At 35.6% G+C, this 72,089-nt stretch overlaps 4 protein-coding genes across 5 annotated transcripts; all 4 read left to right on the top strand.

Moving 5' to 3' along the window:
- The first annotated feature begins 15,148 nt into the window (after positions 1-15,148).
- Positions 15,149-19,996, top strand: LOC136802430 (excitatory amino acid transporter-like). Its single transcript, XM_067059162.1, has 2 exons — positions 15,149-15,624; positions 17,796-19,996. Exon 2 carries the CDS (start codon positions 17,833-17,835, stop codon positions 19,396-19,398), a length of 1,566 nt encoding a protein of 521 aa, XP_066915263.1. The 5' UTR covers positions 15,149-15,624; positions 17,796-17,832; the 3' UTR covers positions 19,399-19,996.
- A 1,904-nt stretch (positions 19,997-21,900) lies between these two features.
- Positions 21,901-27,469, top strand: LOC136802429 (trichohyalin-like). Of its 2 annotated transcripts, none has more exons than XM_067059160.1 (2): positions 21,901-22,020; positions 23,166-24,599. In XM_067059160.1, exons 1-2 carry the CDS (start codon positions 22,005-22,007, stop codon positions 24,449-24,451), a joined length of 1,302 nt encoding a protein of 433 aa, XP_066915261.1. In that variant the 5' UTR covers positions 21,901-22,004; the 3' UTR covers positions 24,452-24,599. The 2 variants fall into 2 exon arrangements, with proteins under 2 accessions (XP_066915261.1, XP_066915262.1); XM_067059161.1 differs by lacking the exon at positions 23,166-24,599 and adding an exon at positions 25,347-27,469 and having other exon boundaries at positions 21,906-22,020.
- A 4,035-nt stretch (positions 27,470-31,504) lies between these two features.
- On the top strand, positions 31,505-38,402 carry LOC136802422 (myosin-2 heavy chain-like). Its single transcript, XM_067059154.1, has 4 exons — positions 31,505-31,684; positions 34,819-35,721; positions 36,596-37,713; positions 38,124-38,402. Exons 1-4 carry the CDS (start codon positions 31,597-31,599, stop codon positions 38,307-38,309), a joined length of 2,295 nt encoding a protein of 764 aa, XP_066915255.1. The 5' UTR covers positions 31,505-31,596; the 3' UTR covers positions 38,310-38,402.
- Positions 38,403-53,118: 14,716 nt separating this feature from the next.
- On the top strand, positions 53,119-54,897 carry LOC136802428 (uncharacterized). The gene has a single exon (XM_067059159.1). The coding sequence runs from the start codon at positions 53,243-53,245 to the stop codon at positions 54,335-54,337; it is 1,095 nt and encodes a 364-aa protein (XP_066915260.1). The 5' UTR covers positions 53,119-53,242; the 3' UTR covers positions 54,338-54,897.
- Positions 54,898-72,089: the final 17,192 nt, after the last annotated feature.

Below are 72,089 nucleotides of genomic sequence, written 5' to 3'. Positions count from 1 at the left end.
GACGACTCTTTAACATGATTATTACGCTCGCTTCGCTCGCTTTCACTTTAGAAATTACACATATTTTGTTTACTTATGCGAAATATGTTTTAGTAATGTAAAAGGAAAATTTCTACGAACAGTTAGTTATGTTTTCCAAGGAAACATAGTTAAGACATATTTCTTGTATTTTCCAAGGAAAATCACCGAGTACGATTTATTGTATTTTCCGAGGAAAATACATCTTATATACAGTTTTTTGTATTTCCCAAGGAAAATACCCTGTTACGATTTCTTGTATTTCCCAAGGAAAATCATCTTATGTACAGTTTCTTGTATTTTTCAAGGAAAATTACCTAAAAAAATATGTTGAATTTCCAAGGAAAACTAATTGAAGTAATTTCTTGTACTTTGCAAGGAAAAGGAAAACATCTTTTGTCAAATCACTTAATATAATTTCTTGTATTTTCGGAGGAGAATTACATCAGACATTTTTTTTTATGTTCAAAAGAAAATTAAAACTATTTTGATACTACTTTCATCAAGTTGGGTTTTGAAAAGAAAACTTTAAAATGATAGAGTAAATTGAATGCAAATTAAATGAAAACTGCCTGGGAAGAAATGAAGATCTTGCATTGCTAGAAATTACCACAATGAAAAATATCTTGTAAATATATTCTTTCGTTTAAGTCCTTTACATCGTGGCTGCATCGTGGGTAGACATCGAGGGTGACTTTGAAAGACTTTGAATAGCTTTGAAAATTTGAAACTTAAATATTTCAAAATGAAAAAGAAAAAGAAGAGTCTTCAATTTCAAAGTGCTCCTGAAAATATTCAAAAAAGAAGATAAGAAAAAGAGAGAAAAGATTAAATGTTTTTCACGGCTTTCATTTTAAAGCTGAAATTTTACTAATGTAAAAACCAACACAGAAAAGGCGCGAAAAAAGAATTGCCGTCTGCTTAAAAATCGCTAGCGAAAAAGCTTCATGCGAGAATTGGAGAGTTCCGATTTTAGCGTATTATAATATAGATATAGAGGTTGAAGAAATGAGAAGACAAAAGTGAAAGTTCTAAAGAGCATTGAATTCAATTTATAGCTTGAATGCACAGTAATTGCATCGTCGAGTTAACTCAGTTGGTTAAGGCGTTTGGTTAACATGCAAGCGATCAGTGGTTCGACCCCCCAGATGGAAGCTTTGAAAATTTGAAACTTAAATATTTCAAAATGAAAAAGAAAAAGAAGAGTCTTCAATTTCAAAGTGCTCCTGAAAATATTCAAAAAAGAAGATAAGAAAAAGAGAGAAAAGATTAAATGTTTTTCACGGCTTTCATTTTAAAGCTGAAATTTTACTAATGTAAAAACCAACACAGAAAAGGCGCGAAAAAGAATTGCCGTCTGCTTAAAAATCGCTAGCGAAAAAAGCTTCATGCGAGAATTGGAGAGTTCCGATTTTAGCGTATTATAATATAGATATAGAGGTTGAAGAAATGAGAAGACAAAAGTGAAAGTTCTAAAGAGCATTGAATTCAATTTATAGCTTGAATGCACAGTAATTGCATCGTCGAGTTAACTCAGTTGGTTAAGGCGTTTGGTTAACATGCAAGCGATCAGTGGTTCGACCCCCCAGATGGAAAGCTTTGAAAATTTGAAACTTAAATATTTCAAAATGAAAAAGAAAAAGAAGAGTCTTCAATTTCAAAGTGCTCCTGAAAATATTCAAAAAAGAAGATAAGAAAAAGAGAGAAAAGATTAAATGTTTTTCACGGCTTTCATTTTAAAGCTGAAATTTTACTAATGTAAAAACCAACACAGAAAAGGCGCGAAAAAGAATTGCCGTCTGCTTAAAAATCGCTAGCGAAAAAGCTTCATGCGAGAATTGGAGAGTTCCGATTTTAGCGTATTATAATATAGATATAGAGGTTGAAGAAATGAGAAGACAAAAGTGAAAGTTCTAAAGAGCATTGAATTCAATTTATAGCTTGAATGCACAGTAATTGCATCGTCGAGTTAACTCAGTTGGTTAAGGCGTTTGGTTAACATGCAAGCGATCAGTGGTTCGACCCCCCAGATGAAGCTTTGAAAATTTGAAACTTAAATATTTCAAAATGAAAAAGAAAAAGAAGAGTCTTTCAATTTCAAAGTGCTCCTGAAAATATTCAAAAAAGAAGATAAGAAAAAGAGAGAAAAGATTAAATGTTTTTCACGGCTTTCATTTTAAAGCTGAAATTTTACTAATGTAAAAACCAACACAGAAAAGGCGCGAAAAAGAATTGCCGTCTGCTTAAAAATCGCTAGCGAAAAAGCTTCATGCGAGAATTGGAGAGTTCCGATTTTAGCGTATTATATATAGATATAGAGGTTTTGAAGAAATGAGAAGACAAAAGTGAAAGTTCTAAAGAGCATTGAATTCAATTTATAGCTTGAATGCACAGTAATTGCATCGTCGAGTTAACTCAGTTGGTTAAGGCGTTTGGTTAACATGCAAGCGATCAGTGGTTCGACCCCCCAGATGAATAGCTTTGAAAATTTGAAACTTAAATATTTCAAAATGAAAAAGAAAAAGAAGAGTCTTCAATTTCAAAGTGCTCCTGAAAATATTCAAAAAAGAAGATAAGAAAAAGAGAGAAAAGATTAAATGTTTTTCACGGCTTTCATTTTAAAGCTGAAATTTTACTAATGTAAAAACCAACACAGAAAAGGCGCGAAAAAGAATTGCCGTCTGCTTAAAAATCGCTAGCGAAAAAGCTTCATGCGAGAATTGGAGAGTTCCGATTTTAGCGTATTATAATATAGATGCACTAGTCAACCTTTAGAGCTGAAAAGCGTAGTTTTGATCTTCGGCAAGATGTTGTGAAAATACACCACTGTCTCATTGACATGGTACAACAAAGCATATAAAATATCTTCTCAACAACAATGAACTTCAACTAGTAAGAAATTTGTTACCAATTTGATATGCGTAATTGTTAGAGTGTTCTTAAAAAGGTAGGGTAGTCCAATTGGGGTACCTTACCTTCTAGAAACACCCTAATTGTTATGTGTGTTATGGCCCGAATTTGAAAACGGAACACCATATTACACAGAAAACAGAACAGAGAGTCTGCTGAAAAAGACCCTTGGAATTGGTCTCCTCTGGCCATATTGTTTATCGCTTATTCAGCAATCAAGAAAAATTATATTCTCAAAAAATGCTTATATTCTCTCTAAAATCTAAAAACTGAAATAAGGGAAGAATGAAAAAAATAGAGAATATTTAAGCAGAAACTAAAATAAAGAAATAAAGAAATAGAAAAAGGGGACGCGTTGTTACCATGGTGACTTCACACTATAAATAAACAAGGTGTGAAATAAATGAGAGAAAATCATCTTGAATCCGAATATCTGAGATGAAAATGATGAAATCGATAACATTTCATCAAAGAAAATGACGTCATTGATGATCCAGAGATTTTGACATTCGCAAACCTTAGTACCTCCGGAACTTTCCTCATAAAATACACCCCCTTCTCACAGACCCACTGGGATCCCTTCCCACTGGAAAAAAATTGCCAAAATATCATCCCCGGTGGAAAATTATCCTCCAATGTTTGTCCCCACTAAAAATAATCGAATCAACAAATCCTCACTGCATAATATTATGCTATTTTTCTCATCCCCGCTGAATTTACTGACTTAAAAACAAAAGAAATTCGGTCATAAAAAATATGGGAATATCAATCCCCATAGAGTTTCAATCCGTTATTTTTATCCCAACTGGCTGAAAAAATCCTACCGGGTCTGTGAGAAGGGGGTGTTAAAATCCAAATCTTTTCCTAATTTTCTTTCTCAAATACAAAGTATTGGGCCAAATTTCTTATCGCTGGTTTGGTTTTAGGCAGTTACTTACTCGTGTTCTATCAAAATGATCAAATATCAAAGCTGCGAAAGAGATTCATTATTGTGCTGTTGACAAATCAAAAGGTCCAATCTCAAAATTATTGCTTGAGAAAGAATTTTTCTGTCTGTCTGAGCATAAAGTAAAGTTTGAGATTGACCTTGTTTCATGTAGATGGGACTCTCCTCACAATACAAAGTGAGCCAATCTCAAAATTAAAGCTATAGCCTGATAGTTAGAGGGAAAAAATCTTAGCTTTGTGATTGACCCTCTAATTTGTCAACTGTGATTTTAGGGGGTCTTATGCTTGTTGCACGACACTAAATTGAAAGAAAGCACGGAAAAACAAATTGACATCGACATGATCAAAAGAATAAAAGATACTTTGCATGGTTAGCTAAAATGTTGGTAAAATCACAGCTTAGCTAGATCCTAAATGCACGCTTTTTATAAGAATATATTTTATAAGAATATTTATGATGAAATTGGCCAAAATATTAAGAATATGGTAAGAATATCACCATCATGGAATTTGGCAACTGAACCTAAGAATGTCATTTTAGAGCATTTTACCATTAAATTGCCAATTATTACCCAGCAATGCAAAAAGGTTCAACAAAAATGCCATCTTGAGGTATGTATTACATGCTACATTCTGGCTACTAGGATTGGATCCAAACGTAAGAACACCGTATGAATATTTCAGGATGATATTCCCCAAAAATGATGAATTGAAAAAACTCCATTCTTGTTTATTACAGCTATATTCCTTGTGATTTCACCAACCAGTAAACCATCTTACAAAAATCACATCATGAGCAAGCCAACTCATTTGAATAAAATTCTCTCCGAGTTCAAAATGTCACACATGCAAAAGATTGGCATGTTATAAAAAGCTTGATGACTCAGAGTTTATTACACGCAACAGAGAGTAATTACCTTTCCATAAAAATAGCAATAGCACAGTTGTAAGAGCAACATATTTTTCTATAGAATTGTTCATGATTTCTATTAATAGTTGTATAATAATACCTCACTTCATTTATCCAAATAAGACAGCATGAAGTAACAGGACGGAACTTAACATCTCACAGCATTAATTAGTCATGTTAACTATCATTGTTTTTGGATTCTGCTAAAAAAGGTGGTATTTTTAGTTTTGACTTTGAAGTCTATCCCTTGCTTTTCTATTTGTGAGACGATAACTAGCTTCTCTTTACAGAGAATGGCCGGTCCTATTTTGAGCGGTCTAGGAGTAGTCTCGTTAGAGCCGTATCCACCATGGTTTATATCAGCTTGCGATACTGAAACACAGTTTTTGGGATCTTGTGCGTTAATCTGGTGTGAACCACTAGGGAACAAGGCCAGCGCACTTTCGCCTTATCAATGGTGTATGTGGAAACGATGCCTAACACAGTCACCGACAGGTTTCTTCAGTTTCTGTCTGCCCTTTTCCCTCACATAGCATGGGTTAGATACTTTCACTTGCCAAGTGAATCATAGCACCGGGTGTAAATCGAACCTCGACCTTCTGGGGGTAGTCAAGATTAATACCAATTACAATACTACAATACTTGCGAGATAAAGATTGCCTAAAATCCAAGCAACTTGTCGGAATCGAGAAAATATTCAAAAACAAATTGACAAAGCCTGTTTGTTTTTAAATTTCGACTATTACAATGCATTTTTAAACCTATTAGTATCTTGAGCCCAGTAAAGCTCATAAAGATAAAATCTTCAAAACTCAGACTAGACATGTTATGCAACACACTTTTCAGGAATTATTTAAACCCTTTAAAGACAAAGTAGTGATATTGACGACGTGCGACGCCTATTTTGAATTTGAAATTGCTATTTTTGGCTCAATCTAATGTTTTAATTTTCCACGCCTCATCGAAATACATCCAGGGGGGGTACTTAGGCAAAAATAGGTGCTGGGTATGTGCGGACGGTAAGGGTCGAGTTTTTCACCTTTCAAAGTCTCTCTAAGGGTTACAAAAATCAGGAAATTTCAAAGTAGTCTCTCTAAGGGTGGGAAAAATCACGATTTTTAGAAAAAAATTTTGATTTTGAGAGAAAAAATTACAAAAAAGTCTCACTAAGGGTAGGAAATTTTTGAAAATCAGAGAAAATTTTTCGAAAAAGTCTCTCTAAGGGTCACTTTTTCACTAAAATTTGGTCTCTGTAAGGGTCGGTTTTCGAAGGTCCCGTCCACACATACCCCTCATTCACCAACCCTAGTACCCCCCCCCCGGGAAATACATGTATTAGCCTCCGTCTCAGAACACGGTCAGAAAATTTTGCCTCGCCTATAATAAAACTATTACATGTTAGTAGCAGACCCGACTGACCAATGTTATGTAGCAGGTTGAAACATGAGTTTCTGCTGGAAAGATACAGTTTGTTTTCAAGTTAAATCTTCAAAATAAAACAAACTGTGTGGGTTTCTTTACTTCCAAACAACCTACCAATAGTTTTGGAACACTCCATAATAAAGGAAGATGGCTCTTCTTGTGGATTGGCTTTCTGATACCCCATATAAGTGGGGGGCGTACGAGGGTTGCCAACACCGAGATACCGACAGATTTTTCTTAAATCACCGTAATACCGACAAAATTTTCCTAAAACACCGACACCGACGTCTATTAGAGCAAGCTTAAGATTTTTATTCTTAGTACGAATGCTCAATATCACGAGCGTAGTAGTGCACTAGTTCAGTTTTTCTTGGAGAAAACTATATCCGATTCAAGGGTTTCAAATCTTTAAAGCTCAGTTTTTCAACGACTAGTGGATAAACAAATCCAGAATTTTTAGGGAACACTTTAAAGGGTTTAAAGTGCTATTTTTACTTTAGTGCTTACTTTAGTGCTTACTTTAGTTGACTTTTAAGAAAAACATTTAAAAAGTTTTTAAAAGATCTTTTCAAAAAACGAGGGAACAAAAGAGATATCTGAATGTATAAAGTAATGGAGGAGGAGGCGCAACAATGGTTTGCGCAAACGGAGAAAATTTCCCCATTTTTGTCCTCTTGTTTAGCTAAAAGAGATCTTTTTGAACGTTATTAGAAGTAAATCTACCTTAGCCGAAAGCACCGTTAGAAAAGGGCGCCGCAAAAGAGCTCTTGTTCAGTAGCGACCTGGCTTAATTTTCTCGATGGTGCAAACTATGAAATAGGCGCCCCTGGTATTTTTTGTCCTTATTTGCGCCCTCCATCATTAAGTGACATAAACTGTAAGAGCAGTGAATGGTTGAAAGTAGCGCCCGGAATCTTTGAGTTAAGAAACTTGGAATTTTATACGAAGATGGTGGTAATGATAACTTGATATTTATTTCCTTGTAATTAGAAATGTAAAAATCTTCTGGACAAGGAGGCGCAACCATGGTTTGCGCCGACAGAAAATTTTTCAACTTTCAACTTTCAATCTGTCTAAAAACGCCCCATATTACACCGATTTAGCACCAAAAATAAAGCCCCTCAAATAAAATACATGAGCTGTTGATACTTGAAATTTAAATTTTGTACCTAAGGCGATTTTGTAAGGCAATTTGTTCTACACAACATTTTTGTTTTCTAAAATTTTCTCAGAAAAATTACCTGATAATCTTTAAGCTTTTGCGCCGCAGGTCTTAGTTTTTTCTCCATTAATAAAGATCGATGGCTAAAAAGAGGCAGGAATAAGGGGCACGGAAACAAGAAACGGGTTCTTTGAAATTTTGGCGCCGCAGGCAAAAATCTTTGGTGTTAGAAAGGTCAAACCAGCTTAAAGCCACATTGATGCTTTTTAGCGAGGTCTGGATTGCTGTTTTAAAAAATGCTGAACTTTTTTAAACCAATCATCAAAACAAAAGAACGCGCGCAACGTCATTTCATTGTTCAATTAAACAATAGAATGTCCTCTTTCTAAAATTACATTTTAACGACCCGAAAGTTTGCAATGTTTTGACTTTTAAGAGATGAATAAGAATTGAAATAAAGTGTCTGTGTTTTTAATGCAGTAGCATGAATAATGTTATGCTTTTGCAGAATAAGCAAAGAGCCTCATGTATGTATAGAGTGGCTTTAAAAGAGCTCCAAAAAAGGGAAAGTTAGTCAGCATAAGACCACAAAAACCACAGCGAGCATCAACAAGTTTCGATCTTTTTGGTAATCTCTCATTTGGTGATTTATTCACGGCATGACATTATAACGGAGAACCCCTCCCGATCCCAAGAAATGGGTTTTCTAATCATTCACGGGTCGAAACCCCTGAAGCCTTAGCATGTTTCTCATTACATTGTCTTTAAAACACTTTAACTAGACAGGGTCGCAAACCGATTGAAACAAAGCCACGCAGGTAAAGGAAGGCACAAGCATGGTTTGCGCCGACAGAAAAAATATTTCAGGAAATCTCATTTGGCTAAAAACGCTCTCTTTTTCACAAAACTAGTCATTTTACTACGCCATCGAGATAAATAGTTCGTTTGATTTAGGCTGAAACTAAACTGGTATTGAAAGCCTGCAAAGAGAGCTCTGCAAGGGGAGGACCACAGGAAGTATTTTATATTGAAAGGCAAATGAGATATGATTCGAGGGCCAACCATGGTTTGGCCCGAGGAGGCAAAATTTGAAATTTAAGGTGCCAGAAATGCTGAAAAACGCATCTAAATCATAGGTTAATGGATTATTCCGTAAAATGAAAGAATTTAACGATTGTTGATTTTTGATGAGTGCTGCATTCGAGACCTCGAGAAATTCTGCAAACTTGGCTTTCTTTACCTGTTACCCACTATTATGATTTTTTTCATAAAGTGCACATTTCCCGTAAAGAAGTGGTTAAGAAACACCATTATGCACACAATTTTAAAAAGAGGATGAGACAGGGTAGCTACCAAAAATAGGTATATTATAGCTACATTTCTACTCGTCATAGTTACAATTCTTGTATAGATAAGATATTCAATAGCTGAAATGGAGATTCAAAAACTTTATGAGATCCTTTGAAATATGCAGATTCACCGCCAGTATTTCTCGAATCACCGAAATACCGACCCAAAAAATCAATTTTACCGTCACCGCAAGGCATGTCCAACACCGAAATACCGACACTTTTTACTTAAAACACCGAAACACCGACGCAAAAAAGGGTCAATACCGACACACCGACAAACCCGTACGCCCCCCCCCATATAAACACGATGTGACATGAAAGTGAAGAGACATGATTTGTTGGTTTTTGTTTGATTTGTTGACTCATATATCTCATGGCAAATGGGATAGCAAATGACTTTTCATGTATTGCTTGGCTCTACATATGATACCTCTAACTTTGAACACCTCCAGAATGTTGAAAAAAGCATTTTACGAGATAAGTTTCAATTACAATTTTCATGGAAAGTTTTAATCGACAGATTTGGCTTGGCATCAGTTTTGTTTGGTTGATGTTTGGTATCGTGATCATTAAAAGCAATGAAATGCCACACAGTCACTCTACACATGATGCCTCCAGCCATGATTGGTATGAGAATGCTGGAAAAAAAACGTTTCACGAGAAATTGTTGATAGAAATTATATTGACTTATTTTTACAATTTTGGCGGTGTGGGTTTAGTTGGTTGACAATGTTTACACTGTGGGATGGTTTTCAAAAAACTGTTATATTGATTGTTGTTTGTTGGAATTGATTACCAAAAAAAAAGAAAACCTTTTTTTGATAAATACTTTATTTTTTTTCATGAATCAAAAAACCGTGTGGATAGTATGTCTTGCAGTAACCAAATAATGCAGTGTCTGTTTTCAAATTTTGAAAGCTCTATACCTGCTGAATTGAAGCTCTGACTAGCTCTGTTTTTAAAACTTTGAGCCATGTTTTTTTCTTTGTTGCTATTAAAGATAGATTTTTAAATTGTCGTAATGTAAATTTATGATAAGGTTTTAGTTTTTGAGTTTAGTTCATCAGTAGTACATACAGTAGTATTTTTTCAGTAATCCTTTCTTGTAAATATAGTAACATTTAACCAGACTCATTGCCCTCATTTTATTCGAATTTGTATCTTTTTAGGACGATAAGTACATATTTTTAAACACCAAAACAAAGCAAACAACATGCCAGTTCCTTCTGGACAAATATATGTATACTTTATTGTGTGCTTTGATGTGTTCTATTTTAATCAACCCTCTCAACTGCTGATCTTTCAACTATCATTTAGGAGTATAGAATGGGCTTCCATAGTACCATTTTCTCTAAGTATTTTGTGCAAATTTTCAACAAAGTAGACTTCTTGACTGTCCTTGTCCCTTATGTTAAAGTTGTTCTGATGGAGGACATTGCTATTTTTGGTAGCCTTCACATATCAATAAGGAGCTTTGGTGTAAATGTTTTTTCTGATGAAATCATACTAATCTGAAACTATTAGGCCTTTATGAACTTTCTAGAACAATAATCTTGATCCAATCTTGAGAAAAATTGGAAAAAATAGGTTAGCATTCCCTGCCATAATTTCACAGAATTCCCCTGCTTTCTGCTTGAAAACGCTATCGTATAGCCGAAAACGAAAGTGAAACTTTGAAAACGTCCGCAAATTCGGGCCCAGTCCTCTTCCGAGACGGAGGCTAATGGGATAAAATATGATAGGGAACACTGAGACTCCTAGTTCCAGAGATATAAAAGTTGGATCCTTCCACTTACACAAACTTATAAAAAAGGCCACTATTGGTTGTAAACTCAAAATACCCCGCAAGGGATCGTAAGCAATCGATGCCTTAATTTTGACAAAAACTTCTTTTAACGTACAGCAAAAGGTTAAATTTGACAAGGCAGCCATCTTTTTTATTTCGGCGAGAATTTATATTGTCAATATAAGGTTAATATTGGCAATATTTTCGCTAAAATTAGCTTTCGCCAAAATTACTTCCTTTTTCCACTTGGGAGTGGAACTTGAACTTGAAGTTTTACTGGAGAAATGAAACAGAGTAGTATCCCAGCTGGCACACAGTGTTGTTTCAACGTTCCTCTAATGTTAAATGGACGTTGTGAACGTTAGATAAACGTTGAAAGAACGTTGTGTGTCAGCTGGGAGGATTCTTAAGGGCTTTGACCATAGTATATTTTCAATATTTGCTACGTACAAAATATAAATTTCTACTTGATGTAGCCCACAAAACTGCGACATGTTATACATTTTCTGTTAGGCCAATTATCCTTGAGTTTGAAAATTTAAGAATCGCAATGAAAAATTTTGATGAAGAAGAAAATGAAGACTTTTGCAAAGATGAGTATTTCAACTTTGAAGAGCTTATTTTCGGCGAAGAAAAAACATTCTGGATTTTTTTTTGCAGTAGATGGTGTATCTTTTACCGAGCTAAAAATAGATTTTCGGAAAATTTTTCTTGAAAAATCTTGAAAATAGTGCTTTTCGCCCATTTTTCAATCCCAATTATTCAAAGAAAAACAGTCATAAATTTTGATGCATTAATTTAGAAAAATTTTCCGAAAAATTTGAAATATTTCAATTCTTTTCGGACAGTTTGAAAAAAATTCGAAACAAAAAATTTAATTACCCATTAAAACTTAGCACTTTTTACAAAAGAGGGTGATGCAACATATTATTAACGTCTTTTTAAACTTCATAACGTCATTTTTGCAATTAAATTCTCAATTACTCTTAAGGGATTTGAATAAAAAGCAATATAAAGACAATTCTTTGTTAAAAGTATTAAAGAACCTGAAACATAACTATAATGTTTAAATACTGAAATCGATTTTCCGACTATGGTCAGAGCCAATGAAGTAAGCCCGAAGGGCTAGAAGTCAATCTCTTTGGTTTGAAGCCAACAAATCCTACCAAAGTTGCGCGACCCTGAGCGGCTCGCCTGGTTTTTACACAAATGACAGATTGAAATTAAAATTTACCGCTAAATTTCGAAAAAAATATCAATCGTAAACAAAGGAATTGCTAGATTCAATCTGACGTCCAAATTACGGCGTATTTTTTAAGGCTTCACTTTTTCTTGCCTGAGAAAGGTTAGAGATTGAACTCTAGCCCTTCGGGCTTTAAACTCAATGGTCAGAGCCCTTAAAAACATAATCTCAGGAATGTTTTCATAAGTCGCCTCTTTGTCAAAACTAATCAATCATGTCATTATACCTCTTATAACTCTTGCGAAATCTTTTCATACACGTGCTTTGCAACCATAGCCTTATCATCGATCAAATCTTCAAAAATATATTTCAAAAAAGAATTTTAATTTTAATGAATATTGTATAAAGATTTACACTTTAAATTCATTCATTCAAATTTGAATTAAAAATATTTCACAAAAGTTTTCATAAATTTAATATTTATTGTGTGAGGAAAAACTATTGGATAGAGAGTTTCCAACGAGATCCATAGTGATCATAATGAATAAATAGTCCAGCCTAAAAGTAGAATTTTTTTTTTCTACCAGCAGTTTTCTTTCGCGAATCGAAAATCCTAAAATTTTTGGAAAACTTGTACAAACTTTTGGAAATCGACTACTTTTCGTATATTTTCTGTTATTTTCTTAGAAAGATTATGGCAAAAACTGTGATTTTAAATTTTTCGCGAGGACTGAATGAATTCAGCAAAAATGGCCAAAATTCGCTAAAATTAATTCACGCGAAGGAAGTTGATACGTTTTGTGTGAGACAATTTTTGCGAATCTGAATATACAGTAAAATTGTCGTCTAATCACACAGGCTAATATTCAGAAATATGCTCTAAATCAATATGTAACAAGAAATAATTAATCTAAACCAAGTGTAAACTTCCCAGGGTTCTAGAAAGCTAGGAGTAAGAGGTATGCGACCATTGTCCTAAAATTTGAAATCAGAATGAAAAAGTGGTCTAAAACAAGTTCTTGACTTTAAGGCCGGGGGGTACTAGGTTTGCAAGTTGACGGGTATGTCCGAGCCGAAAATCGACCCTTAGAGAGAGAAAAAATTGGTGTTTTCGGGACCCTAAGACAGACTTTTCCCAAAAAGTGAGAGAAAAAAATGACATTTTTGGGACCTTTAGAGAGGCTTTTCTCAAAATTCTTGTGTCGATTCTCACTCGATTGTTGTCCAAATTTTTGAAAATCACTACCCTTTGAGAGAGGAAATTTCGATTTTCGTGAATTTTGGACCCTTACAGAGACTCAATTTGCTTTTTGATGGTCTTTGTACCCTTTGAGAGACTTTCAAGGGTGTGAAAAAGGGACTCGAACATAAACATACCTGACACCCATTTTGCCTAAGAACCACCCCCTGGCTTTAAGGTAACTTATTTTGACAACGAGTAAAAGTTGCAAAAAAAATAAATTTGGCGAGAACTTATTTCGGCGAGTTACGTATTTTTTTTCATTTGACGAAATTTAATTTTGGCGTATGGCACTAGGGAAAATTAATTTCTTCCTGCCTAAAAATGAGTGCTTTTGCAAAAATTAGGGATCAATTTACAGATTTATAAAAAAAAGTCTTTTTGGCGAGTCAATCCGAGTCAAGCAAATGATCGATCAAAGGGTCAAAAGCCTTTCCGTGACATTAGCAAATATAGTGATTTTGTTTTCAAATAAAATCAATGTAAACAGGGTATCCTAGCTGGCACACAACGTTGTTTCAACGTTCAAATAACGTTATTTGGACGTTATGAATGTCAAATGTATGTTGTTTTAACGTTGTGTGCCGGCTGGGAGCTTTAAAACTAGTTGTTTTCAAATACTTAAACGCACTTACAGCACGTTTTATTTACGGCGCGTCAAGGACACTTACCACACTGAGGGTACTCAATAAAGCCACGACTACTTTTGCGTGTCATTACTGGTTTGTTGGGGAAACATGAAACTAACTTAAGAAACCAGTACCAGACTCACATCAAGATAAATTCTTTAATTAAGAACAGTAGCGTGGTAGCAGAGGGAGGCAACTCCGTCCAGCGGCCAATTTCTTGGGTCGCAGAAAGTAAATGGACGCAGAAAGGTGCTTCTGATTACGCCCCTTTGCTTTTTACAATTTTTCAGCCAGTTTTCAACCAAAAAGTGAAAAATTTTCGTACTTGCGTCGCTCGCATAACTTTTAAAAATGTATTTACTTTTAATAGGGGGCTTTCATTTGAGCTGTGATACTCACGATCGCAGTATTTCCGTGTCGCAAGGGAAAATGATGGACGATGTAAACGAGGGTGACCTTACTACTTGCATGACCCGATCAAACATTAATTGATAGCACGTTCCCACGTTATGATCGATTACAAGCCATCGAGCCAAGGCTGGGCTGAGAGGAATGCTACTGATTTCAATCCTCTAATTGTTTTTTTCCAAATTATTTCTGGACACTAATCAGGGTGAACTAATTTACAGATTTTTCATGAAAATTGTAGAAAGATGTGAGAAAAAAAAACAGTACCCCCGGAAAATGATTTCTGTTAGGTCAAAATTATTAGCGAAAATCAGCAAGTGGCTTTGAAGTCAATGGTCTGAAAAGCCTTTCTCTCAATTTTTCTTGCCTGAGAAAGGTCAAAGATTCATCTCTAGCTGGATTTTCGAAATTTCTCAAAATTTTTGCTAAGGATATAAGCATCCCTCAAAGCATTTTTCAGCTTTGTAAATCTCTCGATCTAAGCATTTCTGAGCCAGATTTTGGATATTTGTATGCTTATATAAAAAATACATGTAATTCCAAGTATTTTATCATCAGTATCAAATCAAAGTTCATTCATCATCATTTGCTTAACAATTACCACCCCTATCACTGAAGAGAGGTAATGAGGTTAAAATAAGTGGTTTTTCTGTGAAAAACCCTCTCACATTCGACCTACCATATCTTGTAAGGGAGTCTTGTGACCCAGTCAAATCTTTAAGTGATTATCGAAGTATATTGTTTACTTTATTCAACTCAACAGGAATAGTTAGGTATAAGGACTTTTGCACACGTTTTATAACATTTGCAATTAGTAATTCCTGTCGTTGTCATCAGGTTAACTGTACACAAAATTCGTTTCAAATTAGGTCTTAAGCGGCACCGATAAGATTGCCTCAAAAGTTATGAATATGATAAAATGAGTGATGAAAACTCTGCAAATCAGTCGGAGTCGTGTTAGTTTCATTTTTACCAAGGACATTTTTGTTGCTCCACTCCTCCAATTAGATCTAGAAATCAACTGAGAGTACGACTTTATGTTTTCAATTGTGGCTACCTTTTAAAAAGCCATACCCTAAAAGGCTTGTATAAACATGATATATGTTTGGAAATGCTAAGAGCTCTTGACAAATGTAAAAAATAAAATTCACTCACGAAGATTTACATTAGGTTTACATTAACTTAACAAGGTCAATAAACAGTTAGTTTGAACAGCTAGAAAAACTCATAACGTGTTTGGTTAGATGATTCTGGGAAAAAGCAATTTTTAATTTTTGATGGTGATTTTTGACATCTTATTTTCATCCAAGTATTTATGTTGCTATCGGAAATGATTAACGTCGTTTAATTTTCTTCACTAAATAATTACTTTACTTGAGATAGCAGGGAAAAATGAAATGAACCTGATTTGAAAGGTAAACATTAACTGAACGTCCTTTGAATCATATTTGGACGTTAGCTTGGTGAAATCGAGGCTGCTGATATTTATCTTTAAAAGTGGAATCATTATCATCGAATGCAAAATTTCACGAAGGAAGTTTATTGAGTGATGGGACTCTTTTGAAAGGAGACAAAAATAAAAGTTCAGAGCTCACTAGTGAAAGTTTGATGTAAAAGATCTGGGAAGGAGCTAAATTTATTGGATTTTATTAGCAGGTAAATGTCTATAGCTTTTCTCTGCTGCTGGGTTGGAATTTTCGGGAACGATTTTCTACCCGACGTTTATCATTTTTTGCCAAAAAACTTAAACTTTGCTCATGAAAAAGGTCCATAGTCTTTCTAAGGTCTATCCAGATATAATTGGGAGTGGGAACAAGTTTGCCTGTAACTTTTGATAGTCAAATGGGCTATTCCAGAAATAGTCTGTACCCCCTATGTTGAGGAGGTGTGACGTCCAGGGTGGTCTGGAAAATAAAGAATCCAGGGTGGTTTGGTTTTTTGAATGATAAAATTCCAGGTTGGTCAGTAAAATCGGGTTGAAAATCCATGGTGGTCAGTATAATGAGGTCAAGAATCCAGGGTGGTCTAAAAAAATGGGAGGAAAAAATCCAAGGGGGCTTGAAAAGTTGGAAAAAATCCAGGGGGGTCACCTTTTTAAAAAAAGACCTCCTCAACATAGGGGTTACAATTTCTTTCTGGAATAGCCCAATACAATTATGGAATATTTTTTGGCTTGTTTTAGAAAATCAAAAGTGTTGTATTTGAATGTATTTTTGGCTGAAAAATTTGCAATTTTTAGCGGTTAAATTGCAAAAATTGAGCTTTTTTTCTACTTATGCTACAACGTTCATTTTTACACCAGTGGTAGTTCAACCTTACGTTAAAAAGGTTGTCAAATTTCAAGGCAAACAGAAAAGTCCTTCTGAAGATATGGGATCCAAAATACCCCTTGCTAGCACTTTTCTGTGAAATATCAACTCTCCAAATTTTTACTAAAAACGGGGACTATGTTATCTTTTTTGAACAGTGCAATTAAAAGTTGGAAAGTGTTAAGTGTTGATGCTTTGGTATTGGCTGCGTTTAGACCAACTGGCATTTGTAATTTGGCATTTGCTCATGAGGGATTCGATTTTAATAGCTTTTCTATTGTATTTTCTGTCATGGCATTTAGGGAATCGTCTTTTTAGAGTCATTAGTGAAAAGGTGATTCCCTCAAGTTCAACTTTGACAGATCAAACAATGAAAAGCATGGAATTTCTCAAAAATTGCAGTCATTAAGACTGAAACTTTTTGCCGTAGGGCTAGGCTATGGCAAATTTTGCAAATTTTACAATCTATAGAAAGAACTGAATAAAAAACGTGCAAATACTTTAAAAAATCAAAAATGTCATTTTTTCTCTTTGTTTTGGTTCCTTTGTTTGATTTGAAATGCCAGAAAAGGGGATTCCTTTGCTCAAAATGGCATTTCAAATGCCAACGTAATGCCAACAAGCTGGCATCATTAGGCATTTGACAAACCGAACAATTGCGCGGAACAATAGAATTCAAAAGAATACTGCAAGCAATTACAAATGCCAGACTGGTCTAAACGCAGCCGTATTATTGGTATCATTGACTAATGATGTAAGGGTTTCGAAACGAAGTAAAATAAATCACAGTATGATTGTTTTATTGAAAATATAAGCATGAACTTATATTACCTTTATTGTTTTAAGAAATTAAAGAACTTTGCTAATTCCCAAAACACTAAGCACAGTTTGGCTATGAGGCCATTATCGTAAAAAGATTGTAAAATGTGTTATGATGAAAAACTGTTTTATCATCACTAGCCCCGTTTTTATTAAAAATTTAGAGATTTGATGTTTCACAGAAAAGTGCTAGAAAGGGGTATTTCGGGTCCCATATCGGCAGAAGGACTTTTCCTAAGGTTGAACCTAAGGCTGAATTACCACTGGTGTAAAAATGAACGTTATGGCATGAGTAGAAAAACAGCTCAATTTTTGCAATCGCAAATTTAACCGCTAAAAATCGCGAAAAATACATTCAAATAAATCGCTTTTGATTCTCTAAATCGAGCAAAAAAAGATTTTCCAAATTATATCGGACTATCAAAAGTTACAGGCATTCTTGTTTCCACTGCCAATTATATCTGGATACACTTTAGCTATCTTGAGGCTCCGATCGCTCAAGTTACAACTTGTTCTTCACTTTACACTTTATTGTTCTTCACTTTATGCCAACACAATATCCGTGTTCAGTATGCTCTAAATCAGTTTTTTGTGACTCACTTTAAATACCAATTCCATTTTTTACCGAACAGTTATAAGGCCGAATTCGAGTTGTGCTCTTACATTAAACTCAAGAGAATTTTAACTTTTTTTCATCAGGTAGAAAGCTGCATCCTTATTGGTGTATAAAAAGAGTATGGCTACCAGCCGTTCCAGATTAGGAGAGAACTCTTCAGCTAACAGCTCTTTATTGGCACCAAAAACATATGGTTCATATTTTCGACCAGAGAATGATCAGCAAGCTGGCAAAATGACGCAAATCAAATCAATCTGGAAAAAACATAAGTTGTTAATCTGCATTTTCCTGGCTGTGGTAATTGGAATATTAGTCGGCCTTTTGAGCAATGTATCAGTCCAGGAGCTTGACCAACCAGTTCAAGCCAACGTATTACTCTTTGTTGGTTTCCCCGGTGAAATTTTTACACGCATGCTCAAAATGTTGGTTCTACCATTAATTATTACCAGTTTGATCATTGGGTTTGCCGATCTTGATCACGAGTCGTCGAAGAAGATAGGGCGCAGAGCTCTTTTATACTACTCGTTTACGACTTGCATGGCTGTGGTGCTTGGACTGATCTTGGTTTACTCTATCAGCCCTGGCAAGTATGGCAATGAAAAACAATTCAAAGACGATGTAGATCAAACACGGATAATGGATACTATCCTTGATCTCATCCGAAACATGTTCCCTGAAAATATCGTTCAAGCTTGTTTAGAAACAGCTGTAACAAGAGCTAAAGAGGTTCCAAAACGCACCGCCTATAATTCGACACGGAATGACACTATCACAAACAAAACGGTCCTTATCTCTGGTGAAACAACATATGAATCAGGAACCAATATACTTGGGATTGTCGTCTTTTCCATCGTTATTGGTGTCCTTCTTGGTAAAATGGGATCACAAGCTCAAACCTTCATTGAATGCACCAGGATTTTCAATGACTTGACCATGAAGCTTGTTGAGTATGCAATGTGGTATTCTCCTATTGGCATCTTAAGCTTGGTCATCAATAAATTCGCCTCCATGAAAGATACCTCTGGCGAATTCCAAAGGCTTGGTTGTTACTTAGGAACGGTTATTTCTGGTTTAGCTCTGCACTCCTTGATCGTTTTGCCACTGGCATACTTCGTCATGACACGACGGAATCCGTTCACCTTTATCAAAGGTACATTCAAAGCTCTTTTGACCGCATTTGCGACCAGCTCCAGTTCAGCTACCTTGCCGGTAACCTTCAAATGTCTTGAAGATAATAACGGGCTTGATAATCGGGTGACACGGACTGTTTTACCAATCGGAGCCACAATCAACATGGATGGTAGTGCTCTGTACGAGGCTGTTGCTGCAATCTTCATGGCCCAATCCATCGGAATGACCTTGGATATTGGAGAATATGCCACTATCAGTTGCGTATCAATACTAGCCTCGATCGGTGCTGCAGGAATACCACAGGGTGATTTGGTAACATTGTTTGTAGTTTTACAGGCTGTTGGTTTACCAGAAGAAGCTATCACTCTTATCCTCTCAGTGGATTGGTTTTTGGATCGTATCCGCACTTCAGTAAATGTGCTTGGTGATTGTATCGGTGCCGGCATTGTGGCTCATCGATCGGAAGGCGATCTTCCTCAAATCCATGCTCCCTTGGAAGCATTTGAAAATAGTTATCATCACGAACTCGATGATCAAGAGGATGAAGTGGTTTAAAACCAATTTACAAGAAACCCAGCTGGCACAAAACGTTGTTTTAACGTTCAAATAACGTTATTTGGACGTTATGAATGTCAAATGGACGTTGTTTTGACGTTGTGTGCCGGCTGGGAATGGACATCAGGAGAAAGTGATAACTGATGAAGTTGATAGTTGATGTAATATGTATGAACAAAGTTTTGTGATTGAACCCTTTTTGAGGTTTCTGAAAGATGTTTTTTGACTTTTACTCAATGACGCTGAAAAATTATTTTTTAGACTCTGAGCTTACCAGAAGGCAGATATTAATCAGGGAAGGATTTAATCTCAAAAAATGACTAAATTTTCACAATAAAGTTTGGTGGAAGATTTATATTGATTTAACCTAGGAATACTAATTAATTTAAATTGTATTGTAATTATTTTGATTTGACATTTTATTATACAGATTTTTAACCGCACCCTTTTCTCAGTGACCTAATGACCAGATTGACCCCGAGATTAGGATCTTTTTCTCCATTCCAGGTTTCATCAAAGATATAGATTTATACTACTACTATACTGGGATTAAGAAATTTCTAATTTATCGGGTTTTGAAATTCAAAAAGAATTTTCACCAGGGTTACTGACTTTTTCGTAAATCTAGGCCATTTTCGATGATTTTTCAACAGGGCTAATGATAAAGGGGTGTTTAAAGTAAATGGGTAATAAACTTTACAATTTATTTTTTTTAATTTCATCATTTTTTGTAGCGTAATTTGAGGGTTTAGGTTTTTTTAATTATTCAATTTAGTATTATTAATGAAATTTTTAATTGAAAGAAGTATAGCCAGAATCTGGTCTGGGAACCCCAGAATTTATTCGCTTTAAGTGTGACACCCCTGTGTCACAGACCTGCTGGGACCCAAGGACCACTGGAAAATCTGACCAAAATTTCGTCCCCGGTGGAAATTTCAGCCCCACTGGGAAATTGACTATGATTTCATCCCCATTCGAAATTCAATGTTTAAAAATTGTACTCTAAACCCACCCCCACTGGATTTTTTAACCTTGGAACAATATGGTACTGCTGACGTCTGAAATAATCTAGGTTATGTTTATTAACGGTAATTTTGTACATAGAAATCAGTTCAACACTGAGAGACGTGAGTGAGTGTCTTGTGTGTGAGAGGTGCGTTTTACTAAAGTTTAATTTACTATATACGTTGTCGTCTTATCTCGGTTCTTTATGGTTTTGTAGCATTTTCAGTTTGTTTAAGTTCAAGAATTGGTGTTTCCCTATACATTTTCTGTTCTCTGTTTTCTGCTTGGTTTCCTTAAGTTAGGTTCCTTTTTGTCCATTAAAGCTGAGATATTTCGATCAGTCAAATTATTCAAAACATACAGTATTCGTCCTCCCCTCATACAAGTCAAAAAAGCCAAATGTCATTCCCTTCAATAATAAATTTTTATCTTTCTGTTTTTCGTTCTCGTTTCTAATTTTGTTAAGTTACTATTCTGTTCTGTTTGTGACCCTTCATGGAAGCAATTCCTCAGCTGTATAAAAGCTGTTGAATTTTTCGAAGCATGCCACGTAAAAATATTTGTTATCATTATTATCATTATTATAGAATCTCTATCCCCCACTGAGGAAAAAAGTTCCACCGGGGCTGTGAGACAGGGGTGTGTAGTATGCACTAATTCTTTTTTGCTTGCAATGCCTCAATTCTAACATATTATAAACCATTGAAAAGATAATTCAGAGCACAATAATCTTTGAGAAAAATAATTTCAAAATCTTTTGCAGAAGGATGATGAAAATTTTTTTTGAAAAACCTTATTTTTATTTGTGTTTTGAAAACTGCAGTTAACGATTGTAAAACAAAATTGTTTTTTTAATCAACAAACTTGGATTGATTTCATATTACTTTGTCTGGTAATTGGGAAAAATGAAACGAACGTTACCTAAAAAACATTAATTCAAATCATATTTTTGGAATGCGTTTACTCGAAACTGATACCAATATTTATCTTTAATCGTTCAATTATTACAGTAAGTTTTTTTATAAGAAAGTCCAAAATCTTTGTAACCTGTAGAGTTTTGTAAATATTTCTCAACAAATTGTGGTTTATAAATTATTTTTTGTTCTCAATATTTTGGTCATCGATGTCTTTGTTCTTATATAACATCCCCTTATCACAGACCTACTGGGACTCCTTCCCACTGGAAAGTTTGGCCAAAATATCGTCCCCAGTGGAAAATCATCCTCCAATTTCTGTCCCACTGAAAATAATCAAATAGACCAGTCCTCACTGCAAAATATACTTTTCCCATCCCCACTGAATTTACTTACTTGAAACAATGCAATTCAAATCACCAGCCATAAATGTCGATCCCCATCGGGTTTTTAGTCCTTTATCTTTATCCCAAGTGGCTGAAAAAATCCTATCGGATCTGTGAGAAGGGGGTGTTCTTATGAAAAATATAACGCTTTATATTAAAAAATGCTTCAAGGAGAAAAATGTACATTAGAGAGGCAATCAAAACAAACCTTTCGGTGCAAATTTTACCTGTCTATGTATGTAAAGACACTCAGGAGAGAGAGAAGTTGAATTTTTTGTGATACGGATGATACGTGTACAATATGGCGACAAATATAGGTAAGAGGTTTTGTACTGTATAAAAATTGATTATTGTTAAGGGAAATTTTGGCCATAGAGATACCAAATTTCTTACAAAAATGGAACATGATAAACTAATAACGTTCCCCTTTTGATATAAGGAGAACTAGATGATTCGAGATATTTCGTCCGTATATTCGCTCTATGGTGAAAAACCTACAAACATTTTTTGGCTGAGTAATTTTCCAAAGACGAGGTAAAGTGAACACTTAATAACTCGAACCTCTATTATTCGAATTTTTTTATAATTCAAACTCAAGTATTAGCCCCCTCAGCTGGGAAGTCGTATAAATTACTCTCTGTAACTCGAATCTTTCTATAATTCGAAGAAAATCTTTTGTCCCTTTAAGATCAGATTAGAGAGAGTCAATTTTATTTAAATTTCAAATTTTCGACTTTTAAATGCCGTGCATAAACGCACGTTAAAGATTTTAAACAGTCACATCTCGATCTAGAAAATAAAGTAACACTGTATACGATGGAATAACCGGGAAATTTAGCTCCTGAAGATTTTCCCAAGTAAATTTACTCCCAGAAATTGCCCCTGAAATTACCCCTAGGAAAATTGCAGAAATGCTCGGACTTACATTAATGAAAATCAATATTTTGTTAATCACTAAAACTTTTTCCAGTCTACATGAATTTCTGGTGAAAACTTTTCGAGTTGCTATGGGGAGTGTCAAAAGGCGTGAAAAATTTCAAGGAATAGATCTTATCGAAATTTTTGATTTTTCTAAAAAAGCGATGCATTGTAGGATTGTTTCGGGAGTAGTACAATGGAATTCCCTCGAGGAATTTATTTAAGAGATTTTATTGTAATACTCCCGAAACAATCCAACAATGCATCACTTTTTTAGAAAAATCGAGCTCCGACAAGATCTATTCGTGATATGCACCACTGGAGAGTCTTCTGAAAACTTTTAAAATTTTCCACCCAATACGTCACTTACTGTACAGAAAAAGTGACGTATTGGGTGGAACAAAAACAGAAAAGTTGCATAATTTCGTGAAGTCGTTGCAGTGGTGTATATCATGAATTCTGAGATTCACGTGACATGGTTTCCACACAACACTCCAAAAAAAGTACATTTAGGCTCAAATCTTGTAACATTGTCCCATCATAGTTTTCATTGGAAATCCAGGCGTTGGGAAAAGCACTTTACTCAATTGTTTGGTCGGAAAAGCCGTCTTCAAAAGTGGCGTCAGTATCGTCAAAGGTTTGTCATACCAACTACAAATCGAGACCGTTAAAGGTATCAGGTATTGCGATACGCCAGGATTGGCAGACATGGAGATGCAGAAACAGGCTGGCAAGGAAATCACACGTGCTTTAAAACAAAGTGGCAACTTTATCATTGCTTTTGTCATCACTTTGGAGGGAGGTCGAGTCAAACCGGGAGATATATCAACAATCGAAGCTGTTCTAGAAGGAGCTCCTGATATCACCAGTTTCGGCTTAGTCGTTAACAAATTAAGCACATCTTTATATAAAAGATTATCATACGAAAACAGAGAGACCGTGATCCAAAAAGTCACACAAAACTTACGTATTCGTAATCCGGCCGTCCACTTTCTACGAAATTATGACCGGCTCTATGAAAAAAGTAATGTCTGTATGGATATACCAACATTAAATAACTTTGTCTTCAACCAAGTAACACCAGTCTGTATCAGCAGATTTAGAGTTGACGTAGTAAGCCCCTCATCAAGATATAATGCAAATGGCAGAAGGGAATTAGATGACCTACAGACAAGAATCGATTCGGAGAAAACGCGAATGCAAAGAAAACTACATAAACAACGCCAGAAGCAAGAAGATGTGTTAAGCATGATGGTTCGATATGAAGATTTGTGCAGACAGTTAGGTAATGTTGAGAAAATAAAAGCACAGAAATGGCGGCAGTGGAAATTGGAAAAAATGGAGAGACTTTATGTATTGAAATTGGAAACGATTTTAAACGAAGAAGTCTACGATTCGTTGTCTTTTGCATCATCGCCAAGTACGAAATCATTGCGAAGACGGATCAAAAGAATTAACCAAAAGATACTAGCCTATGAATTGATAGAACAAGACGAGACTCTTACAAAGCTTAATATTAAATATCATTACAAAAAAAAGGCCGAACGAATACAGAGGGAATTGGAAGATTTAAAAGAATTGATGTCGCCGTCAACATCGTCGTCGTCAGATGATGAAGACGTCTTTACATCAACGTCGTCAACATCGTCGTCGTCAACATCGTCGTCAGATGATGGCGACTTCTTTACAGCAATGATCATTTTGTTCGCTTGGGCAATTTTCATTATTATTGAGATTTTTCCTTTCATCATCAACTTTATAACCGTCGTCTTTAAAGTCGTCGTTTGTTTCATAGTCGGTATCGCCTTCGCCGTCATTTTCAGACAATGAATATTCTCTGGCAGGAATTAAAAACGACGATTTTCGAGAAATTTTTTCGATTTGATGAATCTATCGAAATTTTACAAAACTGTTTATTTTTGAAATGTTTGGTGAAAGAAGTACTTTTTTAGTATTTGTCGGTATTAGATAGGGTAAAGATTATAAATCCCATTTTAGCTAAGCTTTATTTTAGAGTAAAAGAATGAATAATTTTTTCTCCCCTTGAAATTCAATCCTTAAATTTTGGAAAAATAGCCAAAAATAACGCCACTAATTGATTGTAGCCCCTTTAACGACTATAAAACATCAATAAGGATCGGAATGAAAAAAATTGAAAAAGGGGTTTAAAGCCAAAATATCTTTTAAAACCATCTTTTTGTTGTCTGTTTACAGTCTAAATATCTAGTAGAATAGACGTATCAATCGCTACTCGTGAAAACGGTTTATTAAGTGTGTACTTACAATCATGGAAAAAATGTTGACACAAAAGCTAATTCTAAGCTGTTTCCCCCCTTTCCTCCATTTGCAATTTTCAATGCTTGGTGTGATGGCCTTCCGGACTGAACATTGCAGCTGGGGGAAGGGGGGGGGGGGAGCTTTTTTTCTACATTTTTACTGCAACTTTCTGTGTTTTTCTCAAACATTTTTGTCCATGATTGTAGAATATCACGGCCTATTTATGTGATCGTGAAGTTGATTATCTTTTTACGTGCATAGCCCAGTAATCTAGGACTTTCGATCATTTTCATGGGAACTACGGCCAATCAGCTCGTCTATCAATAAAATGAACGAAAAAGAAGGAGCGGGGTTTCGAACTTGGAGTCCCCAGCTCCAGGTGTTGGTACTTTGACCATTCGGTGATCGCTCCAAAATTGTTTTAATTGATTTTAATTATATCTTTCAGAAGTGATGCCGTACCTGTTGACGGCAGGCAATCCAGGAAGTGGCAAAAGCACCATTTTGAACTGTGTGATGCAAATGAGAAACTCGAAACTCCTCCGTGAAGATCAAAAGTTCCTTTCTGGTGTCTCCTTCGGATCTGGCATGACTTACCAACTTGATGTCAAAGAACTGAATGGGATTGTTTATATGGATACTCCAGGATTGGATGATATCGATAAACGAAAACAAGCAGCTGAAGCAATCACACAAGCTTTAAAGAGAGATGGATCTTACCAAATCATTTTCGTTGTCACTTTGGAATCTGGTCGAGTTAAGCCAGCTGATATTGCCACTATCAACCTAATCCTTGATAGCGCAAGAGAAATCACAAGTTACGGCGTTATCTTCAATAAGATGAGCAAAGCAGCCTTACGAATGCTTGATAAGCAAGGAAAGCAGGCTTTATTAACACAAGTTTCCGCCCGATACCGACAAGAAGATAAGCCATTACCGTTGGCATTATACCTCCGAAAGTACGAAGATCTAGAAGATGAAGAAAATGCTGTTGCTGAGATTCTGGAGCTTGAAGACTTTCTTCTTCGTCTGCCAACTATCGAGATCCACAGTCAGAATGTCAACAAAATCAAAGAAAATGAATACGATCAACTCAAAGATCATTTTCAAAAACTAACAGATGCTTGGAGGAAAGATAAAGAGCTGATGCTGCAACAAATGGCACGAGATAAAGAATATTTCGAGAGAAAAACAGAACAACTGAGAGTAGAGGCAGAACAACAGCGACAGCGAGACAAAATGGAAATGGAGCGTCAAGGCATGAGATTCCAACAACAAATGTATGCAACACAAAAACGACATGAAGAGGTGATGGGAGAAGCAAAAAGACAAAGAGATGAAGAAAGAGAAAGACACAAAGAAACGGAACGCCAGCATAGAAAAGAGACCGATCAAATAACTGCAGTTCTCAATCAAGCTAGGCAAACCATAGCCGAACAACAACAACAGGCGAGAGAAGAGGAAATCCGAAAAGCATATGCGAAGGAAATGGAAGACGAACGGATAAAACATCAAGAAGAATTGAGAAGGCGAACTCGAGAAGAAGATGAAAGAAGGGAAAGAGACGATAGAGAGAGACAAAGAGAGGCTGAAAAGAAGAAAAGCGAGGAAGGTGGCTTACTACAAAATTTCGTTAACAAAATATTTTTTTGAAAGAATTGATAACAGTTTTTAGTAAGCAAGGGATGATCGAGTTTGATTTGATCCCTCCTTAAGCATAAAAGCCTACTTAATATTGGACTTAGGGAAATTTTAACATGGGAACTTTTTAAGCATTTTTTTACAAGTTAATCTTTTTAATATTTTAATACAGGTCTTTTTCGTGCTTTTACCTTTCCGAGTTATTTGGTAAATTTTAAATCGGGTTTTATCGCACCATTTTGTATTCGAGTTAATTCATTCTTCCTCGTTTTCCGTTGTTTGTAAATTAATGTATGAAATAAAATAAGTTCAGATAACGTCACCACCACGGGTAGGGTCCCGAAAACAGGAGATTTTACTTCTTTGTAAAGCTTGATGTTAGCTTAGTTTCGAGCCGATGATATAATTAATTACAGCTCATTCGATAATAGTTTGTAAGCGCGTGAAGCAGACTGTAATGTTTTCAATTGTTTAAAGAAACATAATAGCACCCACTTATCACAGACCCACTGGGACTCCTTCCAACTGGAAAAATTGGCCAAAATATCGTCCCCGGTGGAAAACTATTCTTTAATTTTTGTCCACACTGAAAATAATCAAATAAACCAATCCTCACTGCATAATATTATGCTATTTTTCCCATCTCGAGACTTGAAAACAAAAGAGTTGAAATCCCCAACCATAAAAAATATGGGAATATCAACCCCTATCGAGTTTCAGTTCGTTACTTTTATCCCCCACTGGCTGATAAAATCCTACCGGGTCTGTGAGAAAAGGGTGCATTGAACCACAGGTGGACTTCACACCTATTTCATTTGGGGGATTTTATTAAAAAGCGGAGTACACTGTAATACATTTCACACTAAAATCAGCTACAAATATTCTGTGAATGAAAACAGATCATATTTTAATCCTCAATATCCTTAATAACAAAAAAATTATACTTTCCTTTGACTTATTTGACTAACTACAGTACATTGAATTTTTCTAGAAAGCCTCACCAGTCTAAAAAAAGAAGAGGTTTACCATCAGCATCGTCAAGCTATATTTATATACCACTATCTTAAAAGATAAAGGTGTTTAGCAACGAGTAACCTTTGATAGCTGTTTATCTACTTTAGAAAATAATATTTCATGTTTGACCTAGCCATAGGGTTGGAAGCTGACGGGTATATGCAACCCGACTTTTGACACTGGAAAAAATGGGAAAATTTCACAAAAACTTTGTAAACTTTACGACCCTTCTTGAAAGTAACCTGAAAAAATCTCAATCTTTCAAGGGAAAAAAAGTCCAAATTCTCCCACTTTTCTGACACTTGAAGGGTCTTACGTAGGCTGGGTGAAAGACATACTTGAAACAGTGAGTAGGTGACAAAAATTTCCTCTATTTTCATGGGGTGTGAAAAAAATTCTTGTTGACATCCATGTTGTCACAGTACCATGGTGCTAGTTAATATCCATTAATCTCAAAAACAGGGGATTTAAAAGTGTGCCACAATACAGGGGTTTATGCCTTGGTTTCAAATGTGGAGAGGTCGAAACTACAACTTTTTAAGAAGGGGTGGGTTGCTCCAAGCAATGAGAAAATACCGAGTAGAAAAACATCAAATACAACGAATTTTGACATAAAAATACTATGTAGGGTGATTTTGAAATTCCACTCACCTAAATGAATTAATTAGCTTTACTTTCGATAATGAAAAAATTATAAAAGCAAGTGTAATTTGTAATTCTCGCACACCCAATGCCCCCCCCCCTTCTCACTGAAAAAAACGATGTAGATTAACATCACCGTCTTATGAATTTTTTCTTCGTGTTATTTCTACTAGTAAATCTTTTGCTCAATATTATTGCTTGTTAACTTAGCCTTTTATATTGTAGACTTGCTAATTAAAAAAAAAAAAAAAAGATTGATGATTTAATTGTCTATACTATATGTACAATTTCTTGAAATCTCTTGAAATCTCTACACGTTTTTTGGTCCAGCGCGGTTAGCGAATGGACCTTTTAAGAGCACGGCAATGTTAGTGCGGAACCAAGTAGTAGCCTGCAATATCGGATCAAAATAAATACATTATCCCGATCAAAGGCTAGTTCGCGATTTCACTGTACCCATATTGAGTAGTGCTACGAGGGTACGAAGTCCGTCAGTTGAGAGAAATTAGTTTTTCATCAACAGAGTCTAAATTCAAACCTCAAATTTATGAGGCTGTAAGGAAATATGTGACCCCCCAAGCGATTTGGAGTACATTAAAAATAAGACCGGTCTTGGTGCGGACAGATCGATAAAATGTGCGGCAAAAAAGCGGCGAAACGATTTACCGTGCGGTAAAATGATAAAATGATAGCTTTGTATCGGCCAGAAATCATCCAAAAATCTTTTCTAAAAATCCATTCAAACGCACTCGATCGGTCACTAAAGAGCACCATTTGAATAAGTGCGGTCATGGTGCGGTCATGGTGCGGACATTTTGCCGTTCGAAACGTTTGCCGGCAAACGAGAAATCATAACAAACACCATACATTTTACGGAATGGTTTTTTACATGACTGTTCGCCGATTTTATAACGTTCGGCAAAATAAACAAAATTGAACTCAAGAATTCACATGTGCATGTGAGCATCAAACATCGAACATCGCAAGTTCTTTTTGTGTGTCCAGAAACAAATTGTTGTTTTGCTTGCTTGAACTCGAGGCTGAAATTCTTACGGCAACTGAATGAAATATAAACAGACGGCGGGACCGCACCATCGTCCGCTTTAGTCGGCGGGGACCGCACCATCGTCCGCTTTAGTTGGCGTTTTGTACGCACGGACCATACGGTACTGTGCGGTCTTCTGGCCGCTTTTTTAAACTTTTACACACACAATTAACCAGTCGGAAAGCGGCACGAGCACGACCGCACCAAGACCGGTCTCGTTTTTAATGTACTCCAAATCGTTTGGAGGGTCACATATAATCTCCTTAGTGCTATCTGCTGGAGACTATAGTTTAGCCAACGCTAAATCTCGTGTGTGGTGATGAAACGATGAACGTGAAAAAATCAAGAAGTACAAGAAGTTGTCTTTAGTGTTTTGCAGTTTCAGTGTTTACATGCATGGATGCTGTATAATATCATCAATCCTTAAAGTTACCTGAGAGTCAAAGGTAAGCAAGGCGTTGCTTTATATGATTAAAATTTCCAGGTGCCACTGAATCAATCAATTACCATCCCACTGAATCAATCAATTACCATCCCCTTGGCTTGTTGATATTTTGATTAAACAGTGGGGTTCAACCACTGAGCTATAAACCCTGGAGACAGTTACTTTCAAGATTGTTGAAGCCAGTCTTTACCACAGACTTCAAAAATAAAAATCTCTCCCATGGTCAGAAAACTTTGGAAAAATCTGTTCCAGTAATTTTTTTTGAGTTCTGTTATTGGTTCCCCCCCACTAAAAATCCAAATTTTTCTCCGTTCCCCCCTCTTTTCTTTCCCCCACCATATTTCAAAATTTCTTGGTTCCCTCCTCTTCAAATTAAAAAAAGACCTATATCACATGATAGAGCTCTTCAAACTGAGCAAAAAAGTGTATTACACCAAAGTCCCAACTTCTCTAGATCAAAAGTTATGGGCCTATTTGTGGTCAAAAAGGTGTTTGATTTTGGATAAATTAATGCAGATTGTGGGGAAAATCCCTGTTTTCCATCAGTTTTTTACCACAAAATAGGCCAATAAATTTTGATCTAGAGAAGTTGGGACTTTAGTGTAATACACTTTTTTGCTCAGTTTGAAGAGCTCTATCATGTGATATAGGTCTTTTTTTAATTTGAAGACCCCCCAAAAATCATTTCCAGGCCTTGCAATTTTGCCTGGAAACGCAAAAAATCGCCAATTACTCGTTACTTGCACGATAATATCGTGGAAACTTTTTGATTTTGGAATCTACATATACCAATAATTCGCAAGTTTCCACCAAAAAAAGTTAGTTCTAAGATGTGTGTCACGAAATGAAACATTTATCGACCTCAGCAGCGGGACTAATGGGTGTAAATAAATGGAAATGGGTGGTTTTCCATGAAATAAACTAATTAGGGAGCGTTTTCAGTACTCCAATAAACTAGCAACCTTCGAAATCCGAAATGTAAAACAATGAATTTGCAATTACAGTCTTGAATTTTTCTAGCGTAGCTTGAAAAATACCGATTTTTCACTGATTATCTAAAAGGTGACTCTGTACAAGCTTGCAGATAACCAGTCGGTGGTTACAGCTAGCCTAAAAATGATTTTTCAATTTGATTTCAGTTCAATATACTTTAAAGGGGAGGGTGTTATTATAATCATCTGAAAAACCAGAACGAACTTATAACAGTCAGTATTCGATTTATTGCACAGAAAAAAATTGTTATAGACTGCAGGCGAGGTAAATATTTCGAGTGCTTCAACACATGTATGATTATAATCAAAGTAGTTATTTCGCCGAAGCATCCAAGACCCAAAGAATCTCAAATCCATATAATCATCCATATCAACTGTAGGGTCTGAAAATAAAAAAAAGTACTGATTGATATCTGCAGGAATGATGGAGAGATGCGAGATGCCCGACGATACTGAAAGAGAGCTGGGCCGTAATGCCGACAGGCTGCTTGTTCTTTTATAAGAACAAACTATAAAAAAGCATAAGGCTTCGCTGGAGGCTAATACATTAAGAACATTTTGAGGCTTTGTTGACCCTAAAACACTTAATTTCTTAGGAAAATGGACAAAAATACTCAAAAATGGCAAAAATGTTAAGAACGTTTTTACGTTTAAAACTCAAAAAGTTAAAAACATCCAAAGGCTTTAAAAGTTTGGATGTTCTTATAACAAAAAAAACGTGTATGTTATCACAATGGGTACTCGCCATCAATCAATATCTGTTTTTCTTGGAAGCTAAAAGTGATGGTATTAAAAAAACTGGGAAAAATCTAACGTACAGTACTCTACATTACAAATAGCACATGTGAAGCGAGTTCACTCACAAATTTTGTATGTGTGTTAATATAGTGTCTGATTTTGGTGTGGACACTTCAAGGTTATGGCGACTGCAAATAGATTCGCATCAACAAATGGAGTTCATAGCAATGGATTACAACGAAACGGAGCAATTCCAAATAAAAAAGTTGGTAAGTTATATCTTGTTTCACCCCTGTCCCATTCCATAAAAGTCCAATAAGGGATAGAAAATACATTATTTCCAACAATGGATGTGGGGATTTTGAGAAACAAACCCTTCTCACAGACCTGATAGGACTTTTTCCGAGGGGTAAATCACTTGAAAAAAGGTGTACGATACTTTCTGACTTTTTGAATTTTCGTTTGACTTTTTGACTTTTTTTTGACTTTTATTCGACTTTTTGACTATTTTTTGACTTTTTGTAAAGGTGTACGATAATTTTTCGAGTGATTTACCCCTCGACTTTTTCATCCAGTAGGGATAAAAATAACGGATTAAAAATCGATGGATTGATATTCCCATATTTTTTTATGGTTGGGGATTTCAATTCTTTTGTTTTCAAGTCAGAAAATTCAGTGGGGATGGGAAATATAGTAAATATTTTTCAGTGAGGATTGGTTATTTTATTACTTTTAGTGGGGACAAAAGCTGGAGGATATTTTTTCCACCGGGGACGATATTTTGGCCAATTTTTCCAGTGGGAAGGGTTCCAGTGGCTCTGCGAGAAGGGGGTGTTGGGGAGCAACCGTTGTCCATCTTGTACTCTTGTCTCCCAAATAGACGGGGGGGGGGGGGGGTCCGAATAAGCAGGCGGGTAGGAGAATTTTCTAAATTTTAATAATCAGGGGGGATGGAATAAGAGGGGGGGGGGTAATTTGAAGACATAATTTTTTTAACTGATATCAATTTCAACAACAAAAAAGAAACTTTAACAAATGAACACGTAAAATAAGAACCAATTCTAACAAAAAGGAAAATTTTAACAAGTTTAAGGTCTAACTACACTGTAATAAGATATTGGATTATTCGAATTTCATTAGCAGGCGGGGTCTTAATAAGAGCAGGGGGGGGGGTGGATTTTTTTTTTTTTTTTTTTTTTTTTTTTTTTTTTTTTTTTTTTTTTTTTTTTTTTTTTTTTTTTTTTTTCTCTTAGTGATTAGCGGGGGGGGACGTCTATTCGGGAGACAAGAGTAAACAGAGACGACAAAAGGAATTTCACAATGGGTTTGAAGATTTTTAAAGCAATTTTTTCAAACAAAGACAATTTTACAGCCAATTCCTTCTCAGGAGGACATCGGATCTGTGAAACACAAGGTTTTTTTTAGATGTTTGATACCTTATCGGCCAAAACTTAGTCGGCCCTAAGTGAGTAAATTTTGGCTTGGTGACTAAAATTAGGGCCGACTAAAATTTGGGCAGTACTGTCAGATTATTTCGAAATAAGTCAACATAGCTTGTATACCTGACGACGAAAAACAGTCTCCTGAATATCTGTTTTATAAATTTGATCAACGGTGAATTCAACAAAATATTTTTGATCGCTAATGTAAAGTAAGTGCGGATTTCTGCGCTTATGTTTTGATAGGTTGAGTAAATGGACTTTGGTCAGTATTTTTCCTGAATTAGAAAACAGTTCTGTGAGCTAGTGAAATCCACTACACTGGTAAAACCCACTGAAATTTTGTAGACAAAAATCGTCCCATTTAAAAATGTTAAAGAATCAAAACATAAAATCGTATGCGACACACCTAGTACTGTGGAAAAGAGATAAAATTGTATTTTGTTATGATAAGAGTGTTTTTCTAAGGAATCTCTTTGCAAATACGTTGTCGTTGTCATAGCATTTCTTGGAAAACTCTCGTGATACAATTCATGATATTAATGCTATACACGGAAGTACCCAAAAATGACCGGGTGTTTGTAACCAATTTCGAATTTAAACAATAAAACTAGTGGGAAACGCCCAGGCTATTTTGGGTGCTTCCGTATAAAACATGAATATCATAAATTAAAAAAAAAACCTGAAGTAATCAGAAAATATAATAATGAGTCATTGATGCAACCGACAAGAAGCTAACAATTTATTGTTGACTAAAATAAATCCTGCCAACTATTAATCTATTCATTGTCTGCACAATAAGCGACTTATAAAGGCAATGATATGTATCTTAGAAAAACAACGAATAATTACAGGAAAAACCTGACGAACAGTACATTACAAAAATGAAGTTTCTGTAGTTAGATTTACAAACAAATTATCGTATTTTGAATGTTGTGTTTGGGAGTTGGTATCAAATATATTTTCTGTTTTGAAAAGAGTATCATACAGTTATGGCAACTGTAAATGAGTTCGTCACATCAAACGGTGTTGCCAGCTATGCAACTCCTAACAAAAAAGTTGGTGAGTTCGAACTACATTTTCTTCTAAGCACCAAAGAAATTGTGAGGAAACTTTTTGGGAACACATAATCAAAGGAACTAAACTGTGCCCGTGTATATTTTTGCTTAATTTTTTGTTGTTTCTAGTTGTCAATAATAAAACCAGGGGTACTAGGGTTCGTACCCGGGGTTCGCACCTGACTAGATTGACGTGAAAGGTGCCAGTGGTAAAACAATTCTCTAGAGGAAAAAACCTATAGTAGTAAAACATAGCCAAAGTCACTTCAATGTGTGCCATTTTGTTTATAATTTTGGCTTTTCTCTGTCATTTTTAGTAAATTGATAGAACTTATCAAGGGTCCCCTTTTACTATCGGTTTTTTCGAAATCTGAAAATCAAATATCTGAGACTACCAACGGATTCAGCGTGAAAAGTAGGTATATAAAATAGGGTTATTTGTTAAGTCTCGAACCTGGCGCCGAGAAATTGCATTTTTGAGGCGAATTATCGATGTTTTGGGTGTTTTTCGTTGACGTCAGCATTTTCCTAGGAGCATTTTCAGAAAAAATTATTCCTACAGACGGATAGCCCTGAATTAGTAGTATCCAAAAATGGTATGGTTTGTCAGCTTTCGATGTCTAGATCTCGAGATACATTGAAAATCATCGATATTTTTTGCTGAGTCAGCATTTTTCAGCATATTTATCCACCTTAAGAATGGATTATCTCGAGATTTAGACATCGAAAGTTAACAGATTTAGAGCAATGATTCACAAAAATGGAGGATTCCTAGTGAGATAACAAAATAGTGAAAAGCGATATTGCTCATTGAGAATTAGCTAATGCCAATTGAAATGTCAACTGAAAGCAAAATGTTTTCTTCAAGGTGGTGGAGTAGAATCCAGTCTTTTTCTTCCACCATAGTTTTCATTGGTAATCCAGGCGTGGGAAAAAGCACGTTACTCAATTGTTTGGTCGGAAAAGCCGTCTTCAAAAATGGCATCAACATTGCAATCGGACTAACGAATCAACTACAAACGATAAAATCCAAGGGAGTTACTTATTGTGATACGCCAGGTTTGAAAGACATTGAAATGCAAGAGAAGTCTATGGAAGCTATCCTTCAAGCCTTGCAACAAGGAGGAAGATATTTCGTAGCTTTTGTCATCACGTTGGAATCTGGCCGTGTCAAACCTGAAGACGTATCAACCATTGAAGCCGTCCTCGAAAGTGCTCCGGATATCACTAGCTTCGGGTTGATCATCAACAAAGTATCAAATGCCGTACATAAAGAACTTTCATCAGACGACGACAAAGTGAAGCTACATTGTGATATCGTGGAAGAGCAAATATTAAGGAATGTCCGTGGGAGGCGACATCCGACTGTTCATCTTGTTCCGAAATATACTAATTTGGAAGACGAGTCGGATTTGCACATGGAGCTGCCTAAGTTAAGCAAATTCATTGAAAATTCATTAAAACTTCGTAGCGTGACCATACTTAAGGAAAACGTGAATACGGCATTTACGTTAACACGGTACCAGACAGCTTACGAGAGAGAACGGGACGAAATCCAGCGGTTTAAATTAGAACAAAAAGCTATGGAGAAAATGCGACGCGACGATAAAAGAATGTACGAGAAACGTCTTTGCGAACTAAAAGAACGGGATGAGAGACGTCAAGAAGAACGTGAACGTAAACAAAGAAAACAAGAGGAAAGGATTCAGAAAGAGAACCTGGAAATGGAAAGGGACTTTCATGAAGGACTAGTAGACATTTTAGAACAACAGGAATTAGATAGAGCTTTAACACAAAGTCTACTGGAATTTTGATATTTTCTAAAGAACCTAAAGTAAAGTTCATTCGTTTTGATAAACTTTATTTTGCCCATGCCAAGGGGGCTTAATTTTAAGTTTAATTGTGGTTTTCACATGGTGGTAAATAGATTGCAAATTTTAAGCGAAAAGACTTTAGACTTTTAACTTTTGGACATTTTCTTTGTAGTTCCTTTATATCAAGTATTTATGAAAGCTTTTAAATTTTCAAAAAAAGATTATTTTGATCACGTTTAGTACTTCCAAAATTCTGCTTTAACGGTTCCTAGATAAGACAATCAAGACAGGTGTGGGTTGGACATACACGAATCTAATCTCCTTTGAAGAACGAAAATCTTTTAAAAGCATTTAGTTTTCCTCTTACCAAAATCATTCCGAGCTTCGGAATCAAGATGGATTCTGAAAAAGATTACAACTAATTTTAGCTAATATAAGTTTTTTATCATTTTCTAAATTCACCCTTTTAATAAAGGCAAGAAGGAAATACCTTAAAAGAATTAATTTCAGCATGAAATAATCAGCAGTTTCTCAACATTTTCCAAACTGAACCTTGATTTATTTTTTGGGGAAAAAGGGTAAATTTACCCTACCGTCGCCAAAATTAGTGTCCGCATTCTTGTTTTCGAATTTTGTCAATAAAAAAATAATAATTCCCAACTGACAAGAACAAATTTACAATTATTACAAGATATATTTCAATAGAGGTTTCCATGTTTTGTTAATTTCCGCCAAGCAAACGTTCGAATCTGTAGAGACGACCCCTTACACAAGTCAAACGTTTGCTTCCATAATGGCGGAAGTTACGTAATGTAACGTTACGTAAGTCAACAAAACGTGAAAGACCTTATTCTAATTTTACTCTTTAGGTAAGTACCTGCTAGTTGCTGGCAATCCAGGAAGCGGAAAAAGTACCGTATTGAATTGTCTTATGCAATCAAGAAGCTCTGAGATGCTTCAAGAAGATCAGAGATTCCAATCTGGTGTTTCCATCGGATCTGGCATGACTTACCAACTTGATGTCAAAGAACTGAATGGAATCGTTTATATGGATACTCCAGGATTGGATGATATCGATAAACGAAAACAAGCAGCTGAAGCAATCACACAAGCTTTAAAGAGAGATGGATCTTACCAAATCATTTTCGTTGTTACTTTAGAAGCTGGAAGAGTCAGACCAGCTGACGTGGCAACAATCAGCTTGATCCTTGATAGCGCACCAGAAATTACCAATTACGGCGTTATCTTCAACAAATTGTCCAAACCTGTTTTACGAGAGCTTACCAAAGAAAATAAACTATCTTTGCTGACTCAAGTATCTGCTCGAACGACCGAAGGAAAAAAGAAGCCGCTACCTATTCCACTTTATCTCGAAAAAAACAGTGATCTTGAAGATGAGAAGAATGCCATTGCTTCGTTACCAGGTTTGGAAGAATATGTTTTGTGTTTGGCACCTATTGTTATCCATAGTAACCAAGTTGATGACATCCCCGCAGAGAGTTTCGATAACATCAAAGCCAAGTTAGAAGAGCAGTTGGATTATTACCGAAAGAATCAAGAAGCAATGAAATACCAGATGGAGGAGGATCGGAAGAATTTCAAACGACAGTACGATGAGATGCAAGTTGAGAATGAGCGAAGACACCAACGTGAAATGCAGGAGATTGAACGGAAAGAGAAGCAACACCAACACGAGATGAGAGCTTTGAAGGAGCAAAATGATCAGAATCTAAAAGCGATTAAAGTGAATTTCCAACGAGAAAATGAAGCAGCGAGAGCAGAAGCACAAAGAAGAGAACAAGAAATGGCCAGGTTGAAGGAGAATTTTGACGAGATGAAAATTCAAGCTGACCAGAGAGAACAGGAGAAGAGACAAGCTGAGATGGAGGAAGAGCGAAGACGACTAGAAGCTAGTCTAGAAGAAGAGAGACGACAGAAGGAGTACGATGAAAGGCTAGCCAAAATGCAAGCTGCTCAAGAAAGACAGGTATTTATTATGAATTGTAACAAATATTTTCAGTGGCCGTTTTCGATAGATACTCAAGCTTTTAGTTCCCCTTTAATGCTGTTTTAGAATATTTATGCAGAAATAACGTGGATAGTATGATAAGGATAGGGGAGGATTTTATTCATATGTGTCGAGAAAGATGGCCAAGAAATTTTCATGATACAGTCTAGCCTCTATAACTCGAACACTAACGAGGAATGTAAACTTGTTCGAGTTAAGGAAAGTTGTAGAGGTTTGAATTAGGGAGACTCCATTGTAATACAGCAACTGCTGTGGAAACCCATCTCAATGTATGTATTGTGAGAGTAGTCCAATCAATCTCCTTTTCTTATTCAAGCTAAAATGTCAGCTTCACTTCAAAACAACGTTTGTTTTCCTATTTTTTAAAGGTCAAAGAATTGCAACAGAAAATCGAAGATCATCAAAAGGAAAAGGCTAGAATGGAAGAGGAAAATAAAACACGGATCGTTGCGTTGGAAAGTAAAAAGGAAGACAATGGAATTTTGGATCAGATCGTGAATGCATTTGCAGGAGCGGTAAAAGGTGTTGCCAACTTCTTTGGGATAAAGTTTTGAGATGAAAGACGAAATCTTGGTAAAACTATCTTGCAATTTGGATTATATTAAAATTTAGATCATCAAACGGTATTGCTAATTTTTTTGGTAAAAAAATTTAAGACAAACTTGGAAGCGATAAAAAAACTTAATTTAAATCTTGGTAAAACTTAAAAGACCTTGCAATTTTAACTGACGAAAAGGACAAATTTTATTGAGATGTACGTATATTACCAAACAGTATTGCTAATTTTTTGGTAAAAAAAATTAAGGGAGACTTACAAGAGATGAACAGCAATCGAAATCTTGGTAAAGCATTCTTGATATTCTGGATGAAAGTGGACAATGGTATTTAATACAAATAAAAACATTTTCAATACACTTACTGAAATATTATAATTTGTTATTCTTAAGCATTATTTTTTCAATATCTTACTTCATGGCCGGGTAGCTCAGTCGGTAGAGCATTCACTTTACAATCTCAGGGTTGTGGGTTCGATCCCCGGTCACCGCCAACTCAGCGGATGAGTAGCTTAGATTGGGTAATCTGATCTAGGCGGTAAGTTACTGGGAGCTGAGAGTAGGTGTGGCGCTCCACCTCAGCATTCGATCTCCCAGGTCTAGCGCAAATAGAAAAGGGGATAGACTCCCTCACTCCCGGCTCCGCCGACAGCCACCAGATGAATATACAAAAAATTAAGAACAACCCAGCCTGAGCCAGTATTTACTAGTTCTTACAAAAAAAGTGTGTAAAGGAGTTGTCATGGCTACCCACAATATCGGTCAAAACATATTAATTATTTCGTAGAGGTCGATAGACCTGTGAAATATAATTCTATGAATAAAAATATATTGACAATTTTGGTTTATTCCTCGTTTTTAGCATTTTAGCAAAGTTCGGGCAAGAACAGCGGCTTTCGGGCTTTTTGTTAGATTTAAAAGAATTTAATCAATTTGGGTGGGGTTTATAGACTTCCAGGCCATGTTGGACCATTCTTGAACTTTTGGATCTTAGGTTTCATGATAAAACTCAGAGTTAAAACTCTACTTTTCCAACCTAAGTTAGAGCGCTTCCAAATTGATTGTGGTTATAAGATTTTCGTGGGAATTTCCCCTTTTTCTCAAATATTATGGCCTGTATTGCAGCGGGTCTACCGGTTTAGCGAGGTGACGGATTTGTCCGACCAAAAATTGGGAATCGACCATAAAAGTGGGAAATTTTTAACCCTCTTTGGACACTTGGAATGTTTTTGTCCCAAACTTTGGTTCAAGAAGCATTTAAAGAAGGGAATTTCGACTCTAGAACCAAATCAAATAGTGGGTTGGCTCTTGTACTCTTAGGTGCCAAATAAACGGGGGGCCTAATTACCGGGGGGTTGGAAAATGGACCTTAAAAAAAACCTAAAAAGGGTCAAAATAGACTAGATTTAGGCTTTTTAGAGTAAAACAAGGAACTTTCCTTTTGGTAGCTGGGAATTTTTTCAAAAATTAATAAACGGGGGGACCTAATAAAGTCCGGGGGACAAAAAATCGAAAAATTAACAAGTGGGGTGGCCCGTTTATTTGGCACCTAAGAGTAATCGTTATAGTCAGAAATATTAAAAAAGGAACATTTAGGAAGAAATTCTTTATTTTGAAAATTCTTAGAGGGTGACAATTTTGATAATACTAATAAGCTGTAAATAATATATTTTTTATATCATTCAGTTGCAATTACGTTCCATAGTTCAAAAAAGGTTTTTTTCCTTCATAAAACCTCAATGTCTCCATTTTTTATTTGAATCAGCATAATTTGATGGTGAAGCGAAGGTTTTTGCTCATCTTTAACTTTAATCCATAGAAGCATCATAAAAATGAGCGTCGTGTAAAGATTGTCTTTTTCTTTCGCTTCGAAGTGAAGTGTCATTGTCAATCAAAGTTGTGGTGTAATTTCGATTAAAGTTCGCATCATTATTCTTGAAACCTTTTTTGGTCCTTCTTAAGTATTTCAAGAGTTCGGGAAAATTCAACGTACAAGTAGTTGTTTGCATTGACGTTGTTTTGATATTGGAACTCAAAATAACAGTATTCCAAAGTACTGATCTGCCTTTCCCTTCTTTTTAGCGTTTATTGAATTCCTACCACAAGCAAAGTGATTCAACTCACCTTCACAATATTTTAAAGAGCCATTCTGGAAACTCTTACTTTGATCACCACTTGACGCCATACTCTAAATAACAAATCATTCAAGAATTGTTTGTATGTCTCACCCCGCGTAAAGATGATCGATTCAATCCGCAATGTTTCTCTTGCCGACAGATGAAGCAGCGGGGATCAGGAACTGTGTGATTTCGATTCAATCCGAGTTCAGATATCAACCGATTGAGTACGCGTTCATCAACACGGTCAATTCCTCTCTGTGGTTGAGGTCTGTTTGTTGATGATATCGTGGAAGAGGATGACAAAACACTGCTTTTACCACCTCGTTTAGAGCTCAGTGATTGCAAAGACATCTTGATAGATTCTGTTAGTAAGCTCCTCTCGATAGATATATAACTTTGTATGTGATGAAAATGAAGTAGTTTCCGAAAACAAGAAGCCTGATTACCGGTCCTGAATAAAGCTCTTTGTCCTCTTGACTCAAAAAGTAACAACAAGTCTATAGTAGCACACTGCTGGTACGAGTTCACGATAAAACTAATTAGATATATCCAATACCAAGCAAAGTAGAATCGACTTTCGAAAGTGCAGTTAGTTTCCTTCCAAAATCACTCACGAATTTTTTCCTCTGTAAGTTAATATCCGGTCAAAAAACCCTTCCTTGATAGATGAAGTCCCTTCCTTTGAAGGCTAATTCGAATCTGGAGTTCTTATCTAAATCACAACTGCTTATAAAGCCAATCCAACCCACCATTTAGTGAAAAATAACAGATCAGCTATAAACAAGTGAGCGTACTTACTTACGAAGAAAGAAAGAAAAAAAGTTGTGTGTGTCAGACTCTCGTGAATTAAGCTTACTAAAATGATAATAATCCAAACAACAGAATTATGTCATCAACAACATTCAAAATGTCATCAATCTATTACGAGATATGTCAAGAATTTTTCAATCATCATTAATTCTGAACAGGCTGCATCTATAAGGGTACAATCTTTTATCGCACTCATGAAAAACCTTTTTTGTTTAAATACACACTATCGTTATACCAACCCTAACAAGAGGATTGGACTCGAATTTGCAAGGGTTGATGACGTATGATATGATTGTATCTGCATCAATGTAATGACTCAAAAACTCTAGACTTTCAGACGTCAATTTCACTGATAAACTCGAACCCAACCCGCTAATGTGACGTAAGGATAAATAGGTGTGTTCAGCTGGACTAAAGGTTTGTCTGTTTTTTTTTTGCGACACTCTGTACAAGGCTTAGAAATTATTACGCAGGAAGGTCATTGTGTACCCTTATGGACCGTGAAGGGTGATGTGCTGAGTTTCAAAATAAGGCCCAGAAAGAATTTTTCTTCATTTTTCGTTTATTTTTTGCTAGAGTTATATGAGAAAATGTAGAATTTTGCATGATTCGCACATGAAGTGATAAACCTAGGATTTGCGATTAAGTAACAACTACAGATACTTATGGACCAAAAATGTGTCTGGAAATTGAGATAATCCATTAAAATTTCAAAATAGTTTGACAGGTACCAAATCATCAAACTTGAAGAAAACTCTATTCAACAATCAGACATTTGTTAAACTTATAGTACCACTTAATAACAGCAACATTATATCTGTCATCACTTTTTGATATGAGCTGTCAAAACAAAACACATCTCAATCACCACTCCTCACCACAACTTTTGGGGGACTAAAATTACAATGGAAACATAACAGCAAAGACAACATTTTCATTTAAAGTAGGTACTCAAAAACATACAAAAACGCATTTTTTATAAGCAGCAAGGTTGAGGCTCAGGGGCTCAAAATAGCCGATTTTTTCCCATCTTTTCAGAAAACGAGCATTAATACTAAATTCATCGATTGATCTGTCTAAATTGTGAGGATTTCTGAAAGTTTCCAGATTTTTGGTCATCATGGTATACTATACAAAAGACTTTTTCATGAGCTGACCGTCAATTACATGTTACCATCTCTTTATCACAACAAATCTCAGGAATTTTCCCATAACAGTAGTTATGACGATCAAGTAAGTTGGGAAAAACACGGTATAATCAAAGTCATTATAAGTCAGGCGAAGATTAAAATGCATCTTTAAATTCCAAGAAACCTTTGTACTGACGCATTCAGCATTTGCGTGGAAACAGCCTTAACCTTTAAACGCGTACAACGAATAACCTGAGCAAACCAATATTTGGCAATAAACGTACTTTAAAATTTAATCGCGGCGTGGTTGCTTATTAGAGACCTCCTCTACTTTAAGAAAGATTGCAACATTCCCACCCTCCAACGCACTGTTTTAAGCATATAACATATTTTTCGCAAAGTTCAAAGCACGTTCACCTTAACTTCTGATGACCTCAGCTCTAAATCCAACCTCTGCACTATACTTATGAAAGTAATCAACAGCGTAATAAAAAACCACAACTTACGAAAAAGAAGCAATTTGCATCATTCCTTAATTGCACAGTTGTCTCTGTGAAAACCAAAAGATTGCATACATGCATGGAATATAGTCTCCACTGTGTTGTTGGAACACTCCTTGGTTAAACAATCTTGATTCAAGAGCCAGGTCATTGCCCACCAGACTGAAAATCTAAGAGAAAAACAAGGGATTTCATAGAAATTCTTTTGTGGGTCACAGAGAAATATTTCTTCGGAAAATATGCTTAAGAAATTACATCAATAATCACTACGATAGAAACAAACAAGCATTTTCACCATTTCTTAACTTTTTTCTTTCCAATGAAATCAGCCAAAATGGTGCAAAGGGGAAGCCAAGCAGAGCCAAGTAGTATTTTGGTAATTTAGACTTTACTAGCAAATTTATGAGAATTTTAAAATCTCTAGAAATAAGAACAATTGGTCAAAATAGTAAAAATACCTAAATTATCTCAATTTCACGCTATACATGTGTTTTTTATAAGCATAACACTTATAAGCATACGAAGGCTCAGATTTGCAAAATTTCTAAGCATAACATGAGCATATAAGTCAGCCTAAAGTATTTTTCAAGAGGTCATTTTTATCTGTTTAAAAAGGTTTGGTAGAGATCAAGTAAATATAAGACATTCCACGGCTCGCTAACATTCCACTGCTCCCAAAGTCTGAACAAATTTTTACAAAATATCTGAAATTTAATTAAAAACTTGGCTCGAGGTGAATTATAAGCATAAACTATGCCTGGATGCATTGAGAACTTAAGCATACACGAGCCTGACCAACGGGCATACACTTGCTTATAAAAAAAAACATGTAAGTATAAATAAGAACAGGATGAGAACAGCTCGAGGCTCAAAGTGCCAAAAAAATAAGAAGTCTCATCAGAAATCTACTGGTCCTTATAAAAAAAGAGTGTAATAACAAACAGTCTTGAGATCAAGACATCATTGCACTGACCATATAAATATCGTCATTCTATACCCCCTTCTCATAGACCCGGTGGGATTTTATCAGCCAGCGGGGTTTGAAAATAACGGACCAAAACTCGATGGGGGTCAATATTCCCATGTTTTTATGGCTGGGGATATTATTTTCTAGCCAGAAAATTCAGTGCAGATGGAAAAAATAGCAGAATATTTTAAAATATCTGATTTTTTTTCAGCAAGGACAAAAAATAGAGTACAGTTTTCCACTGGGGACGATATTTTGGCCAATTTTTCCAATGGGAAGGGTTCCAGTGTGTCTGTGAGAAGGGAGTGTCATTCCGTATGAATCGAAATTTTTTAGAAAACATTTGAACACTGACGTGAAACTATTGAAACGAATGCTTATTATTAGAACCTAGTTTGTAAGATCATTTGGAATAAAATTTAGGGGAAGAATAAGAACATCATAAAAACATGGCTAGCCTAATTATTGAAGAGATTAATCAAACTTGTTTAAAATTATCTGAATTCATAAAGAAACTTTCGTAACTGAAATATTTCTTTCACTTACTAACTTTTAATTAGAGTAGAATTTGTTCGACTTGAGAACCAGTTTAAATCACTGAAGGAAGGCATTTCTGTATACAGTATTTAAGTGAACAAATTTCAAGAACGCAAATAAGAAGGCTAAAAATTGTCAAAAATAAGCACATCCAGGCTCAAGCTCAAATTAAGATTTTCTAATATATAAAAGAAACGTGTAATGTAGAAAAATTTCCTCGTAAAATTGGTCTATTATTACATTTACCTTTGAATAGACCCTTCAAAGGTTTGTTATTCAATAGCCATGATGATTGAGATAACGAAACCCCTGAACTCAATGAGCCAGCGTGAGTGATTTTAGCAGCAGTTGAAAAAGAAAAGTTGAAAAAGACTTTTGTTCACAGCTCAAAAATCCAATCGGGCTTTCCTAGTTGAGATATGAGCTCAAGTTTTCCAAAGGCGATGCAATTCATGGGCGCGAACGTTTTAAAGGACTGTAAGTCATGGCTGTTCAATAAATCCTGTTTTATAGCACTCCGAAATCAAGCGTAACTGAAATTTCACAAAAGTGACTTCTTTGTCGCATTTTTCTTTGCCGAAACTACTCATCACAGACGGTTTGGATTTCAAGGGATCAACGGAGCAAACAGTCAGTGGCTTTTTAAAGCATCACACATTTTTAAACAAACATCGCTCTTTGCTTACTCCGCCTGGCTAAGCTTAAAAGTAAACGCTTTCATCTTTAAGTTTTAACTTACTTTACACAACTCTGATCCGAAGCTCAAAGGGAGCCCTTTCAAGTTCCAACTCATACACTCACCAGGGGCTAATTAGAGGGAATGTGGTAAATTATCTGTTATAGTACTGGTAGCACTGAACTTGAAAACATTTCATTGAAGTGAAAATAATTTTAATAATGATGGAACGAGATTTGAGTTGTTTTTAATCAAATGAAAGTTTTCTGAATTTAATTTTGCAAATATGACGGCTAAAGGGATCCCACAACGGAAAATTCACCAAAATAATGTTCCTTTGACGTGCATAACACTTACACTAACCCCTGTGTCACAGACCCGTGGGGGAATTTTCACCCCCTGATCTTACCCTATATTAATTGAACTCTAAAACCATCCTGGATTTGTTGAGCTTGGAACAATAAAATTTCTATCCCATGCAACTATGCAATTGGATTTTGATAGAAAATTTCATCCTCGGACGTTCCACTGGATGAGCTATCAGACTGGCTTGTACTTATATACATTGACAAAACGATTTTGAATGGACTCCCCAAGATATGAAAATACATTATGGCACCATAAGGCATTAGGTTTGAAGAGAACTCTCTGTGAAGAACAAAGTTGCTTATAAAAGGTACCAAAAAAAAACTCACACAAACTTTATATGTCAATTCTTAAACAAATAAACTTATTTAAAGTCAGTTTACATAAAGAAGAACGTCATTTGTCAACACATGATAGATGATGATGGGATAGCTATCCTATGGTCAAAGAAATTTCCCTTTTGAAGTATTAGTGATTCACTACAGCAAAAAGCCAACTCATTGAAAATTCAAGTCAGTTTGCAACGACAATAAACGGACCCAAAAGCTATTTTTTCCATTATTTAGCGTGTATCTTAAAATAGGGAATGGTGCATCCAGCTCACTGTATAATATACAGTATGCTTAGAAAAAAAGGAATGGAACTTAATTCATTTATGTATCAAATATTATTTTCTCTCCTGGAAAACCATAATCATATTCCAGTCGCTCTAACAAGTATTCATTCGTTTTTGCTACTTTTGAAAAACGATTCACAATAGAATTCGTCGAAATACGTTTACAATCTACCATATGTGTAGATATGTAAAAATCCATAAATCTACCATTAGTACTTACGGTATAAATACTATCCAGACAATCTAAAAAGAATGAAAAGAATGACAAATAATTATTAATAGGCGACAAAAAGAACGACAAACCTTAACCCTAACTATCAAAGAACGACCTATTTCAAACCCAAACTCTAACTATCAAAGGTCGGAACGACATATTTTGCCGTCCACAACCCCGACCGAAAGTGACTGTACCGCCCCTACCAATTCATTCCTTTTTATTTATCACGGGAATTAACTGCATGTGGTTTAAAAGAACGATAAAATACGCATGCGCATAAGTCTATGAGAGGGGAATCGTACTTGAATGCCATTGAATGGCCCTACCTGAATACCCTGAATGCCATTGAATGGGAAACCTCCTTTCTGAGACTCAACGTAGAAGATCGTGTTGTTCTTCTTTTTGAATATATACCTTATTGGTATATATTTTCGCGTGTTACAAATTTTCGCGGGTACTTAATTTCGCGAGTTTTTTGGTCAATTTTCGCGAAATTTAATACTGTTTAAATTTTTCAAAATGACAAAATCGCGAAATTAAATACACGCGAAAAAAATTTTCTTAGTTTTTGTTAGTATTTTTACATCAAAAACGTTGTGTTTCAAGCAAAATCAGTCTTTTTCTTGCTTTATATTCCAACTTTCTGAAAATACCTAGTTTAGTGAATCGCGAAATTTAATACACGCGAAAATTTTCCAGAAGTCGGCAATCGCGAAATTTAATACACGCGAAACACGTTTTTTCGAAAAAATTTCGCGATTCGCGAAAATTTGTAACACGCGAAATTATATACCAATAAGGTACTCAATATTTTTTCTAACTTTGTCCCAAATAAAACTATCACCATCAGAGACAAAGATGCGTTATGGACGACTCCTGAGATAAAGCAGATGATTTTGGATAACGCTAAGATATATCGTCGTTGGAGAAAACGGGGAAATCCTTTAGATGGTCAGGCACTTGATGACATGGTTGACAGGTACAGATTGGAGGCCCGGAATCTTCGAGTTAGAAAACTTCGAGTTAGCGATTTTGGAGTTAGGAATCACTCGACTATAACTCGATTTTTCATTTTCAAAAAAGGATTTTCGAGCTAGGATTAACTCGAATTTTATTTTTTGTTCACAAGTTTTCGAGTTAGCTATCTTGGATTTTGTTGTATGTCCTGGAGTGGAGATTTTGTAAAAGATGAGAAATTAGATTTATTTAATTTAAGTGCCCTGATGTATCTTATGTGTGCACCAACAAAATTTTACTTCATAAAACTACATTTTGATGCTTGAATTTCGACTTGCTACTCATACATACACTCATGTGTATGATTTTTTACCACACTGGGTGTTCTTTGCTTACTTTGGTTCCAGATAATTGTTTTGTCAGTTATACAGATATGTTGCAGATTATTTCAAGGTATGTTAGTTATATGTATATACAATACATTTGAGAGTTATATTGAATTTTTCTTACATTACTTCTTTATGATTCTACAAATTCAAAATGGAGTGTTGGTGTTCCTTTGTAAGATGTTAAAACAAACCAATAACTTTTCTTCAGCTTTAGCATTTCATTTTTCGATACTGCATGGCTTTTGTGTTTATCTTTTTCAGGTACTTAGCTTCAAGTGTTTTTTTTTTCTTTCCTTTTGTTCATATTTGTATTGAAATTTTCAGGAGTGCCCTGAAATAAGTTAAAGTCTACCCATATAAAATTTAAAGCCGATAGCACAGTTAGAGTGCATATTTTGGAGCTTCGACTGTAGAGCTAAGAATTCGAATTTCCAAACTAACAATCGAATTTTGGATAAAAACATTCGAATTATGAATAAAAACATTCGAATTATGAATAAAAACATTCGAATTGAATAAAAACATTCGAGTTTTGAATAAAACCATTCGAAACCATTTTGGATTTCCTATGATACAAAAAAAAATTTCAAGTTATAACTTTTTCTTAAAAAATCCAAGATAGCTAACTCGAAAACTTGTGAACGAAAAATAAATTCGGAGTTAGCTAACTCGAAAAAAGGTTTTTTGAAAAAGAAATTCGAGTTAGCTAACTCGAAAAAGTTTTTTCAAAAAATAAAATTCGAGTTAATTTTAACTCGAAAAATATTTTTTGAAAATAAAAAATAGAGTTAGAGTCGAGTGACGTCATAATTTGCACTTTTATGACGTCATAATTTAGCTAACTCGAAAATTCCTAACTCGAAGATTCCAGGCCAATTAATCTGTGGTAAGTCTCTAGTAAAACCATTGCTTAGTATATTCAATCTTTCTATCAACTCTGGCATCTTCCCACCATCACAGTGGAAGAAAGGTAACGTGGTTCCTGTCTATAAAAAGGGAGACAGGAGCATAGGCCATAGCTAAAAACTACAGACCAGTGTCTCTTCTTCCTGTGTTTGGAAAAAATATGAAAAGTATATTTACGATACACTTTACAGGTATTTTGAAAATAACAACTTATTTTCTCCTTGTCAGTCTGGTTTTCGGGAGGAGGATTCCTGAATTTCTCAGTTGTTATCAATAACGCATGATATTTATACAGGGTTTGACAGAGATCCTTCTCTAGATACCAGGGGGTGTTTTTAGATATTTCAAAGGCATTCGATCGGGTGTGGCACGATGGCTCACTCTTTAAACTCAAATCTTAAGGGATGACTGGACCGTTGCTTTCCTTAATTCGCAGCTTTTTTGACGATAGGCATCAGGGAGTTGTGTTGAATGGGAAAACATCTGAGTGGAAGCGAATCAATGCTGGGGTACCTCATGGCTCGATTCTTGGTCCTTTGTTCTTCTTAATTTATATTAATGATCTTCCAAAAAACCCAAAGTCAAAACCCAAGATTTTTACTGACGACACCTCTTTATGATCTCTCTTGTGATTGATCAACTCTGGAGCCTTGATGTACTTAACAGAGATCTCTTCAGGATAACTGATCGGGTTCATCAATGGAAGGTGTCTTTTAACCCTGACCCGTCTAAGCAAGCTGTTGAAGTCTATTTTACCTGTAGACTCATTCCTCCTAATGCTCCAGTAATCTCCTTTAATAATTCTAATATCGCGACCAGTGAGTACCAGAAATATCTTGGTCTAATCTTAGATTCAAAACTTTCTTTTGATCGTCATCTAAATGAGAAGAAACAAAAGGCCAATAAAGGAATTGGCCTTACTAACCGACTTTGCAAGCATGAGCCTAGGAGATCTCTACTAACCATTTATAAATCTTTCATTAGGGCCAGGGCAAACCAGTCCAACATTTCATCCAACATGATTTTCCAAAAATTACACAGTTCAACGAGAGAGCTTCTTTGATCTCGCCGCAAATGTTGGATGAAATGTTTGATGGCGATCAAACTTCATCCAACACCGTCCAACACTATTTTTTTCTTCTTTTTTTGAATTTTCATATTTTTCCAAAAATTTGAATTGACGCAAACCGGTCCAACATTTCATCCAACATCAAAAACTTACAGCACCGGGTGGCCTTAGAACAAGAAATCCTATTTATCGTTTTAATATACGAACGGAGCGTTTCCATAACACTTTCTTTCCTTACTGCATTCTCAGTGGAATGTTCTGGGAGGTAATATATGTGATCTACCTTCAATAAAAACTTTCAAAAAAGCAATCCATAAATTTTTGAGACCCAAGCAATCTCATGTTTTTAATGTTCCTGACATTCAAGGAGTAATCTTTCTTCGTCGACTTCGGGTCGGTTTCAGCCATCTCAACGAGCATAAATTTAGACATGGCTTCCGCGACACCTTAGACCCTTTCTGTGGTTGCCGAACTAACTCTGTTGAAAACACTCAGCAATTTATTCTGCACTGCTCTATATATTCCCATGCAAGACAATCTTTGTTCGACAAACTTCAGACCCTAGGCATTGTTTTTCATCCACTTAACCCTCCTTTTTTCTGTCGGCTTTTATTATATGGGGATGAAAGTTTGACTTCAAATCAAAATAAATCTATTCTTTGTACTGTTGTTGAATTTCTTAACGAAACTGGAAGGTTTAGCGGTGCTTTAATTTAGGCTTTTACCTAACAATTGCAGCCTCCTTCTCCAAGACTTTTGTTATTTTATTTACTTATTTTATTTATTTATTTTATTTTTTTTACATAGTCTAGTACCTCTGGCGATACAACGTTAGTTCCTAGCGGGGGAGGAACTATATTTTATGTTTAAGTAATGTTTTGTAATATATGTTTGTAGTGTACACGTGTTTTTTGTTTAAAAAAATATCAATGAAAAATGAACCATTAAGAAAGAAGCTTTAAGCAATATCAATACACCGTTTTGGAGTCTCGCTATCTCCACCGTGTTCCACCGTAAAAACGGCAGGTAAAAATGCGCACTTTGTTTAGGAGGGCTTTAGTAGTACTGTGGAAGGTTAGAGGAACGTAAACATTGTCAATTTTTTTCTTTCCTTTAAAGAGAATGATTTAGATATTTGAATATGATATCGATGGTCATTTTATGGATCTCTCATGAAAATTTCACAAAAATTCATTTAGAGGAAAAGAAGTTGATTAAAAGAAGTTCTTTACCTACCGTTTCTCTGCTGGTTTTCCTTACATGCTATATTAGTAGGGGGAAATTTGTAAAATTTGAAAAAATTGTTATACATTTTTGGAAAGTTAAGGGGTAGGGGTTTTTTTTCTCGGGCCCTTTGGTGTTCTTTTCGGACAAATATGACGGTCTCAGGCAGAAATCATAGTGAAAATGTAATGAAAATTTTAGCTTAAGAAAAAAGAGTTGTATATTTTTGGAAAGCTCTCAAAAATTTAAGATAAGAGATATACGAGTGGTTCAAAAAAAATGCCATAAATTTTGACGTAGAGCACTCTAACTGTGCGAGTATAGGTGCTTTCGGAAAAGCGAAAAAAACTGGACAAAACAGGTGTTTCTGGCTGAAAAACACAGTTTTTAAGGTATTTCCAAAAATGTATAAAAAGTACTTAGACTAAAAAAATCGAGCGACCTCAAAAAACATATTTCTCTACTATATAATAGATCTCGTAAACCTAAAAAGAACTGTAATAAACCAGTGAATTCATCCATCATAAATCTCTTTGTTTGACTTTGATGGATTTAATTAAGAAAAACCTTCCGATGATGTAAACGCGCTATATCTCTGCATGTCGATCAATGGGAAATCTAAAGTGGTAAAACATTGTAAAAAATCATAAAAAGATTCTTTCCTCCATCAAACTGTTATAAAAATGTTTAAAGAAATTTTAGCTCTACAGTATGTGGCCCCCAAAACGGCGATCAAATTTGAAATTTCTCTCAAATCTAGAGGAAAAGAGATTTTACAAAAATTTTTGCTGCATGAAAGAGATTTTACAAAAATTTTTGCTGCATGAAAACCTTTAACATCTCTACTTTATTTCCTGGAAGTTCTTTTTTGAAATTTTCAATTTCAACAATATTTTTCAATCGCTTAAAGATAGGTAGCTTTTTTCTAATGGCCCCCAAAACGGTAACCTGAGATCAGATTGTGGTTGTTTCCTGCCCACCACGCTGAAGCTCTAAAGGGATGGGTGAAAACATACAATCTGACGAATATGCAATCTCGAAATCGTAAGGACTGCGTTCGTCTAAAAGGACTAGGAACGACAACAAAGTTGCGTGATTGTGTTTATACATAGGGCGCCGTATCAGTTTTTAACTTTCCGGCGCACAACAAGATTCTTAAAATTTTCCTCAGATGTATAATTTTCAAGTGCCTTCAGAGGTTTACCGTGCACGTAAGAAAATTATGAACAGCTGTTATCAGGTTACAAAACGGAGGTTTGAAATTTTAGCGATTTCTCGAGATATCTTTAAGATATGAATACAAAATTTTGACCATAGTTTTGAATATGATTTAGAGGGTTTTGGGCATAAATTTATTTGATAAAATTTTTACAGTATACCCCTGGTTGTCAAAATGCAGGTTTGGGGCCCCCAAAACGGAGGTGTAGCTAAAATCAAATTATTAAGCCCAGTGGTAATAGAAGGAAAAACTATGATCATATTTGTGTTTTCCCTTAAATTTACGACCCGATGGATGTAAAATTTATGATTTTTATGAAATATTTCAAGATTTTCGATATTGCAAAGTCCAAACTGAAAATTTAGAAATTTTCAAAATGACAATTTTGATTTAACAACGTCTTAATCAAGTTTTTGAAAACAAATCTCTTTTGAAAATAAGTTCCATTCATGTATGAAATAAGATGTGAAAATTTTAGAAAAAAAGCTTAACTGAAACTGAAAATATTAAGCTTTAAAGATATTTTTCTCCCATATTTTGCAAAAAAAATACAGAATTTGCCGTTTTTGCTGATTCAGCGAAAAATTTTATAAATAATGTTAATTTTTTGTTATAACCTATTAACTCAAGGTGATAGGAAGAGAATTCCAAGATTTTTTGCTTTTTCTCATATTTAGAATTTTCGGTTTTGTCAATGCTGATTCTAGGGCTCCAAAATACTGGTTGACCTTCAAGATGCTATATCTTTTACCCAGCCTCTAAAGTCACAGATGTATTTGCATTTTCTGAACGGCATTAGGTGTAGAAAGTTTCCTATACCCCGTTTTCATAACTTATTTTCACTATCCAAGGAGCTATAGTGAGTTATATGCAATTTTTATCTAATTTTGGTGTTAAAATATTTCCTTTAGCCGCAAATATGTTATTTTGAATCCATCTCAAACCAGCAAAAACATGCTCATTTTTAAGTACAACCATCATTCTTTCAAAATAAACAAAAATCGTTTAATTCTGATAAATCTACAAGTCAGAATCTTCATTTTAATGAAAACCTCCGTTTTGGGGGCCGTCTCCGTTTTGGGGGCCATATACTAAAATGATTTTTATTTTTACAAATCCATTCGAGAAGTCTCATTTAAAAAGAGTGTTCACTAAAGGTTGAACAGAATTCACAGAGCTTTGAGGTAAAGGAAAATTGGTTGTTGCCGATTTTGAGGAAACTTATCAAAGATGTTTTCAACGAAAAAAGCAATGTTAACAGAAGATGAAATCAAATCAGGAGTACCGCAAATCCTTGATCTTAATATGGCATTTTTCACGCAACAATGTCTTTACACCATGGTCAAACTGAGGATTCCCGATGTCATTGGAGCTGAAACTTTATCCGTGAAAGAGATTTGCCAACGCCTTGGAGATAACGTTGAACAAGATTTGCTGTTTCGTCAAATGAGACTTTTAGCTGAAGTTGGAATTTTCGTTGAAACAGCAAGCGAAGATGGGGAAAACCAATATTGTTATAGTCTTGCATTACAAGGGAAGTTACTGCAGACGGGGGTTGAAGGCCAACCTAGTATGGCCTGTGGTGTTCATCATTGGTCAGAGCAACCTGTATGGAAAGCCTGGTCGATGTTGCCAGAAATCACTTCAGGTCAAGCCAAAGGTGAATCTCCATTCAAAAGGGCTAACAAGAAAGAGATCTTCACCTATTATAAAGAACACCCTGAGTCTGCAGAACATTTCAACGAATTCATGTCCTTCTTTTCGGATGGTGAATTGAGAGGCATCTTAAATGATTTTGATTGGTCGGTTTTCAATGGGAAACAAATTTGCGACATCGGTGGTTGCTATGGTGCTGTAATGAAAGTGGTCAAAGAGAAATTCCCTGACATTACCACAATAAATTTTGACCTTCCAGAGGTAATTGAGAAAGCTGAGTCGATCCCAGGCGTTCAAATGGTTACTGGAGATATGTTCGACTCTTCGACGATCCCATCATGCAATGTTGTTTTCATGAAGCACATTCTTCACGATTGGGATGATGAGGATTGTATCAAGATCATGAAATCTTTACACAAAGCTCTCCCTTCCGATGGCAAAGTTGTGATTTGCGATGCAATCCTTCCTAAGCCAGGTGTAACGAATCCAATTGCTAAGAGTCAAAAAGCTTTGGATATGTTGATGGCGATTATCGGTGGTAGAGAGCGTAACCAAGATCAATGGAGAGCCATCTTTGAAGCATCTGGCTGGAAGATTGATAGTGTTTTACCGATGACAAGCGGTGGTCCTTTAACAGGAATTATAACCACTTCCAACTGCAAAGTGTGAAATGTTTCATCCAAGTCGACAAAATAAGAGCGCTGAATTTTTTGAAGCACGGAAAAAATTTTGAAAAACTAGAATGAAATAGATTATGATCTTGGTATTCACGGGTCAAAATCATGATAATTGTTATAGGGTTATAGCCTGTATTGGAAAAAATCACTCCTATAAACAATTTATTACTCGTTTTTTTTATAAATCTTTTCTTTTTTCTTTTGATTATAATTGTTCACTGTTAAGGCATGAGACACAAGAAGTTTTTTCGCGTTGGTGCAATGCAACATGCTCCATCCCACTAACCTGAAAGGGTTTCTAGTGTCTCTAGCTCTACTCCGTTTTTCTTTTAAATAGCATTCGTGCTTCTCTCACTTTTGTCCCAGGGAAAAAACCAGCGTGTCTTTTGGGTATTTCCCTCAATTTTTGTCCCATGAAACAAAATAGAAACCATGGGATACGCACTTTTTTTCTTGTGTTGGTGGGTGCACCAACGCGAAAAAAACTTCTCGTGTTCCCGAGCCTTTACTTTTAGGAAGAAATTAGTCCATCTCTTTCTTCATATAATAGACGATATCAAGGTTTTAAAAAAGTAATTTAGAATTGACTTATTTTAGCTTTTTAAATCTGATAAAAACAAAGTTGCACTATTCTTTGTGGCTTCCCGTTTTTTCCTGAAGAATTGTCATTTCTACATTTCATTTCTACATTTCCAAATTGTCGAAAGCTGGACGGCATATTTAATGCGAGCGAAGCGAGAAAAAGATCTCCGGGGGAGGGTTAGAGTCAAACTTTAAAGATATCTTTTTATTCATTTGATTGTTTTTTTAAGCCAGCTTCCACATCAAAAGGACTTTTAGTGCGTTCAGCTACAGCTTAATCGGCGTGCGACGCCGGGTACCGGCTAGTTTTCTTATAATGTTTTTGTATGCGTAACAGACCAATTAAGAAGACCAACTGAAGCCTTTGTTTTTTATTGATTTACTTGTCTTTAGTATCACTTCTTGCACTATCAGGATTCTGGCAGTGCAGTGCGCATGAGCAAAGTCTTCTTTTTGGGTTGGAAATTTTGGTTTTATAATTGAAGGTTGGAAATTTGAGCGATTACCTTAAGCTGATTTGGAAAACGTAAATTACCCATAGGTTTTGTAGAATAAACCAATGCCCTTGAAAAATCAATTGAAAAAAAACCATGTAGAAATGATAATTTTCTAAGGCTGGTTGGAAAACATGACTTTTTGGGTGGGAAATTTTTATTTTCCAAACAGTTTGGGAATTGAAAAAAAAGGTCAAAAGTCGATGTGAAAATACCCGGGGGGGGGGTACTTAGGCAAAATGGGTGTCAGGTATGTGCGAGCCATAAGGGTACCTTTTCTCATTCCTCAAAAGTCTCTCAAAGGGGTACAAATTCAAAAGTTAGTCTCTGAAAGGGTCCCAAAATCACGAAAATCAAAAATTTCTCTCTCAAAGAGTCATGATTTCCAAAAATTTTGACCAAAAAGTGGTGAAAATCAAACCAAGATTTGGAAAAAATGGACCAAAATTTAGGAAAAAGTCTCTCAAAGGGTCCCAAAATCACCAAAATTTTGTCTCTCAAAGGGTCGATTTTCGATTTTCGGCTCGGACATACCCGTCACCTCGCAAACCTAGTACCCCCCCCCGGGGAAAATACATATTTTAGTAAATTTGATACCTCAAGTTGAAAAACTAGACTTTTTTGGTTTGGAAAACGTTAAAAACCCATGTGGAAATCACATTTTTCTAAGATTGAGATCCTTTCTTGGAAAACTAGACTTTTTGGGTTGGAAATTTGTGTTTCTCCAAACAGTTTGGAAAACGCCCAGGGGGTACTAGGGTTGGTGAATGAGGGGTATGTGCGGACGGGACCTCCGAAAACCGACCCTTAGAGAGACCAAATTTTAGTGAAAAAGTGACCCTTAAAGAGACTTTTTCGAAAAATGTTCTCTGATTTTCAAAAATTTCCTACCCTTAGTGAGACTTTTTGGTAATTTTTTCTCTCAAAATCAAAATTTTTTTCTAAAAATGGTGATTTTTCCCACCCTTACAGAGACTACTTTCCTGATTTTTGTAACCCTTAGAGAGACTTTGAAAGGTGAAAAACCCGACCCTTACCGTCCGCACATACCCAGCACCTATTTTTGCCCAAGTACCCCCCCCCCCGGGGGAAAACGTTAAAAATCCATGTGGAAATTACATTTTTCTAAGATTGAGATCCTTTCTTGGAAAACTAGACTTTTTGGGTTGGAAATGTGTGTTTCTCCAAACAGTTTGGAAAACGTTAAAAATCCATGTGGAAATTACGTTTTTCTAACCATTTTCTGCGCATGTCCTTGGGAAAACCACAATCGATTTTTCGCTCAAAACTGTTTTGATGTATAGCTAACCTAGATATTAAGCTGTAATGTGAGCAGTCAAGCTGTAAGTTTCCGTCAGGTGAGGCTTCTCTTCGGAGCGGCCTCGGTCAATCGCAGTGAGTTCGCACAGTGAAGCACATAGGGTACTTGTGTCATAGTTTTAAATAGTGCCCTGCTGAGCTGTGTGAGTGATCTAAGATCAACCACGTATCTGTGCGAACAATAACGAGAGATTGACCGGGAGCCATCGAGCCTAGGCTAGCGAGTGACTGTTCACAAAAACAAAAACCTTGTTTAAGATCTCTTTTCCACATCTCTGCCATCACTTTTTGGATTTTGGCTTTTTTCAACCTGAATTTTCGAAATTTCCAACCTTGTTTAGCTTGGATTTTGGCTTTTTTCCAACTGAATTTTAAAAAATTCCAACCTTGTTAAATTTGGATTTTGGCTTTTTTCAACCTGGATTTACGAGAATTTCAACCTTAACCTTGGATTTTGGCTTTTTCCAACTGAATTTTAAAAAATTCCAACATTGTTAAATTTGGATTTTGGCTTTTTTCAACCTGGATTTACGAGAATTCCAACTTTGTTAAATTTGGATTTTTGCTCTTTTCAATCTGGATTTACGAAAATTCCAAGCCATGGAAAATGCAAAATTTCCAACCTTGGAGAATGTCCCACATTTTCAGATTGGATTTTTCATTGGATTTTATCTTTTTTCCAACTAAGAAAACTTGAAATTTCCAACCTTGGAAATCGGAAATTTTTTCCTGTGGGTCCTAATAAGGTGCGTACAGGCGGGAAATTTGACACGAAAAAAATAAACGTACTTTTAGGCAGCCGAGAGTAATCAGATGAGTCTTAGAATTATCAACTTGTAAATCTAAGATTTTATTACCTTGATATGAAGCTAAAAACCAATATTAGTTAAATACATTTATTTTTGTGTTAAAATGATTATCATTTGCAAGTTTTTACTAGACTTGTATCCCCGGGGGGGGGGGGCACTTAGGCAAAAATAGGTACGGGGACGTGCCGCTGGCCAGGGTGCCTTTTTCAGTGTTGCAGAATTACTGACAGGGTATCTAAAATTGCAAAATCCTGATCTGACAGGGGCGCAATTTCATGATGTGTGTCTGACAGGGTCTGTTTTTGCCGTTTTTGCATGAACAGTTCTTTTGCAAATCGTTATGAAGCTACAGTGAGCAGACCCCTGCGAGGGGCAAACAGATTTTACTAGATGTTGCAAGACTTTATTGTAGATTTTGATTCAGATTTTTTATTTCAACTGCTATGTTTTGTTTCTTCCCATATCGTTGAGACATTCCGCTGTAGGCTTAAAACAGCTGTAGAACAGAACAATACTATCAACTCTTCTGTATTAGTCTCATTGACATCCTCTCGTCCTCTTTGTAAAAGCGTCGTTTTAAAGCTTATACTTGCAAAATAGTCGTTTAAAACCTAGACTTCATCAGTTCTGATTTTGAGACCCTTACCGTAGGATCACATAAGATTCCGATTCCTGCTATAACATTCCACTTGCCACTTGAAAACAGATGATAGTTAGTTCCGACTAGTTGAAAACAATGAAACAAGTTGGCCGATTATAAAAATAATCAAAACATTACTTCTTTTTTGCGTTTTATGATTTGCCAGCTTGGATTAATTCACTTTTTTCTGCCAGTATGCCCGGGAAAACTAGCGGAATGATCCCGGAAAAGCACCAGTAATGCTAGAGCGGGAATCGGAATCTTATGTGATCCTACGGTAATCCTGGAAACGGATATCTGAAATTTATCTACGTTCATTATTACGTTTTTTGAAACTTTAGCGTTCTATTTGTTCTTGTACATCTATAATATTGTACCTTTCTAGCTTTGAAACACATTTTGTGGAAGTAGAGAGTGATGATTTCGAATAATATTAAAGATATGTTTACTTTGTAATTTTATAACTCTCGTCGTCGATTCTTTTGGTCGGTTTTCCAGGTATTGAGGTTTAATGTTTATGCAATGCTGTAGTTTTTTAGCCTGGAAATGTTGATATCATGTTATACTTTACGAAAAACGCGAAAAACGTGTATAAAGAGTAGGTTTTTAACATAGAATCTGACAGGGTAGGTTTTTCAGGGTAGAATCTGACAGGGTATAGGTTTTTACAGTAGAATCTGACAGGGTAGGTTTTTCATCGAATTTTTCTACTGACAGGGTCTATTTTTCATCAAATTTCATTTCTGACAGGATCGACTTTTGAAACTCCAGCGGCACGTCCCCGTCGGTCGTCAAGGTCAGTGCCTTCCCCCCCCGGGCTTGTATCATTTGTGAACATGTATAATTTAAATTGTTATTCATTACAAGAATAAAATCGACTGTGTCATTTTTAGTAAAATATTGTGTTTCATTTGATTTTTTAGATAGTACACGTTTTTTTTTTTTATAAGGAACCTTAACTTTGCTCTGAGCCTGGCGTTCCTTATTTTTACAGAGAATTTCAGTCTCAAAGTTCCTTATGGAGTTCCTTACTACATAGGAAATTTTGAACTTTTTGCCCCTTGAAAGATCAAAATTTGGTCAAATTAGTCCCAATAAGGTACATTATTTTCAAATCCACTTATTCTCAGCCTGAGCAGTTCCTCAACAATTCCTTATTTTTTGAACCATTTTCAGCCTCGAGTTCCTTATAAACGTGTTCCTTATAAAAAAAAAAACGTGTAGATGGAATGTGGAATTTTTTTTTCAAACTCTTGTGTACCACAATACCTTTCAGTGGGCAAAGTTTTAGCTTTGGAAAAATCGAAGTATTTCAAGAGAAAAAAATGGATTTATGACGTCATCTTCCATTTATGACGTCATCGAATCTAAAATCTTCAATATTTGTTGACTGAAACCACTTTAGGCAATGAAATTTGGCACACTGAAAGATATTCAGGTAAAGAAAATTTTTAAATAAAAAATTTCCACTTTTTCTGCTGACGTCAGCAGGAATAAGCAAAAATCGAATTTTTCCAATAAAATGCTGACGTTATCGATTTTTTCAAAAAAAAGTTTTTCAAACTCTAGTTTACCACAATACCTTTCAGTGTGCAAAATTTTAGCTTTGCAATCAAAGTATATCAAGAGTTATTGCTAAAACCAATTTTATGACGTCATCATTTGGCCTAAAATTGAAATTTCTTAATTTTTGGGCCAAAAATTTGAAAAATTGTAAATATTTACATTCAGTATCACGAGACACCATTTTTAGCACCGAAATGAATCAAAATGGACATTCAATATCGAAATCCTGGATTTTAATTGCGATTTTAGTTACTTTTTACCCCCGGATTTTCTCGTTTTTACGTTACCTCCCTGTATAAAAGTGGTATTAATTCTGCAAAAAAGTAAAATTTCATCAAAATTATTTTTTCAACCTGTAGTATGATGTTCAAAGATCACCTGAAAGAAAAAAATCCAAAAAGTGTTCACCTAAACTTAGGTTAGAACCAAAACTTGCTCAAAATTAAGTTTTTTTGACTAAAAAAATGCCTGTTTTTTGCCCACTTTTTGGAAGGCTCCTTGCAGTAAAAATCCGCAAATTTTTGCTCCAATTAGCTTCACAAAAAATCCAATAACTTTTTTTCTATAAATGTTACAGAGGTCAGTGACCCCTCGTTGAAACGAGAAAAGATAGAGCTTTCCGCCAATGAACCAAGTTTGACAGGGGTAGTTTAAAGTTCGAAAATCGGCCTAAAGTGCCTTGACCTTGATTGTCTTTGAAAATTAAAAATGCCAATTTCTGCTCTGCGGGGGGTCTAAAATTAGGAGAAAACCCTTTTCCGACCATTTTGAAGCATTTTCATTAGGTCAAAATCAGTTTTTGGTGAAATATTTCACTTTTTGATAAGGTCCCGTTTACAGAAATCTGGAAATGCCAATATTTGAGAAAATTTTCAAGTTTTTTAAAGTTTTTGGCTGTTAAATCGAAGAAAGGGATATTTTTAACCAGGAAATATGACTTAAGTTTGAAATTAGACCCCCAGCAGAGCAAAATTTGGCATTTTTGATTTCCAAAGACAATTAAGGTCATAATATATTGAGAATTTTGGTTATTTTAACGTTTTTCAAGATTTAAAGTTCTGGCGAGAAAGTCGATTTTTGGCTATCTTTTTAATTTAATCGAATATTTCAATTTGGGAGGGGTTGGCAGACTTCCATGCTATATTCTGAGTCTTATTGGACTATTTTTGAACTTTTGGATCCTCAGAGTCTTAAGTCTCATGTTAAAACTCAGAGTTAAAACTCTACCCTTCCAACCTACTTTAGAGCACTTCCAAATCGATTGTGGTTCAAAAACTTCCCGGTGGATTTCCCTTTTTTCTCAAATATTATGACCTTGATTGTGGATCCAAAAAAAAATTACTTGACAGTCCTACCATGGTTATGTTATGTTAGAGAGACTTTTTTAGTAAAATTTGTAAAAATTCTACAATTAGAATTAAAAAAATTTTTCTCGACGAAATCGAAAAATTTGCATAACAAATCGTGAATTTTTCAACCCTTACTTACTACAGAGACTTTGGAAGGTGAAAAAACCGACCCTTACCCTTTCCACATACCAAGTACCTCCGAGCTGCTAATGAAATGTGAAAGCCGCACACGCTCTAAAGAATTTTTCGACATGAGCTTTAGCGTGTCGATGAAAATTTCTGCACCTGGAGGTGTGCCAGCAGATAAAACTTAGGTAGGATTTAGCGGCTTCCAATCCTATACGTAGCAGATTCGTTTCTTCAATCATTGACAAAAATGTTGAGACAAAAGCTGTAATTCTAAGCTGCTTCCCCTCTTTTTACTGCAAATTCCTGTGTTTTTCTCAAACATTTTTGTCCATGATTGTAGCCCTTCAGTCTTTACTTACTTCGTTCTACATTTTGATTGTGTAGGTAAAGTTAGCCCTGGGGTCATAATTCCTTTTTTTAGAAAATTCTCCGAGGGAGCACTTGGACAAAATCGGATAAGGGGAAGTGCCGCTGGCAAGGGTCCCTTTTCCAGCTGGGGGGCTGTTGTTCAGAGAGGGTACCTTTTGCAACCTCGTCCTTTATTCACGTTACTTCTTCTGGACGCCAAAGATTAACTGACGCTATCAGTAAGAATTAAAAAAACTGATAATACTCAGGAGGGATCGAGGTTAAGTTTTGCCTTTTGTCAAAATAGAAAAATTAGTTCCTCGTAAGTCGTAGGGTTCCATTTGAAAATTTGGGAAAAAAGTGGAAAATCTTGAAAAATATTTTGTCACTTTTTTCGCAAATATTCACAAAATTATGTAAGGTCTATGTTCCTCAGCGGAACACCCCCCTGTCGGTCGGCAAAGGTGTAGCACCCTCCCCGCCACCCTTCTCCGAGTCCCGATTTTATGCTCTGAAGATATTTGACAAAGTAGTGTCCCAAATTTATCAATTTTCAAGATGACAGTGCCGACTTTTCGTTATTTTAAGCAATTTTCAGGGTGGAAATTCGAAAATTTCTCAATTTTTCGTGTACTTTTAAGTTTTAGCCCGTCGGCCGTCAAGGTCAGTGCCCCGCCGCCCGCTGGGGAGGAAAATAAAAAGAAAACCATGATCGATTGATCTTTTTGAAATTTGGGAGGTATTTTATTATAGTTTCGGCAACGTTGATGGGGTTTTAGAATGTATTCCATTGTATTTGTCTCTATAATTTTTGACAACGAGAAATATGAAAAAATAATAAAGATGGCGGTGATATCCTCTAGTCTATTTCACTTGACTCAGCGCCATCAGAAATTATCATAAAAAAGAATTGTTCAGTCAGAGTAAAACACCCGAAGTAGTCCTCCATAGTCTAGTGTAAAGTACACCTCGAAGTGCCCGAGATTGGGGTTATAACTCAGGCATGATGTGTTACGAGAAGGTATGCCCACCACGAACAAGTTTTCCTACAGCCTCAGCCTTTTCTTATGAGAAAAGTGATATGAAAAGTATAGAACTAGCTTTGATTGAGATATCAATCCCTAAGGGCTTTCTTTTTGTTCAACCCTGCCGTACTTTTTTAAAGTTGCAGTCCTAAATGCTAAAGGTCCCTATTATACCACAGTGAGGATGAGGATGCAAGAGATAGCTTCACTAAGTGCCCCCATTAACTAATATAAAATACTTTGAAAAACATTCATGAAAAATTTAGCATACAGTAACATTTATCTCAAAAGCATTTTCCTTGTAGAATAAAATACAGTGTGTCCGGAAAAAAGTCTTTTTAAGAACATTTATGATGAATAAGCCCAGGGAACTTTTTTCTAAAATCTTATGTACAAAGTTTACAGTAGCGTTTTGGAAGAACAAAGAAAGTTTCCGGTTTGGAGCTCACTTTTGGCATGATGAGAGATGTCGTCGAAAATTTTCTTTGCCAGAAGTTATCTTTCACGAAAAGGATCTAGTGTGCCAAATTTCATTTTAGAAAAAACAAGTAGATCGAAAGTTAAGGGTGTTGACCCTAAAGGCCTAGTATGAATAAGGTTAGCACAAGTTAGCACGAGAATATGTACTGTTTATCTTTGATTCATTGAATGCTACTTTGATTGAGACATGCGCAGTAAAACTATTCTTATTGTATTGGCATTCATGGTAGGGTTGGGGGTGTTTATCAGGCTACTGGAATGTAAATGTACCAAATTTTTCTTTCAGGGTTAATTTCTCCCACTCGTGTATAACTCTCTTCTTTTATAGCAGGTTTTGCGGAGCAATCAGAAGATTATCCAAAACTAAAAGATGCTAGTTTGATAAAAATACACTCTCAGTTTTAAAGGTTTTTACTGAGACCTTTTGGAGTCTCATATCATTCGAGACTTTACAAGTCTGAATCTATACCTTTAAGGTTCCAGTACAACACCTTAGCGGGTCTGGTTTACCAGCTTGGACAATCAGATCATCGAAGGTCTCAATCAAGACACTTCTATTTCCGAAAGAAACCTTAAGAGGTTTCATTTCAAATATGGTTTGGTTTCATACACCAGAGGGTCTCTTTGTAATGCTAAAACAAGACCTTCGAAGAGTGGAATTCACAAGGTTTATCGAAGGTCTCAATTAAGTCCATTTGAAAATCAGACCTTTTCAGGTCTCTCCGGAGTAGGCTTTTCTATAATAGACACGATAGCAAAAAAGTAATAGACGCGATGGAAAGGGTCTCGATTAAGTCCATCCGAAAATCAGACCTTTTCAGGTCTCCCCGGAGTAGGCTTTTCTAATAGACACGATAGCACAACCTCGTCCCCGTGTATTCCAGGCTTTTATTTACGTTACTGATTGACGCCAGAGAATACCCTGGTGTTGGCTGATGCGAGTTCCCCCTCTCTCAAAACAATACGTCATAAAAAAATTTGACGTTATAAAGTTCAAAAAAGAAGAACGATCTTACGCGTTCGAAAACCAGAAAATGCCAGGGTATTATCTAGCGCTATCAGTTAGTATAAAAAAGCTGATAAGACGCAGGAAGGAACGACGTTGACGATAGCAAAGAAGTAATAGACGCGATGGAAAGGGTCTCGATTAAGTCCATTCGAAAATCAGACCTTCTTAGGTCTGCCTGATACAAGCCTTTTCAATAGACACGATAGTGAACATCCGATAGACAAGATAAAAGGGCTTTTATGGAGACCTCTAAAGGTCTCAATTTCGCGCGCTGTAAAAGGTCGCCAAAAAGGTCTCCTTCAAGACTTCTAAAGGCTCACTGGTTTGAAACAAGACCTTTTTAGGTCTGTCATTTCAAGCCTTTTCAATAGACACGATAGTGAACATCCAATAGACACGATAAAAAGGGCTTTTATGAAGACCTCTAAAGGTCTCGATTTCGCGCGCTTTAAAAAATCTAGAGCAGTGTAACGACTTCTTTCGAATTTTCGAATGTTTCGAACGTCGTTCGAAATTCGAAAAGTTCAAAACTGGAAAGTGCAAAAATAAAATCAAAACAATTTTGGAGCCAAAAGGGTGAAGACGGTCTGAAGAGCAAAAAGAAAAAAAGGTAAGTCATAAGTAACACAATCTTCACGTAATAAAATTTCTTAAAATCCTTTTTTTGTCCACTGGAGCTATTATTCTTTTGATCGGATGAATCCTTTTTTCTTCCACAAACATGGAGCTTTATTGTTGCAAATACACCCATGGAAAGTTTTGTCGAGGCTCGATCGAATTTTGTGCTTGGATTTATTGATCCTACTAGCTAGGCTTTTACGAAATTTTATTTTATTTTTTGTGTAATATTCGTTTTAAATCTTTTATTATATTATTTTTTCAGCTTCGACATTAACGAGAATCTAACCCAACATCATGTGAGCCCATGTCACTGTCGCTGTAAATCCCACCATCACATTTTCTAAACGTTTGTTTAAAGTATGCCAGAACAAAATCGACTCTCTGCTGAGGTAAATTGTTTTTTTTTTCTGGAAAACTTTGAAGAGCTGGATCAAAAGTAAAGAATTTTTCAAATTTTCTAAATGACATTTGATAAAGTAATAGGCCTAAAAACCAGTTTTGTGATCTTTATCTCACTTCTCTTGATTTTTTAGCACGCAACTATCCAGCTTTCATGTTAGCACGCAACTATCCAGTTCATTAAAGTTTTGTGTCACCGTCACCAACAAACGTCTATTCAATTTTCAACTCTTGGACACGGACGTTTGTTTGACAATCTGGTTTACAGTCGTACTTAAACTATTACTTATGTAATATACACCATTTTTTATTACTATATGTTCCATTATGTAACTGATTATTTACATTTAATTTATCAAAATTGATCTATTTATTTCCAGTTCATAATTCTTAATTTTAAATAGAAAGTATTTGATAAAAATAAAATGTTTTCAAATTGATTCCAACCATCTTCTCTCGTTACGTACATTACCATTTTAAAACAGACCTTTTAAAAGAGACCTTTAGGGGCTGCGATAACGGACTTTTTGAAGGGTCTTATTTCAAATGGAACCATTGGGTCTGGAATAGAAGCATACCTTAACTGGTCTTAAATATCAAAGGAGACCTTTAGGGGCTGCGATAACGGACTTTTTGAAGGGTCTTATTTCAAATGAGACCATTGGGTCTGGAATAGAAGCAGACCTTAACTGGTCTTAAATATCAAATGAGACCTTTAGGTGTTGTGATTACGGAGGTCTCGTTTCAAACAAGACCCATGGTTGTCTAAACCCAGACCCTTAAAAGTCTTTTTCAGAACACAAACGTGGTCTTGATGGGCACCACTTTAGGGTCTTATTTGAATCAAGACCCTAGAGTCTGATTTGCAACGAAACCTTTTAGGGGCTGCGATAACGGATCGCTAATTGAGACACCGTATAGGTCTCAGGAAAAACCTTTAAAACTGAGAGTGTATAGAATAAATAAATGAAAATAAAAGTGGGTGGTTTTCGATCGGTCTGATAATCTGTTAATTTTCCGATAATGCCTAGGTAGAACCAGAATGTCGTAAGTACAATATCTAGGAATGCTTTTACAAAACAGTGAAAGGAGTGTTTACCCAATAAAATCTCATGTTGCTGTTAACTGAACTTAGATGATGTACAATGAATAACTTTCACAATTTTTGTCTTCTTCAGAATTTTAAGGTGAAGTTCTTATGAAATGATTACAGATCTTAGCGCCAAACAGAGCTGAAGGAAAGTGGCTTTCAAGAGTTTCGATGATCTATACATCACCCATATGGAAATACAAGCTATTCATCTCATCTTTTCGATGTATTTTCCCAAAACTTCGTCAAAAACATTTTGTTATTGTTGACAGTCAGAGAGAAAAAAATTTACATGCTTTGAGATTACAGCTTTTATTTCAAAGAAAGGGAGCCCAAAATGTTAAAGATACAAAATCAGAAAGAAAATACGCCCGACAAAAGACAATAAAACCTATTCAAAATAACCCTTAATACTTTTAACCATTGGGTTTCAAGCCCGAAGGGCTAGAGGTCAATCTCTAACCTTTCTCAGGCAAGAAAAATTGAAGCCTTAAAATATGCGCCGTATTTTTGATGACGGATTGAATCTAGCAATTCCTTTGTTTTCGAGTGATATATCTTTCGAAATTAAGCGGTAAATTTTAGTTTCAATCTGTCATTTGTGTAAAAACCAGGCGGGTCGCTCAAGGCCGCGCAACTTTGGTAGGATTTGTTGGCTTCAAATCCTACCAAAGAGATTGACCTCTAGCCCTTCGGGCTTGAAACTCAATGCTTTTAACCCTCGTGAAAAAACAAACTTAAATGTTATACTTTTAACCCTCGTGAACAAAAAAACAAACTCAAATGTTATAATTTTAACCCTCGTGGAAAAGACAAACTCACTTTTAACCCTCGTGAAAAAACAAACTCAAATGTTATACTTTTAACCCTCGTAAAAAAAAAAAACTCAAATGTTATACTTTTAACCCTAGTGAAAAAAATAAACTGAAATGTTAATTTGGAAATACATAACATGTGATTCCTTCTGATTTATAACCATACTTTCCAACTTGACCAGACGTTGTGGTGCCAATCTCCTTTGCATTAGTTGTGTAGAAATGGTTCACAAATCGTGGATGCCAGTAACGATACAATGGTATGGTACCTGCTTTCTTCACGGGATAACAATAACCTGTGATTCCCTCACTTTTATAACCATGATTTCCAACATTTCCTGTGGGTGTTAAAAGAAAAGATACAATAAGTTTTTAGCATAATTCAATTGGATGATTTGCTAAGTTTATTCAATATGTCGCCTATGACACTACACGAGGCCCCCCCAGCGGTTGGTGTGATTGCGTTATGGAGGGTTTTTCGTGGCGTGATGGCGTGAAATTTGGATAAAAACGGCGTGATGGCGTGAATTTTGGGTCCACTGGGGGGCCTCCTACACGCTTACACTAGCTTTACGTTTAGCTCTCTCAGTTCAAGCTAATTTTACGGCTTTTTCTCCGATTACTACGACAACACATGTTATTACGTGTAGAATTACTAGAGCTGGCTCGATGACTGAATGTAACGCTTTATTGAAATACCGATCAAAAAAGAGCCTAAGCATTCTGAGATGTCGGTTCCGTACTAATGCTTGCCGGTAGACAGGGGTGATCCACGGTTCGAAAAATTGATCCTACGTGGGAGCTTTATGGGCTTAAATGTCGAACACTAACCCCCCCACTAACCTGGAGTTGCGGTTCCGATTTCTTTGATATTCGTTGTATAAAAATGGTCCAGTCCACTTTTACAATAACGATACAACGGCACGCTTTCAGACGCTTTACATTTCATGATTCTGCATTGGACCCCTTCCAATTTCCAACCGTCCTTTCCATTTCCCAGTTCGGTCCAACTTGCGGTGTAGAAATGATCTACGATCTTTGGATTATAGTAACGGTATAGTGGAACTATAAGGAAGGAAGATTTTTTTTGGAAGCAAAGTTTTTCATTGGAAGGCCAGAGCTGAATGTCTTAACTAATCAAAACATAGTTCTTTTCAAATGAAGTATTTTGTTACAGTGAATATCACACGTGCCGAAATCATATTCTAAAATGTGAAGACCAATCGCGATTCTATTCAGCGCGCAATCAACGCAGAAAAAAAAACCATGACGGCAATCCAAGACTTTTGATTAAGTTCAAAGTTGGTATTTGATATACCAAAAAATCTTGGCGGGAATTTAATTTGGTGGATGGCTGAGAAAGTTTTTTCGTAGGAAACTTAATTTGGCAGATCAGGGAAAATGCTAATTTTGGCGAGAATTTAATTTGGCGGATGACGGATTTTTAAATCCGAAATCAGGGTGAAAACATTAATATTGGGGGTAAATTGTGAAAAATCGGGCATAAAAAGAAAAAACTTTAACTTGGCGGGAACTTAATTTGGTAGTCTGAATCGCAGATCTCTATAGATATACTTCCTATAAGAAACTTTTTTCGCTAGAGGATGAGCAGAAGCCCATTAATTTGGTGGATTTCAGACAAATCCGCCAAATCCATCCAAATTTTATTCCCGCCAAAATTTCTTCCCTTAAGGTACAAATATGATATTCGGGTCGTTGAAAACTCAAAAGTAATATAAAGATATGTCTATTATTTCGATTCCATACACCTTTTCGACCGTAGTCGCGCGGGTAGTCCACTTTATCCCACTAAAACCGTCCCAATCCTTTTTTGACGCATTTTTCTATTGTCTATTGATAAGAAAAAAGGACTGGGACGGTTTTAGTGGGATAAAGCGGACAAAAAGATGCCCGCGCGACTACGGTCGAAAAGGTGTATTGAAGTAACATTACCGTAATTAATAGTTTAATAATCACTGTTATACATTTGGGAATCATGTACAAGATTTATTTTGAAAGAAACTCGTTTCAATTACACTTGGAGTTTTCTGGGGAATTCGTCAATAGTTAACATGCATACTGATACAGTCTGTTAGACCAACGGATTAGAATAGGTGGATTAAGAACTCATAGAAAACACTCCTCGTTAGGTTATCAAACTTTTTTACGAGTTTGCTAGCAATTAAAACTTGATAAGTTGTAAAAAAGTTGTAAAAAATCATTACTTTCAACATTTTCATTGGTCATTACGTATCACGTGGTACATTTTAAATAAGAAAATGCACTTTTTTAGCCCTTTCTATCCAATGCAGAAATTAGCCAAATAATTTGAAATTTATTTTCCTAATTCTAAATACAGTCTTCTTTCACCAGTATGCAACCCATTCGTGACCCATCGATAGTTTCTTAGTTATAGACCATACGTTAATTTTCACTTATCTGAAGATTGCCATTGACAAAAGATTAAAAATTTACATTAAAACTGGTCTAGCGTTTGTTGATGCTAAAACTTAAGTGCAGGATTTAAAATATTTGCAAAATCATCAAAATTGATCGAATCATAGGACAAATTCGTTTTCGAAACTGTATAAATTGGAAAATTGTTCTTATAAAAACAATGAAAAAACTAAACGAGGAGTGCGCAGAGTCATTTACAGATTTTTCTTGTAACAATGAGAAGACAATGGATCTCTCTTGGGAGCAACGAGAGAAGTTAATCCACCTATTCTAATCCGTTGGTTAGACATTTATATGTTGGTATTTGCTCTTCATGTTTGATTCTTTCTACAGTGATTAGATTGACACATGCGCGATAAAGTTTTTACACTTGGTCGTCAGAGGTTGATATTTTATTTGAAAACTCGGCCTCCGATAATCCGGGTATTATTTTGTCGCGAGACGCCTTTAACATATGAAAAATTGCAAAAGTGTTAAAAACGTTGAAGTCAAAAATTTTACAGAATAATCTCTTACCTAACTTGATTTTCCTCGATTTCGGATATACTGAAATGAAAGCAAAAAAGTGAAGTTAAGTAAGATCATTAATCACGTCTAGTATTGGATAAAGCTAAATAATACCATTGATAAATAACGACCATTGCTCAAAATCAGAAGTGAACTAAAACAAGGTAACTTTTATTCATAAACAAAATAAATGAAATATTTTTTTTAAAGATTATTACTTCGCTTGTTAGAATTATATTTGACAGTGCTATGCCCTTAATTCCGGAGGGAGACATTTTACAGACCTTTTCAGGACTAGAATGGACAATGGCGCCCTTCTGGTTTGCTCTCGAACTGGTCTTAACTTTAAGGAAAAAGTCTATACAAAAATTCAGGTTCGACTTTTGGTAATTGTCACCAGCTTTCATAAGGGTGGATTTTTGGGGGTTAAAACTGCTTCTTTGAATTGACTTTTCAGTAATAGACCAATGAAATTTGGACTCGTGCATTTTTTATGTGCTTTCCCAAGTCTATAGTGGTGCTATTCGTTCGAACTTATCATCGACCTTGATTAAGTAGAATCAAAATTGCCTTTTTATCCTCTTTTGTGCCTAAAGTCTGTCCAGATATAATTGGCAGTGGAAACAAGAATGCCTGTAACTTTTGATAGTCAGATATAATTATGGAAATTTTTTTTGCTTGTTTTAGAGAGTCAAAGGTGCTGCATTTGAATGTATTTTTGGTTGAAAAATTCGCGATTTTTAGCGGTTAAATTTGCGATTGCAAAAATTGAGCTTTTTTTCTACTTATGCTATAACGTTCATTTTTACACCAGGGGTAGTTCAACCTTAGGTTAAGAAGTTTGTCAAATTCCAAGGCAAAAAGAAAAGTCCTTCAGAAGATATGGGACCCGAAATACCCCTTGGTAGCACTTTTCTGTGAAATATCAAATCTCCAACTTATTACTAAAAACGGGGGTTATGTTATCTTTTTTGAACAGCGCAATTAAAAGTTGGAAAATGTTTAGTGTTGGTGCATCGGTATTATTGCTATTGGTATCATTTATTATTTCGAAACGAAGTGAAATCACAGTATAATTGTTTTTATTGAAAAGATAAGCATGAACTTATATTGTCTTTGTTATTTTTAAGTCTAAAGAACTTTGCTAATTCCCAAAACACTAAACACAGTTTGGCTATGAGGTCATTAAAGGGATCGTAAAATGTGTTATGATCGAAAAACTGTTTTATCAATCATATCACTACCCCCGTTTTTAGTAATAAGTTAGAGATTCGATATTTCACAGAAAAGTGCTACCAAGGGGTATTTCGGGTCCCATATCTTCCGAAGGACTTTTCTGTTTGCTTTGAAATTTAACAAACTTCTTAACCTAAGGTTGAACTACCACTGGTGTAAAAATGAACGTTATAGCATCAGTAGAAAAAAAGCTCAATTTTTGCAATCGCAAATTTAACCGCTTAAAATCGCGAATTTTTCAGCCAAAAATACATTCAAATATAACGCTTTTGATTCTCTAAAACAAGCAAAAAAAAATTCCATAATTATATTTGACTATCAAAAGTTACAGGCATTCTTGTTTCCACTGCCAATTATATCTGGACAGACTTTAATTGTTGTGTTTAATCTGTATATCTGTATCTACTTTTAATCTAATTGGGCAAATCAATTCAAATTTTCACTATAGCTTAATCCTAGTAATAGCCTTTCAAAATAAGAAATTGGGTGGATTTGTTGAGAGTTGACTATTTCAAAGACCACTTTTGGTCTGTAAAATACAAGTAATGGATCTGAAAACTTGCGCATAGGCTTATGTTACCTTATCGGCCCTTTTAACGCCGGCTCCAAGAGCCTAAAAAATACATCAATAAGGGCCAGCGTAAAAAGGGCTGATAAGGTATGATGCATATTTATGAAAAATTTCAAGTTCATAAAGTATTAAAAAATTGCAGTTTTGGTGTTTCTCTGACTTTTTCTATTTTGGTCTGTGAAATACACCAGTGTAAGAAAAAAAATTACCCCAATAAAATTATGAAATATGAATTATTGATGTACTTTCCAAAAATTTAAAACAATTGCTTTGAATAAAAAAATGTTCGACTTCAAA

Source organism: Clytia hemisphaerica, unplaced genomic scaffold (assembly GCF_902728285.1).
Source record: "Clytia hemisphaerica strain Z4C2 unplaced genomic scaffold, Clytia hemisphaerica genome assembly, whole genome shotgun sequence".
Lineage (NCBI taxonomy): Eukaryota > Metazoa > Cnidaria > Hydrozoa > Leptothecata > Clytiidae > Clytia > Clytia hemisphaerica.
Note: the sequence above shows the minus strand (reverse complement) of the source record. Positions and strands in the feature narration are given on the sequence as shown.

Coding starts and splice junctions, on each gene's coding strand:
- LOC136802430 (XM_067059162.1), top strand. CDS start 17,833: ATGGCTACCAGCCGTTCCAGATTAGGAGAGAACTCTTCAGCTAACAGC.
- LOC136802428 (XM_067059159.1), top strand. CDS start 53,243: ATGTTTTCAACGAAAAAAGCAATGTTAACAGAAGATGAAATCAAATCA.
- LOC136802422 (XM_067059154.1), top strand. CDS start 31,597: ATGGCGACTGCAAATAGATTCGCATCAACAAATGGAGTTCATAGCAAT. Junction 31,685..34,818: donor AATTCCAAATAAAAAAGTTG/GTAAGTTATATC, acceptor CTTCCACCATAG/TTTTCATTGGTAATCCAGGC. Junction 37,714..38,123: donor AAGCTGCTCAAGAAAGACAG/GTATTTATTATG, acceptor TATTTTTTAAAG/GTCAAAGAATTGCAACAGAA.